General features: G+C 45.1%; 2 protein-coding genes across 3 annotated transcripts; one reads left to right on the plus strand and one right to left on the minus strand.

The window, feature by feature from the left end:
• Nucleotides 1-271: 271 nt before the first annotated feature.
• EPS8L1 (EPS8 like 1) lies at nucleotides 272-37,206 on the plus strand. Of its 2 annotated transcripts, none has more exons than XM_030197875.1 (21): nucleotides 272-551; nucleotides 12,727-12,766; nucleotides 14,301-14,344; nucleotides 17,729-17,787; nucleotides 18,310-18,471; nucleotides 21,785-21,934; nucleotides 22,423-22,505; nucleotides 24,019-24,356; nucleotides 25,903-25,952; nucleotides 26,215-26,341; nucleotides 26,437-26,525; nucleotides 28,956-29,030; nucleotides 29,463-29,611; nucleotides 30,420-30,561; nucleotides 30,738-30,787; nucleotides 31,114-31,210; nucleotides 31,451-31,606; nucleotides 31,856-31,958; nucleotides 34,897-35,077; nucleotides 35,723-35,855; nucleotides 35,950-37,206. In XM_030197875.1, exons 2-21 carry the CDS (start codon nucleotides 12,750-12,752, stop codon nucleotides 36,025-36,027), a joined length of 2,283 nt encoding a protein of 760 aa, XP_030053735.1. In that variant the 5' UTR covers nucleotides 272-551; nucleotides 12,727-12,749; the 3' UTR covers nucleotides 36,028-37,206. The 2 variants fall into 2 exon arrangements, with proteins under 2 accessions (XP_030053735.1, XP_030053736.1); XM_030197876.1 differs by having other exon boundaries at nucleotides 272-537.
• Nucleotides 37,207-63,843: 26,637 nt separating this feature from the next.
• On the minus strand, nucleotides 63,844-65,306 carry LOC115465017 (galactoside 2-alpha-L-fucosyltransferase 2-like). Its single transcript, XM_030195414.1, has one exon. The coding sequence runs from the start codon at nucleotides 65,304-65,306 to the stop codon at nucleotides 64,233-64,235; it is 1,074 nt and encodes a 357-aa protein (XP_030051274.1). The 3' UTR covers nucleotides 63,844-64,232.
• Nucleotides 65,307-71,889: the final 6,583 nt, after the last annotated feature.

Genomic DNA, 71,889 nt, shown 5'->3' on the forward strand with positions numbered 1-71,889 from the left:
GAGATTCTTAACGCATAGCTCTGCCAATGGACCTCATTCTGTTTTTCTAGAGTTTAGTCCCATAGTTTCATGCCTGTGTGTTTAAGTTGGAGCCTGTTCTTGTGTCTGATAATGTGTGCGTATAGTTATTGGCGTGTGTGTATGTGTGTTTGTTGGGGGGGTGGAAGAAATAAAGGAGTTGGAACCTGTCTGCCATGTTTATGTGTCTGATCATATTGTATAGAGCTGTTTCCGGTATTTCACTGCACTGCCTTTGAATTTGCTGCCAGTGTGACACCCTGCTTTCCAAACCCCTGTGGAATGTAAGTGTGAGGGTGTGTCCCCCCTCATGTGTACTTCTGTTTTTACAGCCTCTGCTCTAGTGCCTGCTCAGTCCAGGGAGGGATCGTTGGGGAGAGAGAGAGAGAGATCAGAAGCTCACCTGTAACACCCGGAGCCCTGCCAGAGCCCAGGAGAGAGCAGCGGGCGAAGAAATGTTCCTGCCAGCCCAAGCTTGACCATTAGACTCTGCTCAGTGGATCCTTTACTGGAGCTGTTCAGTTTTACCTGTTGTGAGTTTTCCTTTCTTCTGTCTTAAGCGGTTAAGAAAGTGGTTTTCTCGCTCTCCATGTTGCCAGAGGATGTGGTCAAGGTTAATTGCATAGCTGAGATTTAAGAAGTTTGGATTAGCCAGGTAGATCCGGGGATCGCCACCTTCTGGGAGCGAGACTCAGGAAACAGATCTCCACAGAAAGTCCAAGTGGCCTGGACTGGGCGCTGTCAGATACAGGATGCCAGGTTTGATGGACCCACCGTGGATTTCCCTTATGTTTATAATCTGTTAATGACTTTAAGGTGCCTGGTAATGGTCTCTGAGAGGAGCAGGGTTGCACCTGGGCAGAAATTCAGGCTCCCATGGGTGGTGCCTGGGAACAGAACCACCTCAGAGTCCCACAGATTGGGGCTGAGGAGAATGAAGTGGGGTATGATGCGCCCCCTTTCCCTGCTGCGTGACTGATCTGACAGCCTGGATCCGAGTGTCCGTCTCCCTAAAACTGATTTTTTTATGATGGGCGAACACTGCTGCCAGGGTGGTTCCTGCCTCTTTTCACTGCACAGGGTTTTCCCTGTGACATGATGGGTGGATGCACAGATGCCAAGGTACCCAGGCTTTTTGGCCAGTCCTGATTTTGAACAGACATCCCAAAGCAGTGCGGGGATTTGTCCTGCCTGATCCTGCGCATTGCAATCAGTACTGCAAGTCCCGTAATGCACTGGGACAGGGTAGTCAGAAATCCAGGACTGTCCCAAATCTCCAGCCTGGAACTGGGTAACTTGGCACCTCCATAGGTGGGATTTTGCAAAGATAGTTTCTGTAGGGATCCAAGGAGACAGGAACCTTGTCCGGGTCCACCCAAACACAGTCCAGTAGACTGAGAATTGTTGCTTATCTGAAGGAAGATTGGGAAACACCCTTTTAACCAAATCAGAGACATGCAAAGTACCTGAACAGAATTCATCAAGATCAGACATGTAGGTAGGAAGAGACTGGGGATCTGGGCAGGATTTTAGCTATACAGAGCTTGTGTTACTCCATGGGGAGCCCTGTGATTACCCCCCCCCCCCCCCCCCATACACACATACTCAGCTCTGTGGGTTGAGCTCCCCCAATATTGAACAAACTCCTCAAATGTGCCCAGAGAGAGGTAAGTTCCATTGTGGTTTGACTTCTGTGCCCCCAACAAATCTCGTTTCCCCTGCTATTTCCAGGGGAGCCCTGAAGAAACTCTGAGCCTAATTCTTAAAACCCAGTCTAGGCGAGAGGTAAACAGAAGGTTTTCTTATGGTTCACTTTAGGTACCTGAAATAAGACCTGTGCTACTGGTGCAAATTCAACCCCCCCCCCTTGCTTTTGTTTGCTTGCATGCATGCCAACCATTTACAGAGCTGTTAAGAGGGTTAGTTTAGGCCAGTCCTGGGTTTATGATAATCCTATCGTGATGCATTATGGAACCCACAGCACTGATTTCAATGGCTAGAATCAAGAACGACAAAGGCCAGACTGTGTTGGGATACGAGTTCAAAACCAGCACTGTTTAAAAAGTCTCATTTCTGGAACTGGGTGAGTTGGCAAATGCCACACTTAGAAAGGGGCAGTTGGAAAAACAGGCCTAGACTCAATGACCTGGATTCCTGCTGGTTACACTTACAATGATGACATATCGGCTGAGGTATGATACTCCCATCTTCTAGACCCCCACTGCTGGGCTAGTTCTGGCTTCTGCTGATGTGCTGCGTGGGGGGAGGGTAAGTCCGAGGGTTGTGTGTAGCAGCTTTGCCATGGGAGGATGTCTGCGCAACCTGGTCTTAGGCAGCTAGTTCCACTCTGCGTGACCTTGGGCTGTTTCCCAAACTCTGTCACGGCATGGCGAAGCTTTCCAGTTTGAGGAGAACGATTAATTTTTAACCATGTCTTCTTGGGTGCCTCTGGGGAGTGTAAAGTTTTGCATACCATCCATGAGGGTGATTTGGCTGGGAGGGGGGCCAGTGTGGGACACACTCATATACTCACGTTTCATTCACGTTTCACCTTGGTTTGCAGGAAGGAGATTAGGTAATTTTACCCTGGGATTAGTGGAGTATTGAAAGGAGGGAGAGGAGGGGTGCACTGAAAAGAACAGAGCCTAGACGGAAGGGTAAGGGCTAATAAGAGATCTGGAGAAAGAAATGGAGGGGCAGAGAGAGGGGCACTTGTCAAGAGACAGTAAAGAAATTGGGTATTTCTCAGACTGTAATAACTGAGGCTTTTAATGAGGCAGAGCGTACTTTCTATATCTCTGCATTATAATCTTCAGATGCAAATACAGCTCTATTATATCAGAGAGCAAAATAACCTGAGAATACAGTTTATAATATCAGAGGGCTATATATAAGGAGGAACTGAAATAAACCTGAAGAAAGGGCTCTATTATACCAGAGGGTGTAATAATTCTTAGATGACACAAAGCTATTCAAAGTTCTTAAAACACCTACACATTGTGAAAAATTGCAGGAAGACCTTGGGAAACTGGAAGACATGGCATCCAAATGGCAGATGAAATTTAATGTGGACAAATGCAAGTGATGCACATTGGAAAGAATCTGAACATAGTCACCTGATGCTTAGAGTCCACCTTGGGGGGGGGGGGGGGGTCAACACCCAAGAAAATGATCTAGGTGTCGTTGTAGACAATATGCTGAAATCTTCTGCCCAGTGTGCAGCAGCGGCCATAAAGCAAACAGGATGCTAGGAATTATTAAGAAAGGGATGGTAAATAAGACCAAGAACGTTATAATGGGATCCCCGCCAGCCAAGGTATTTGGAGTTGCGGCAGTGGGGAGGGTGGCAGCGGCAGCAATCCTGGGGGGCCCGACGGCACTGCCCTGGGACCGGCTCAGTTTCTCGGTGGCCCTGCGCCTCTGAAAGGGAGCAATTGAGGGAGCATGAAAAAGGGTGGGATAGACCAGAAGGATATCATCAGCATAAAAGTAGCTTGAAATACTGTTAGATTGTATGAAAGTTGCCCAGATGACTGAGAAAAAAAAGATTAAACAATAAGAGTGAGAAGATTGATCCCCTGGGGCCACCGCAATTCAGGTCACGTTGTTTGGAGATTGAGATTTGGGTTACGACTTGCAAGGAACGGTGGGACAAAAGGAGGTGAACCAGGTCTTCCAAGGGAGGACAGTCGGGCAAGGAAAAGTGAGTGACCATGAGATCCAAAGAGACGGCTAGTATTATTTTATGTCGATCAAGGTGGGAGTGTATTTTGCTGAGAAGTGTGGCAATTGTCTCAGCGCTAAAATGAGGGCGAAACCCTGGCTGGCAGGGGTGCAATGCCAGTATTTTTTCAGAAAAGGAGGGTAAGACTACGTCTATGCCATGAGGGATGAGTGGAAACTTGGGAGATATGATAAAGGCATGATATAAATGGACTGGAGGCGGATTCTTTCACTGGAATGGAAGCTCTGGAATGAGGGGCACAGGATGAAGGTGAAAGAAGAGAATAATCAGGAGTAATCTAAGGAAATATGTATTTGCAGAAAGTCTGTAGAAAGGCCACCTAGTGGAGGAAATAGAGTCAAGGGCTGTATCTGAATTCAAGAAATTATGGGACAAGTAAACAGGATCTCTGAGGGAGAGGAAGGGATTGTAGAGATTAGTAGTTGGGTGGATGGATAGACTGGATAGGCAGTATGGTCTTTGTGTCATTTTCTATTTTTCTATACAAGAGGATCTCGGAGGGAGTGGAAGGGATTGTGGAGATTAGTAGTTGGGCGGATGGACAGACTGGATAAACTGTATGGTCTTCATCTGTGTCATTTTCTATGTTTCTATGCATGAGGATCCCTAAGGGAGATGAAGGGATAATAGAGATTATTGGATGGTATGGATGGACAGACTGGATAGGTCATATGGTCTTTATCTGCCATAATTTTCTATCTATGTGTGATAACTCAAAAGATGGGACCATTATATGAGGAGATGTGATAATCCAAGAGAAAAGTGCGTTAGAGCAGGGCCTATGTCGTATGATTGACAACCTGAGACAGAGTGTGGTAATCTGAGGGATGTGCATATTTAAAATGCTTGTCAGCACACTTGAGAGAATGTCCTATATTATGTTAGAGGGTGTGTGATATTCCTGAGAGAGGAGTGTATCAAGGAGTATAATAACCCTGGGAAAGGGTTATCTTATAGAGAAACTGCAGCAGGGAGGTAACCATGCAGTGCTCTGGCTGGGAATCCACACCTGAGCAGGTAATTCCAGCCCAGCGGTATCCCAGCTGTTGTCACCCTGTGATGCAGTGAGGCCAGGATGCCACACTTGGCTTCCAGTGCAATGCATTCTGGGAACTGTAGACCTGACATTAATTATGATGTCATACCCCAGCTCCCACAATCTGACAAAGCCTCAATGATGTCATCACAATGCGACAGCTTGTTGCATTCTCTTTCTTAAAAGGGTGAGGCAAGGTGTGGTAGAAAATCACAGATTTACTAAACAAAATATGCATTTAAATAAGGAAGGCCTAAATTCCTTGAGTAGGGCCATGAGCTCCAGAGTACACCCAGTACCTGAATTTCTAAGGGGAAGCAGAGAAACTTAGAAAGTGATATCAGATAAGGTATTCAAGCAATCTGTCCATACAGACTTAGCAGGGATAAAAACACTTGTGAATGGCCGTTAATCTTTGCTCTGTGTTATACAGTGAGATAGGAGGGGTAGAAATGCCTGGGGATGGTCTTTATTCCCTGCATCGTGTGATATTGTAAGATAGAAGAGAGAAATGTGTAGGGATATAGTGAGATAAAAGGGATAGAAATGTCTGGGGATGGTTTTTACATAAGCACATAAGTATTGCCATACTGGGACAGACCACAGGTCCATCAAGCCCAGCATCCTGCTTCTAACAGTGGCCAATCCAGGTCACAAATACCTGGCAAGATCCCAAAAAAGTACAAAACATTTTATGCTGCTTATCCCAGAATTAAGCAGTGGATTCTCCCCATGTCCATTTTGGTAATGGTCTATGGACTTTGCCTTTAGGAAGCTGCCCAAACCTTTTTTTTAAACTCCGCTAAGCTAACCGCCTTTACCACATTCTCTAACAATGAGTTCCAGAGTTTAATTACATGTTGAGTGAAGAAACATTTTCTCCGATTCGCTGATCGTGTGATACAGTGAGATAGGGATAGAAATGTCGGGGGATGGTCTTTATTCCCTGCACTGTGTGATACAGTGAAGCATGATGGAATAGAAATGCACAGTGTTCTGTCAGAGTGATGAGTTTCTCTTATCTCTGAAAATTACACTAGATTTGGCTTGTGAAAACTATCGATCAGGTGCTAATCTTCCACATTAGTTTATTGTGCTGGAACATTAGTTGCCAGATAGCTTATCGAACATCTTGTTCCCCATTCCTCCTCAGTGCTTCAGCGTTATAATGTTGCTGTCCTGGAGGATGGAAGATTCCTCTTGTTAGATACTGTTGCAAAGTGACCTTTCAGCACCTCTTTCCCCAAAGAATCCGCCATGATTGTTGATGAGATTGACACTAGCTGGTCAGGTTGTTCACTGGTTCCCTTCGTAGTTTGACTGTTGATAATGACATGGTTGGATTTGCTCAGGTTAATTTTTGTCTCTCACTGATTGTAATGTTCCACAAAAGCGTTTCCTTCTCACCAAGGTCATTTAATCTGTTTATACAACATTTGGGGCTTATGATTGGCAACTTAGGGGGTTTACAAGGGTGAGCAAGTGCAAAGTGATGCATGTGGGAAAGAGGAACCCAAATTATAGCTATGTCATACAAGGTTCCACTTTAGGAGTCACCGACCAAGAAAGGGATCTCGGTATCGTTGTTGATGATACATTGAAACCCTCTGCTCAATGTGCTGCGGTGGCTAAGAAAGCAAATAGAATGTTAGGCATTATTAGGAAAGGAATGGAAAACAAATATGAGGACGTTATAATGCCTTTGTATCGCTCCATGGTGTGACCGCACCTCGAATATTGTGTTCAATTCTGGTCACCGCACCACAAAAAAGATATAGTGGAATTAGAAAAGGTACAGAGAAGGGCGATGGAAATGATAAAGGGGATGGGACGACTTCCCTATGAGGAAAGGCTAAAGCGGATTGGGCTCTTCAGCTTGGGGAAAAGGCGGCTGAGAGGAGATATGATAGAGGTCTATAAAATAATGAGTGGAGTGGAACGGGTAGACGTGAAGTGTCTGTTTACACTTTCCAAAAATACTAGGACTAGGGGGCATGCGATGAAGCTACAAAGTAGTAAATTTAATGCGAATCTGAAAAAATTTTTCTTCACTCAATGTGTAAGTAAACTCTGGAATTCTTTGCCACAGAATGTGGTAAAGGCAGTTAGCTTAGCGGGGTTTTAAAAAGGTATGGATCGCTTCCTAAAGGAAAAGTCCATAGACCTTAAATTGACTTGGGAAAATCCACTGCTTATTTCTGGGATAAGCACCATAAAATGTATTGAACTTTTTCAGGATCTTGCCAGGTACTTGTGACCTGGATTGGCCACTGTTTGAAACAGGATGCTGGGCTTGATAGACCTTTGGTTTGTCCCAGTGTGGCAATACTTATGTAGTTATGTACATTATTATTATGTGGATGGCATTCCAAGGAACCAGTGCTCAAAGCCGGGCACTAAAACCCACAACGTAAAACCCCAGAACACAACAGCGCAGAAAAACAGCTAAGCGATTCTCAGAAGAAGTCATATGCAAATGATCTGCACGCTTAATTTGCACTAACAAAAAGTAAGGCGAGGAACGCGCCTGACACATACGCACAAGGTTTTGTGACAAACACAGCTCTTTTGCGCACGCCCAGATAAAACCAGAAGAGCAAGCGCAACTTGGCGCTGTTCTGCGCTTTTAAATATGAGCCTTTCACAAATCGTTTGCACAACATTTTTGAAAAGCTGCTATTTAAAAGTAGGAAAAGAAGAGTCAATGTGTGCTTTCATTTTTGGTTTTGCTCTGACTCGCACCCATGCTGATTTCTCACTATATAAGTACATAAGTATTGCCATACTGGGAAAGACCAAATGTCCATCAAGCCCAGCATCCTGTTTCCAACCGTGGCCAATCCAGGTCACAAATACCTGGCAAGATCCCAAAAAAGTGCAAAACGTACTGCTTATCCCAGAAATAGTGGATTTTCTCCAGGTCCATTTAATAATGGTCTATGTACTTTTCCTTTAGGAAGCTGTCCAAACCTTTTTTAAACTCCGCTAAGCTAACCGCCTTTACCACATTCTCTGGCAACAAATTCCAGAGTTTAATTACACATTGAGTGAAGATAAATTTTCTCCGATTGGTTTTACATTTACTACATTGTAGCTTCATTGCATGCCCCCTAGTCCTAATATTTTTGGAAAGCGTAAACAGACGCTTCACATCTACCCGTTCAGCTCCACTCCACTATCCCAGCTGTGTCCAAGTATAAATTGTTCAAATTTTTCAAATTCAGTTCCAAATAGCACAAAAATGTTTCTTAGGGCCCTGTTTACTAAGCCGCGCTAACTTTTTAGCACGTGCTAAAAATTAGCTTGTGAACAATAGAGACACTCACTATATTCCTATGGGTATCTCTAGCATTAGTGCACGCTAATTTTTAGCACACGCTAAAAAGTTTGCGCACCTACAGTGTGGCTTGGTAAACTGGGCCCTTAAAGTCTTAAATATTTATTTAATACATTCCACTGATTTCAGGACATATTCTTTACTTTAACATATACATCTCTCTTCTGTAGAAAATGCTTTAAAACATTCAACAAAACATTCAACATTAACAAACACTTCTGTAGAAATTGCTTTAAAATGTTCAACAAAATGTTCGTTAACAAATGCATCTCTCTTCTGTAGAAATTGCTTTAAAATGTTCAACAAAATGTTCGTTAACAAATGCATCTCTCTTCTGTAGAAATTGCTTTAGAACATTCAACAAAACATTCAGCATTAACAAACACATCTCTCTTCTGTAGAAGTTGCTTTAAAACATTGAACAAAATGTTCAGCGTTAACAAACACATCTGTAGAAATTGCTTTAAAATGTTCAACAAAACGTTCGTTAACAAATGCATCTCTCTTCTGTAGAAATTGCTTTAAAACATTGAACAAACCGTTCAACGTTAACAAACACATCTGTAGAAATTGCTTTAAAATGTTCAACAAAACGTTCGTTAACAAACGCATCTCTCTTCTGTAGAAATTGCTTTAGAACGTTCAACAAAACATTCAACGTTAACAAACGCATCTCTCTTCCGTAGAAATTGCTTTAAAATGTTCAACAGTAAAATCTCATCAAACTTATCTTCACATTTTGCAGAATTATTTTCTGGCACGCGTAGGGGACACGCGCCAAAAATGAAATTACTGCCTGGCGGTAACTCGGAATTGGCATGCGTTTGGTGCACGTAGGCCTTAACGTGGCTTAGTAAAAGGACCCCTAAGTGAGCAGACATTGCAGACATCTTTCTGCAAAATTTAATTTATAATTACTGTTTATTTGGATTTTAATTTACAGATTCCAAATCAGATCAGCAGTAAATATAGCAAGTGCAAAAGTTTGCACATCCTTCCATTTGGTTCATTACTTTTAAAAATAGAAAGTTGTCAGTTAAGGCTGAAAAGCTTTAGTGACTCATTAGACCTGACTTAGGTGGAGACAGTTCCGTGGTTGACAAATACTCCGACCCTTTTAACCTTTCTGCTTGTGATTGTTGTTCTATGATCCACTCTCAGCAACCATGGGCTTCTGGAACCCTCTTTCCGAACCTTTGAAAATGATGATAATTTACTCTTACAACGTAGGGGAAAACTATTAGAAATCTGGAAATATTTCCAACTATCAATTTCAACTATCAGATATATTGTTAAGAAACGGAAGTTACGCAGAGCTGTTGAATTTAAGGCAAGGTCTGGAAGATCAAGACAAATCTCTGATAGAACCACTGTGAAAACCGGTCAGATCTGCAGAATAAAACCCCCAAATCCATACAAACGACCTGCTGAAAGGTTTGGCTGACTCTGGACTATTATCCACTGTAAAACATTGCTTAGACATTACACAACAGTGATCTCATTTCAGAAGGTATAAAGCAGGACTTATCATTCCTTTCCTGTGGGCAACTCCCAGCCAAGTCATTATTCAGGATCACCGCAATGAATGTACATGAGATAAATGCAAATCTATACCATGCATTTTCATTTATAAAAAAATACTGTCCCTACTAGAGACTGAATATCATCTGGGTCATGTTTAAATTTGTACCATGTAAAAGTGATGGCAGCTTCTGTTAACTTAGGGATTCACTGAAACACAGAATTTGATCACGATGAACAATCAATGTGGAGGACAGCAAGAACTACAAAATGCAGATGTCAGTCATAAGGTAGGGGTTCCCAACCCAGTCCTTGGGACGCACCCAGGTTTTCAGGATATCCACAATGAATGTGCAGAGAGAAATTTGCAGGCAGGACCTCCATTGCATGCAAATCTCTCTCATGCCATATTCATGGTGGATATCCAAAAAACTTGACTGGCTGGATGTGTCCGAGAACTGAGCTGAGAACTCCTGGTGTACACAACGTTAGAAGCAGGCTAGTAAAATAAAGCAAACATTTTAACGCAAGGCAAATGTTTAACAGAATTTATAATCCCATATAATTTCACACTGATATCTCGGCCAAAGGCCTCGGTAAAAAGAAAAAGCCCTAACCTGGCATCTGGAACTCTAAAAATCCTTGTCCCTGTCTTGGCAGTGAAGGCAGGACCTCCCAGCCCCTGGAACCAGCCACAGAAAAGGCTGGCTTGCAGGCAGCAGCCATAAATCTGAAATGGAATCCTTTGGGCTACTGGTAACCAGTGCAATGTTTTTAATACTGGGGTACTTCTTTCTTGAATGATGCAGTCTGTTATCCTGCAGAGTTTTGAGTGATCTTAGGCCTAAGATTTTGGACCCCAGGGAGACACATATATACCAAGTCGCAATAATCAAGAGTGTTTAAAGCCACAGCTTGCAAATTAGTTCTTAGATCAGCAGACCACAGCAGATATTTAAGGTGACACACAAGTCATGATTTATAAACAAGTGGGGAAAGCATGCACAGCAGCATGGCTCATGGAATTCTTTCCATCCTCTCTGTGTATATTTGAGTCGTTTCTGTGTGTGTGTCTGACCTGGGAGGCAGTTTGACAGGTGTAAGTTTAAAACCCTTCTGGGTAACTTGGCAGCTCTATATGTGTGCATGATCTATGACCAGGACAGTAGAGAAGACAGGAGAAGCAGTTGGAAAGGAGCAATTTCATAACTGCTATATTTTGGTGTATCAGTGTTTCTATGCTGCAGAAGCTGGAACTGCTTCTTCCAGAGAAATAAATTTAATAGGAATCAGAGAAAATTTTTCTTCACTCAACGTGTAATTAAACTCTGGAATTCGTTGCCAGAGAATGTGGTAAAGGCAGTTAGCTTAGCGGGGTTTAAAAAAGGTCTGGACGGCTTCCTAAAGGAAAAGTCCATAGACCATTACTAAATTGACTTGGGGAAAATCTACTGCTTATTTCTGGGATAAGCAGCATAAAATGTATTGAACTTTTTCGGGATCTTGCCAGGCATTTGTGACCTGGCCAATGTTGGAAACAGGATGCTGGGCTTGATGGACCTTTGGTCTGTCCCAATTTGGCAATACTTATGTATTTATATTGTTTTTTTCCCTCTGGAACCCAAGGTCCAAGCTGGTCCATTTTCAAACCTGATGTATCTTTTTACTGGATTTTCCTCCCAAGTGAAATGTACTTCTTTCTGTTACATTTTCAAAGAGTTATCTCCCCCACCCCCACCAAGCAGACAGATGGGCATTGTAATTTCATTTTCAATATTTCTTGGAAAAAAAAAAAACTGATATAATTGATACATGTACTTGAATCTTTAATGGTAGATTGGGCAATCAGTTGAATCCCCAAATTGCAGAAGATGGTTGAGCATTACATCGCTCCATCCCCTCCCTTCACTGCTGGCAGATCTGTAGGAGATGGAAGGAGACCTGGCCATGTTGTCTCCATTTTATTCAGATTCAAAACCAGTCTGTTCTAAGCCATGAAATCATGGACGTCACCTGGATGGCAACTTAACAAACTGGATATTGACTCAGACACATCAAAGGGGATTAAGACATTTAAAACTGTAGTTTCTGTGACAATAGCAGGGCTGCCAGGAGCTAAAGGCAAATATTGGACAACACTGCATATAGGGTGGAACAGAAGTCAGTTTTGGGGTGGGCCAATGGGTAGGTTGGGTGGCAAGCATTTCCTCTGACTGCTCCTCCACCAAACTTTAAAGTTAAATACCTTAGCTGGTGGGGATCCCCAAACCCTGCCAGTTGATGACATCAGCAGTCTGCGGAAGTTGCGAACTGCCATCAAAAATTGCAGCAGTCCACACCATTGATGCCGGCCCCCAATTCTTATGCATGAACTGAGCATGTATGGGGTGACAGCATCGGCGGATCCAAGTGCTGACTGCCATGGCTTTCAAAAGGGGTTTGCAACTTTGGTGAGCTGTTGATTTCTTCTATTGGCAGGTCTGGGGATGCCTGCCAACTACGCCAACAACTGCTGGGTGGGGCCAAGGCAGAAGGAAACCTCTCAGATCTACTTGTGGCTCCACCCCTGGGGTGGAATCCTATGAAACCCCACAAACAATATGATCTCCAACAAGAATAGTCTCTACTCTATTTCTAAGGAAATCAAAAATAACAGGCCGAAGACATCAAGCATGACTAAATGCATTGACTTATGACTATCCAGATTGCATCGCAAGGTACCCAAGACCGAGACATGAAAAATCTCAGTACTGTGACCGTCACGAAAGACATATCGGAAGGAATCTATCATTTGGAGTGTCGAAATGGAATAGAAATGCAATTTTCAATTAAATAGAGAGTACAGAAACACCTGAGGATGTTCTTTATTCCCTGCACCATGTGATCCAGTGAGATAGATGCAATAGAAATGGCTGGAGAAAAGGAAGTCTCCAGGGAATACACACAAGAGGGGCTGGGACGGGACAGGACTCCCTATAACATCCTTGAGGGGGACCGAGAGACAGGAAGAGGGGGAGTATTCTGGGATACACTATGTTATGAGTGATTGGTTCTTTTCTGTCTTTTTAGGGTGAAGACTTTTGGGCTGAAGGATGAGTTCACCAGCTGTGTAGGTTCTGATTTTGTACATACAGGTTTATGAAGAAGTTTCTGGAAGTCTCTCTTTCCCCCTGTCCACTTTTTCTCTCTTTCTCCCTCTTCTGCTCCCTTTCCCTCCCCCATGCCTTCCTCTGTCCAATCCTCTGAATTTCTCAGCCCTCTCTTAACCTCCTCCACCCCTCCCCGCCGACCCCCTTCCAGCTCTTTTTATCTCCCCGCTCTCTCCTCTTTCTAATCCTCTCAGCCCTCATCTCACCGCCTCCACCCCTCTTTCTGTATCTCCCCTGCCCTCCCCTCTCTCACCGCTCCTCCTCTGCTAGGATCCACCCAGAGATCAGGTTAATAAACTGAAGGGAGATTAATAAACTGTGGTTTCCCTCTCACTGCCGTCTCGGGGAAGGGTGGATACACACTACAGATCCCTGAACTCTGCTACTAAATGTTTTGGCACAGCTGTGCATATTTACAGAACTTTTCTCGGTGTCACTACAGTCCCTGGGGAAGAAGGGTCACGTCTGCAGATCCCCCACAGTGAGAAAACCGGGGTAAGAGGGGTGAGCCAGCTCCTAACTGGGAGTCATGGATCCAGGCTGGCCAGTAGGGTCCTGGAACTGACACCTGCATTCCTTCATGGCTTCTTTCCCTCTCTTCCCTTATATTTGGGATTTCTCCTGGCCAGATTGTGTGTATGTAGCCATGACATGTGCTTACCACACCAAAAAAGTGCTTTAGCGTGGGGCATGCTCAGGTGTCCCGTGGTAATTTTGGGATCGGTTTATGCTACCCACTTACTAGCGTTGGGGGTGGGTCTGGGAATGGAATGCGGTGTGTTCTGTGCTAATCGGTTAATGCAGCTACATTGCTGTACGTTAACTAATTAACGTGTGGTTAGCGTGTTGAGCCCTTACCACCTACAAAATTGGTGACGGCAGGGACTCACATGCAAGTAGGAAGATTAGCACTTGGCCGTTAATACTGCAAATAAAATAATTGGCTATTTTACCCCTGCGGGAAAGATGACAGCACACAGCTATGACCCACTAAGGTATTTTTTTTACTGCAGTTGGGTGAAAGGGTCCCTAAGACATTAAGAGGATCATTTCTATAACAGGGGTGACCCCTATAGGTGCTGCTTGTAAGCCAAAGCCATAAATAAAGGTAGACGCCCACTTTTTTTAATGGTATTGGAAATGATCAAAAATGTACATCCATTAAGGCACGATCTCCAATATCCACCCTGTGCGATCTGCCTAAACTCTGCTCTTGCAGATGCCCACTAGCAACCTACGCCATACTGGTTCAAACCATGGCACATATTTGATTGGATTTCATTACTTCATACACCGCTTGGCGCGTCCATGACATTAAAGTGGATTACAATACTCTTCTGCTAGTCGGTATTCTGTAAGTAGTTGTTTAAATGCTACAGAATTGCGCCATTTACACACTTCCTTATAGAATTCCTCTCAAAATGCAAACAAAAAAATAAATACACAGATTTGCTGGGTAATAATAAACTCTCTCCCTCTCTCTCCCTCCTACAGCAGCCTCAATGGCGTGGCAAAGCCGAGCGCACAGTCAATATACGGTAAGTCTCCCCTCTTCCCCCGGATACAGGCAGATCGGGGGAGGTGCTGTCGAGAATGATTCAGTTGTGCTGGGTGTGGGGAAGCTCAGAGCTCCTGCAGTCTCAGTCCTTCCCAGCAGGAGGCACTGTATGGAATAGTGCAGGAGGACTGGCTGTGGCAGGGTGATCGCAGCTCCTGTCATCCCAGCCTCTCCCAGCAGGGTGCACTGTAGAGAATGGTGTACTGTGATCTACTTTTCACTCCAGGGCTGGCTGCAGACTCACTTTCGTGCTTCCCTCCTCTAATGCCTGGCCTGACACCCCCATGCCCCAGTGCTGTACCCCAATATCTTTCACCCTACAAAGGGGGGAGGGTAGTCCACATCCTTGCCCTGGGTCTGCACTGGGAAGTGGGTACTCTTCAAGTGACCAGGCACATGTTCAGGCATGCAGTAGCCCATGTTCCATCCTTGCAGAGCAGTTTGCCCCGGGAAGTGCCTCAGAGTCCCAGCTGCAGAGAAAGCGTCTCACGGGACGGCCGTGCTACCTTACTATTGCATGTGGGTCTCGGACATCCAGGTCATGTCGGGTCCTTCGCAGTCTGTATGGCATGGGCACTGTAATTAAACTCTGGAATTTGTTGCCAGAGAATGAGGTAAAGGCGGTTAGCTTAGCAGAGTTTTAAAAAGGTTTGGCCGGCTTCCTAAAGGAAAAGTCCATAGACCGTTATTAAATGGACTTGGGGAAAATCCACTGTTTCTGGAATAAGCAGTATAAAATGTTTTGTACTTTTTTGGGATCTTGCCAGGTATTTGTGACCTGGATTGGCCACTGTTGGAAACAGAATGCTGGGCTTGATGGACCTTTGGTCTTTCCCAATATGGCAATACTTATGTACTTATGACTCACTGTGGGGATAATTTCATAACAGGACACCTGTGTGGAAAGTCCAAAAAAAGGTGTTGGTAAAAAAATTTAAAAAACCCAGCCCCCAAACCAACTCCAACAGGGTACAAATTCCCACCTGCCCTGAATAAAGGGTCACTGTGTTCGGTTATTCTATGAACAGATGAACCTCTTCTATAAAAGCACAAAAAAACTTGGGTGTGGAATTACAACAATCCCTAAAGATAAGCCAAAACTAAGTAATCCACTCAATATAATAACAACAAGCATGCACACAGTTAAATGTCCCTCCAAAAGAACAATTTTCTAAAGCGTTGCTCTTGACGGAATTGTGCCCGTGTCATTACCGGAGTCAGGCAGTTTGAGGTGGCTGGTGGATTTCGCAGGGATTCGGGGCAGTTTGTGGCAGGTTTGGCTGCACAGCGATACTTTTCCTGTGCAGGAAGGAAGAGCTGACTTTTTACTGTCATTTTTTAATATTATTATTATATACAAAAATACTACTAGCAGCTCTGTTTTAGCATCAATAATTCAACTATAGCAAGCAAAACCTCTTTGTTGTTAATTCAAATATCAAAAGCACTTATCTTTGAAAGGCACTTGGACTTCTAGTGCTATTTTTGTATAATGAACATTGGATGTTGAAAGACTGAACAATAATCATTTAAAAAACGACAGTAAAAATAGATATGTTTTGGGGTTTTTTGGAAGGTTTTTGCCAGTGATGAAGAGTAAAACGTTAGATCATTTCAGCTCTTTAAATCTGGAGGAAATATTTTTTCACTCGACAAATAGTTAGTCTCTGGAACTCTTTGCCGGAAGAGGTGGGTAACAGCAGTTAGTGTATCTGGGTTTAAAAAAGGTTTGGACAAATTCCTGGAGGAAAAGTCCATATAGACTGCTATTGAGACAGACATGGGAAGCAACTGCTTGCCCTGAGATTTGTAGCATGGAATGTTGCAACTCTTTAGGGTTCCAGAATGTTGCTATTCTTTGAGATTCTTTGTGGAATCTTGTTACTCTTTGAGATCCTTCGTGGAATCTTGCTATTTGTTATGATTCTGGAATTTTGTTACTCTTTGATATCCTTCATGGAATCTTGCTATTCGTTATGATTCCAGAATCTTGCTGTTCTTTGAGTTCCTTCATGGAATCTTGCTATTCGTTATGATTCCAGAATCTTGCTACTCTTTGGGATTCTGGAATCTTGTTACTCTTTTTGGTTCTGGAATGTTGCTACCGTTTGAGATTCTTCATGGAATCTTGTTACTCTTTGAGATTCTTCATGGAATCTTGTTACTTTTTGAGAGCCTTCATGGAATCTTGCTATTCGTTATGATTCTGGAATCTTGTTACTCTTTGGGGTTCTGGAATGTTGCCACGATTTGGGTTTCAGCCAGGTACTTGTGACCTGGCTTGGCCACTGTTTGGAAAACAGGATACTGGGCTAGATGGACCATTGGTCTGACCCAGTATGGCTACTTTTATGTAATGGAGCTCTTTGAGGCTTTTCCTTCCTTTTTTACATAACTATTATACGATTATATTGAGTAGCCTAATCTATAAAATTAATAATGCATACACTGCAACGTCACCCCTGAGCTGCCCAACTGCGTGCCCATTTATCTGTCTATAAGGCGTTTCTGCGATCGTGCAGTTCTGCAAAGCACTGTTCTACAAGGAAGAGGGGCGTTACACACATGGAAAAAGCTTGATCAACATCTTGTCTCTCTCTCTCTCTCTCTCTCTCTCTCTCACTGATGGATGTGACCTACACTTGAAGCAAGTTAAACCCACTCCACCCCACACCTCACCCATCCAGTCTAACCAGCCCAGGCAGCCAGATTTCAAACCAGAAAGTCAGCTTTTCCTTCCTGCACAGGAAAACTATCCCTGTGCTGCCAAACCTGCCACAAACTGCCCCAAATCCCTGCGAAACCCAACAGTCATCCCAAACTGCCCGACTCTGGTAACAACACTGATGTGCACAATTCCGTTGGGAGCAACGCTTTAGAAATTGGTATTTTGGAGGGACATTTAAAAAGGGACATTTAACTGCGTGCATGCTTATTGCACTTAGAAAATAGCCCAAACACTCAAAGGTTACTTGTTCAAACAGGATTTTAACTGCCTAAAGAGTTTGAGGTACTAAAAGATTTGCCTCATTTTTTGGGAGAGCAGGAGGTGTGGGTACAAGTCCCAGGAATTAGGGAAGGAGGAGAAGAATTGCACAGGGATACTGGTGCGCCCCCTATTCCCAGGGGAAGAAGACAGGGACAAGGGGGTCTGTGGAGACAGGGTGGCATGGGACAGGAAGATTGCATCTGTAGGGGGGCAGTGCCCTTCTTACAGATCTCCTGCGGGTCACTGGAAGTCTCCCTGAGAATGTACTGTGAAGACCAGACATGAATGGGGACAGTGGTAATGGGGGTCTGGGGTGGTCTGGGACTCTGGTCCTGTACCCAGCACTCACTGTATCTTTGTTTCCTGATCCTACAGCACAGAGGAAGAGATATTCCAACTTTGTCATGGCTGACGTCTCACAGTACCAAGTCAATGTAAGTGTCCTAGTGGATGCCCCGAGGCAAACATTTTTCAGCACACTGTGTACCAATAACAGCTCACGTTAATAAGGATCTACAGTCAGATTAAATTGGCAGGAAATTGAACACACGGTGCCGGAGCCAGAGTGTTCCCAAAGGAATCCCACATAATAGCAGGGCTTTTTTTGAGGGGGTCCTTGGGGCTACTGAGTACCGGCACATTTTCCATTGTCTGCTAAAATTGACCCATGGTCCCCAAGTTAAATGAAAGAGCTCAGGCTCTACACACCAATTCTGCCTTGTCGTAAATTCTGTGACTGGTTGCAGGGTGGGTCCCTCAGTGATCACCCCACCTCTGAAAGGTAGCCTGGCATATGAGTACCGGCACTTTTTTGTGTATCAGCTCGTTCGCGTGGGAATATCTTTTGGGGTCTCTCTAAGTGACCAAGCTGTTCTCTCCCAGAGTTCCTCTGCATGACCCATATGATCCCTCTCGAAGACTATCTCTTGGAGTGATCTGGCCTGTTCTTTCCACAGCACCTGGTGAGCCTCACCATTGACGAAGATGACGATGTCCACACCGTGGAAGACGCCATCCGAAAGTTGTCAGCGATAGATGCCAAGGGAAAGATCTGGACCCAGGAGATGCTTCTACAAGTCAGCGGCAGCTCTGTCAAACTCCTAGATGTGGAGACTAAGGTGAGAGGAGCGGAGTCACCAAGCTTCACTCACACAGACCCGACGCATGAACACACTCGCCTACGGACACATGCACAGATGTTGATCACCATGTGGACTTGCTACTGACCGTGTGGGAACCTGGGTTGGAGATGGCAGCCATTGGGGTGACCTGATGGTGGAGGTGGTGGAGGTTGGACCTGTGGCAGATTGTGGTCATGCTTGTGGGTGGATATGGAGGGTATGTGGAGGTGTGGAGGGTTCAGATAGAAGGCTGGGGGAGAGGGGGGGACTTGGTGTTGAATTGTGGGAATTTACACACTCAAACTGGACATGTTTCATCTGAGTAGACTTGAGGAATGAGTTACTATCTAATGTGTACTCATACCTGCACACCCAGAAGCACATTCCCCCTGTGCACACATAATACCCTGAGCCCAGCCTCCATCTCTCTCAGCCGTCTCTTCTCCAAGCTGAGGAGCCCTAACCTCTTTAGCCTTTCCTCATACAAGAGGAGTTCCATCCCCTTTAGCATTTTGGTCGCTCTTCTTTGAACCTTTTCTAATTCCGCTATATCTTTTTTGAGATATAGCGACCAGAACTGAACGCAATACTCAAGGTGCGGTCGCACCATGGAGCAATACAAAGGCATTGTAATATTTTTGGTCTTATCTTCCGTCCCTCTCCTAATAATTCCTAGCATCCTGTTTGCTTTTTTGTCCACCGCCGCACACTGAGCAGAAGATTTCATCAAGCAATGAAATTAAATTTAAACTATTTACGACTCCTGCCCTCTTTTTACTTCCTGTAGTATTTTTATCCCTTGCACTTCTGCATTTAGCTGAAGTCTGCTCTGGAATTTTCAGTCCCCGCAATCTCTTTGTTTTGCTGAAGTCTCCTCTGGTATTTTTAGCCCCTGCACTCTGTGCATTTTACTGGACTGTCCTCTGGTATTTTCAGTCCCTGTGCTCTCTGCATTTTGCTGGAGTCTCCAGAGGTATTTTCAGTCCCTGTGCTCTCTGCATTTTGCTGGAGTCTCCAGAGGTATTTTCAGTCCCTGTGCTCTGTACATTTTGCTGGAGTCTCTGCTGGTATTTTCAGTCCCTGTAACCTGTGCATTTTGCTGGAGTCTCTGCTGGTATTTTCAGTCCCTGTAACCTCTGCATTTTGCTGGAGTCTCCTCCGGTATTTTCAGTCCCTGTAACCTCTGCATTTTGCTGGAGTCTCCTCAGGTATTTTCAGTCCCTGTAACCTCTGCATTTTGCTGGAGTCTTCTCAGGTATTTTCAGTCCCTGTAACCTCTGCATTTTGCTGGAGTCTGTGCTGGTATTTTCAGTCCCTGTAACCTCTGCATTTTGCTGGAGTTTCCGCTGGTATTTTCAGTCCCTGTAACCTCTGCATTTTACTGGAGTCTCCACTGGTATTTTCAGTCCCTGTAACCTCTGCATTTTGCTGGAGTCTCCTCAGGTATTTTCAGTCCCTGTAACCTTTGCATTTTGCTGGAGTCTCCGCTGGTATTTTCAGTCCCTGTAACCTCTGCATTTTGCTGGAGTCTCCGCTGGTATTTTCAGTCCCTGTAACCTCTGCATTTTGCTGGAGTCTCCACTGGTATTTTCAGTCCCTGTAACCTCTGCATTTTGCTGGAGTCTCCACTGGTATTTTCAGTCCCTGTAACCTCTGCATTTTGCTGGAGTTTCTGCTGGTATTTTCAGTCCCTGTAACCTCTGCATTTTGCTGGAGTTTCCGCTGGTATTTTCAGTCCCTGTAACCTCTGCATTTTGCTGGAGTCTGTGCTGGTATTTTCAGTCCCTGTAACCTCTGCATTTTGCTGGAGTCTGTGCTGCTATTTTCAGTCCCTGTAACCTCTGCATTTTGCTGGAGTCTGTGCTGGTATTTTCAGTCCCTGTAACCTCTGCATTTTGCTGGAGTCTCCGCTGGTATTTTCAGTCCCTGTAACCTCTGCATTTTGCTGGAGTTTCCGCTGGTATTTTCAGTCCCTGTAACCTCTGCATTTTACTGGAGTCTGTGCTGGTATTTTCAGTCCCTGTAACCTCTGCATTTTGCTGGAGTCTGTGCTGCTATTTTCAGTCCCTGTAACCTCTGCATTTTGCTGGAGTCTCCGCTGGTATTTTCAGTCCCTGTAACCTCTGCATTTTGCTGGAGTCTCCGCTGGTATTTTCAGTCCCTGTAACCTCTGCATTTTGCTGGAGTTTCCGCTGGTATTTTCAGTCCCTGTAACCTCTGCATTTTACTGGAGTCTCTGCTGGTATTTTCAGTCCCTGTAACCTCTGCATTTTGCTGGAGTCTGCGCTGGTATTTTCAGTCCCTGTAACCTCTGCATTTTGCTGGAGTCTGTGCTGGTATTTTCAGTCCCTGTAACCTCTGCATTTTGCCGGAGTCTCCTCAGGTATTTTCAGTCCCTGTAACCTCTGCATTTTGCTGGAGTCTGTGCTGGTATTTTCAGTCCCTGTAACCTCTGCATTTTGCTGGAGTCTCCGCTGGTATTTTCAGTCCCTGTAACCTCTGCATTTTGCTGGAGTGTCCGCTGGTATTTTCAGTCCCTGTAACCTCTGCATTTTACTGGAGTCTCTGCTGGTATTTTCAGTCCCTGTAACCTCTGCATTTTGCTGGAGTCTGCGCTGGTATTTTCAGTCCCTGTAACCTCTGCATTTTGCTGGAGTCTGCGCTGGTATTTTCAGTCCCTGTAACCTCTACATTTTGCTGGAGTCTGTGCTGGTATTTTCAGTCCCTGTAACCTCTGCATTTTGCTGGAGTCTGTGCTGGTATTTTCAGTCCCTGTAACCGCTACATTTTGCTGGAGTCTCCTCAGGTATTTTCAGTCCCTGTAACCTCTGCATTTTGCTGGAGTCTGTGCTGGTATTTTCAGTCCCTGTAACCTCCGCATTTCGCTGTAGTCTCTGCTGGTATTTTCAATCCCTGTGCTCTCTGCATTTTGCAAGAGTCTCCTCTGATGTTTTCAACCGCTGCTAATAGTGCATCTCCCTGCATTCTTTCTACTTCCAGAGAATCCATCCTCCTTGCCTCTGTTATGATATTTTTAGTCAGATTCATGCTGGCCAGCAAAGAAGCTGTGAGATCCACCCTGGAGGGGGCACAGCTGTAGACTGGTTTTCTGAGACTTGGATGCTGGGAACACTGTTGTTATTGTGGTTAGATATAACACTTTCCCTCTCTCTGTGGTGCTGCTGAGTCAGTTTGGTCTGAGCTGTACCTGGGCTCTGCTGCCCTCTGCTGGCAGAGTTGGATGTGAGGTTTGGATTTTCCACTACTGTTGTAGGTCTTACCTTCGTTTTCCTTTTTTCCTGCCATCCAGGAAGAGCTGGAGAATTACCAGCTGACAGCAATCAAGCGCTGTGACACGGTGGTACCCGAGAGGCACTCCCACTCCCTGCTGCTGCTTGTCTGCCAGGATACGTACCAGCCCAACCCTGATGTTCACTTCTTTCAGTGCCAGCAAGTCGGGGTGAGAGGGGGAAAAGGGAGGCGGGGAGGAGGCAGGGGTGAGGAGAAACTTCAGTGATTAAGAGATGGAAATGTTTGAGGAGGGGAAGGGCAAAAAACAAAAACCCCACTGTGAATTCAGAGGTTATCTGGAGGCCTCACCCCACCTGCAGGCAGAGGGTGTATGGAAACCCCCAATTATTCCCAGAGGGTGTGTAGAGACCCCCCTCAGCCCCCAAGGGGCATATAGAGATCCCTCTGAGCCCCTAGAGGGAGTATGGAGACTGTGGTAATTCCCAGAAGGGGTGTGGAAACCCATCATAGGGAATTTGGAGACCCCTTTCAGCTCATAGGAAGTTTGTAGAACCATATATAATTCCCAGAGGGCATGTGGGAAGTCAGGGACCCCTCCTAGATTTCAGTGGGTGTCTGGGAACCCTTCGCCTCAGATTTCCATGTCTTTTTTTTTATATTTATTTATTTATTTATTTATTTATTGCCCTGTTTCAGGCGGAACTGATCAAAGAGGACATTGGCAGTGCTGTGTCTGATTTTAAGAATGGGGAGAAAGTAAAGAGACCAGAAGCACTGAGGTGAGAGCTGCGTAACTGGCACTGGGGGTGTCTCTGTCCCCTCAGGTGTCTCCCTAAATGAAAGCACCCTCATGCCTTTCACCAGGATGTTGTGGTACTGCCTGCGCCAGTTAAGATGGAAAATGACACAGATAAAGGCCATACGGCCTATCCAGTCTGTCCATCCACACCAACTATCAGTCTCTACTGTCTGTTCCTCTCCGTCAGGGATCCTCTGTGCATAGAAACATAGAAAATTAGAAGAATAAAGACAATATGGCCTATCCAGTCTGTCCATTTGCCCAACTACTAATCTGTATAATCCCTTCCTCTCCCTCAGAGATCCTCTGTAGATAGAAACAGAGAAAATAACACAAAGACCATATGACCTATCCATTGAGGGTGGAGTGTCTATCTGATATACCTGTGGACAGAGAATGGTCCACATTTAAATCTACTTCAGTTCAGGAGTTACGGTCTATTGTTAAAAAAATAAGGATCCTTAAGTTTCTTAAACTGGTAAACTGGTTAGTTTATTGGGTTGAGTTGGTTTACAACATCTACGGGTGATATTGTTTTAACTCCAGTCTTGCTGGTTCAGACACCACAGATTGTGATTTTTGACCCATTGCAAGTAAATCTTTCTTTACCAAATTGGTTGAATTTGTGGCAAGTTCTGAATTATCCAAGTTCATGCAGAGAGTAAATTTACCTTGAGTCTCAACATGGCTTTAGGAAATATCGTAGTACAGAGAACCCTCTTTATTATGTTTAATAACTGAAGTTAGGAATATATTAAGCAGTGGTAGAGACATGATGTTATTACAATTTAATGTATCTGGTGTCTTTGACACGGTCAATCATAATAAGTTACACCGAGTGTCCAATTAATCACTTTCACCTTATTAAAAACAGGAGAGGAAAAGGCCTCAGGAGTCCGCAGACATAAATTTCAATCACTGGCCATAAACACCTCCCCACTATATATACACTCAATTTTTATTCTGTATCAGTCTACTCCTTTTTTTATTTCCTATTTTTCTATTTGTCAAAATCATAAAAGTAGAACAGTTATGTCACTGACTGTTCTTTTCGCACTTCCCAACGAGGCTTTATCAGGTGTATTTTGTGGCCGATGACTGAAATTTATGTCTGCAGGGCGCTGTATGAACATTTCGGATTATTCTCCTTTTATTGATTGTAAGTCACCTTAAGCTCATCACATATGAATACACCCAAGTCCCGCTCCTGTTTCACGCTCAGAAGTACTTCACCCCTAAACTGTGCCGCTCCCTGGGGGTTCTCATACCCGTAATGCATCGCCCTGCACTCTAGAAAGCGACCCAGGCCTAAGGAACTCAGTGACTCAGACCAAGAAACGGAAAACCCCAAAATCAAACGATTGTCCCTCAGCATCCTTTCACTGCTAATGAACCGTAGAGACCCAAAAATGATTTTCTACTGACATATATTTCTCTTTGTCTGTTTTCTTTGCTTTTTCTCTTCCCCCCCCCCCCCCCCCCCCTTTGGAAAGATTGAACAAGGAGGTAATCGAACAGAATAGCGTCCCCTCCCGGTTGTCTCCTATGTTGGTCCCAGGCACTGTGCCTTTCTCATACAGTCCGTACACTCAGCGGCGAACACTCGTAGCTCAGTCCACTGACCCTCAGGCTATTCTGGAGAGAGATGCCTTACGCCGACCCCCCGTCTATGCCACAATTGGAGCCAAGTCCCAGCAATCGGAGCAGACGCCTCAGGTCGCAGTGAGTGGGACCCTACAGACGGAGCAGACCCCTGCGAGCCCCAGGAGAGCTCAGAATAGCCATCAGCTGGAGCAGAGGCAAGAGGAGGTGAACCTGGACCAGACGACTGGTGAGTGAGGGAGACGGGGAAGAGAAGGGCTTTTGTCAGCAAGAGGTGGGAAACTGAAGAAGGAGAGAGAGAGATTAAGAGGAAACGGAGAAGAGGAAAAGTGATAGAGAACTGGAGACATGGGGTGGGTAGATGTTATGGCACTAGGGAGTCAACACAGGGCACGGTGTATACAGATGTTGGCTTGAGATTGAGTTACATTGGTGGGAGGGTTTCTGGAGGTCATAGGGTGAGGGGGAGTGAGCACTGGCAGTGTGGCATATACAGATGTTGGAGTGCGAGTGAGCGAACACTGGACGTATGGTACATACAGATGTTGGGATAAGGAGAGTGAGCACTGGTGAGGGGAGTGAGCACTGCCTATCATGGTGCATACAGATGTTGGGATGAGGGGAGTGAGCACAGGCAGTGTGGTGTATACAGATGTTGGGGTGAGGAGAGTGAGCACAGGCAGTGTGGTGCTTACAGATGTTTGGGTGGGGAAGTGAGCACTGGCAGTGTGGAGCATGCAGATGTTGGGTGAGGGGAGTGAGCATAGGCAGTGTGGTGCATACAGATGTTTGGGTGGGGGAAGTGAACACTTGCCTGGTGCATACAGATGTTTGGGTGGGGGAAGTGAGCACTTGCCTGGTGCATACAGATGTTGGGTGAGGGGAGTGAGCACTGGCAGTGTAATGCATACAGATGTTGGGGTGAGGGCGAGTCAGCACAGGCAGTGTGGTGCATACAGATGGAGTGAGGGGGAGGCAGCACAGGCAGCGTGGTGCATACAGATGTTGGAGTGAGGGGGGAGTCAGCACTGGCAGAGTGGTGCATACAGATGTTGGAGTGAGGGGAGTGAGCACTGGCAGCGTGGTGCATACAGATGTTGGGGTGAGGGGGAGTCAGCACAGGCAGTGTGGTGCATACAGATGGAGTGAGGGGGAGTCAGCACAGGCAGCGTGGTGCATACAGATGTTGTGGTGAGGGGGAGTCAGCACTGGCAGAGTGGTGCATACAGATGTTGGAGTGAGGGGAGTGAGCACAGGCAGCGTGGTGCATACAGATGGAGTGAGAGGGAGTCAGCACAGGCAGCGTGGTGCATACAGATGTTGGGGTGAGGGGGAGTCAGCACTGGCAGCGTGGTGCATACAGATGTTGGGGTGAGGGGGAGTCAGCACTGGCAGAGTGGTGCATACAGATGTTGGGGTGAGGGGGAGTCAGCACAGGCAGTGTGGTGCATACAGATGGAGTGAGGGGGAGTCAGTACAGGCAGCATGGTGCATACAGATGGAGTGAGGGGGAGTCAGCACAGGCAGCGTGGTGCATACAGATGTTGGAGTGAGGGGGAGTCAGCACTGGCAGAGTGGTGCATACAGATGTTGGAGTGAGGGGAGTGAGCACTAGCAGCGTGGTGCATACAGATGTTGGAGTGAGGGGGAGTCAGCACTGGCAGAGTGGTGCATACAGATGTTGGAGTGAGAGTGAGTGAGCACTGATAACATGCTGCATACAGATGTTGGGGTGAAGGTGAATCAGCATGGTGATGCTCTCTTTTCTCATGTAGTGGACGGAGTCTCGCAGGAAGTGATCTCATTGCGAGCTGAGCATGATGTGGTGAGTTGCTCTGTACTCCTGTTCCCATAGTCCCATCTCCTGGACACCCCTAGTCCCAATCGTACGGAAGCTCAAAGTGCTGTGCATCCTTCTTCCAGCCCCCACCATTCACGCACTGAGATCTTGAGGGCAGAAAGTCCTCATGTTATTGAACTGGACTCCTTCAGTTTCTCGTCCTGGGTTAATCGCTCTGGATTTCTCATTCTGTTTCTCATCTTGGGTTTCTGGTCTTGTCCTGATGAACCCTTCTTTCCCCCTTCAGGACATTCTCAATCACACATTCGATGACATTGAGAACTTCATAGGAAAGCTGCATAAATCCTCCGAGGCCCACAAGATCCTGGCTCATCGGGACAAGTCTCGCCGATCAAAAACTAAAGCGGCTGGAGGTGAGAGGGGTGAAGAAGGCCCTGGGGTGGTGAGAAGGGGCCCATGTGATATGACCCAGTTCACCCTCCTCTTTATTCTCATGTGTCTCTTCTAGAGGGGCTCCTGACACTCCGAGCCAAACCACCTTCAATCTACGAATACACGGACATCCTGCAGAAATTCAAGTACTGCTTCTCACTGCTGGTAAGGAAACACCCTGTCCGTCCCACAGACACCCCATCTACACAAGAGACACCCCTTTCACACGTGAGGCACGAGAGACACCCCATCCACACCAGAAGCATTTTATCCAAACTAGAGACACCCCATTAATACAACAGGCATTTCATCCACATGAGAGTCACCCCATCCACACCAGAGGCAGTTCGTCCACATGAGAGTCACCCCATCCACACCAGAGGCATTTCATCCATACGAGAGACACCCCCTTAATACAAGAGGCATTTCATCCACATGAGAGACACCCCATTCACATAAGAGGCATTTCATCCACACGAGAGACACCCCCTTAATACAAGAGGCATTTCATCCACACGAGAGACACCCCCTTAATTCAAGAGGTATTTCATCCACATGAGAGACACCCCCTTAATACAAGAGGCATTTCATCCACATGAGAGACACCCCATTCACACAAGAGGCATTTCATCCACACGAGAGACACCCCATTCACACAAGAGGCATTTCATCCACACGAGAGACACCCCATTCACACAAGAGGCATTTTATCCACACGAGAGATACCCCATTCACACAAGAGGCAGTTCATCCATATGAGAAACACCCCCACTGCTAATGTTAAGCCAGAGACAGCTCATCCATGCCAGACACACACATCATCACCAGAGACCCCAATCCAGACCAGAGACATTCCCTGCTGTCAACACCAGCCAGAGGCAGTCCATGCATGCCAGACAGAGGCCAAAGCACACCAGAGACATCCCTTCCACGCTAGAGACATCCATCACTGCTAACACCAGACCTGAGACGGCTCAACTGTGCCAGGCAGACTGCTAGCACACCAGAGACATCCCTTACCATCCACTCCAGAGACACTCCTCACTGCTGTCGTCACTCCAGAGACAACACTGTCCATGCTAGCATCTGTTCCCACCTGCGGAGGGCCCCCGGGGATCTGTACTGGGACCAGAGCTTCTTAACATCTTTTACAGGAAACAGTCAAATGACACATTACTCAAAGCTGTTAAATCACCAGCGGTTCTTTCCGGGGACCTTTGTGCATTGCCCCTCTCAGTTATTTATTTTGTATTTCTTACATTTATAGCCCACTGTAGTCATAGAGACAAGTGATGAGACGGCTGTTCCGGCCACTAATTGCCAATTTTGTACTGGAGCTGTATCCTGACCTGGGTGTTAAAGCTTTTCTTTTCTAACAGAGGGACATTAGTTCTTCACTCTGACGTGTCACTTCCTGCCCAGAAGAGAAGACAGCGATTTCTTTTAGTTGCTGCCACCAGTGGTTCATCTCAGGGTCTTATTTTGGTTGAACTATCCTTGTAAATAAGTGTGAGTCTGTTAAATATATTATCTTTGACCCTGACCAGAAAAGCAGAGAGTCTCCACCCCGTTCTGATCCGGGTAGAGCGTCCACTCCGTAGAAGTATTATTACTGCTTTCTTACTTCCGTGTAGGTTATATTCTTTTTGAAAAGTTTATATCCTGATATTTTTGCCTTGCCCCCCCACCTCTGGTATTTCTGGACTGGATTGAAAGATGTGACATCATGTTTTACTCGTGATATGTGCTTCATAGGTGTTGTGTTAACCTTTTTAGTTGCTGTATCAAGCAGTGGCGTAGCCAGGGGTGGACCCAGGCCCACCCAGTAACAGCACACCTTTGATATGACTGACAGGGATCCCCAAGCCCCACCAGCTGAAAACTCCCAACAGTTGACCCTCCTGCATACCTTGTAAATAGCAGATCTTCGCCTGGAGCGAGCAGTGACTGATATATACTACTTCCACCGGCCCCACAGCCTTCCCTCTGACATATTCCCACCTATGAGGAAACAGGAAGTTGTGTCAGTGGGAAGGCTGTGGGGCCAACATGAGCAGTGTGTATTTGTTGCTGCTCGCTGCCGGTGAAAATCTGCTATTTAAAAGGTATGAAGGAGAGGGGGGACTTTTAAGTGACCATGTGGCATGCAAGAGAGAGAAGGAGAGATGAAATCATCTGTGGGATGGAGCGTGGGTCTTCTGCCCACCCAGCTTGAGCACAGGCCCACACAAAATTGGGTGTCTGGCTATGTTCCTGGTATCAAGATATATTATCTTGGAATTATTGTTGTAAGTCTCCAAAAAATAAAAGTTATAAACTTCAGCATCCGTCCCAGTACAGATCCTTGTGGCACTCCACTGTTCACCCTCCTCCATTGACAGAACTGTCCATTTAACCCCCTAGTCCGCAACCCACAACAGAACAAGGGCAGGAAAGAGGGGCCACGTGCGAAAACAGTTGTTGATGGTACTGGTAGGGCCGACCCTGTTCGTGGATCTTTGGTCGAAGCTAGTCTGGCACCTCATGTTCTTACATGCGTGTTACACTCTTTGTGCCCTGACTCCATTCTTTGAAAACTTCTTTCTCCTCCTCTAGGCCAGACTTAAAAACAACATCACGAATCCCAGCTCGGTGGAGTTGGTGCACTTCCTGTTTGGACCCTTGAAGATGGTGAGTGAGGGGGAAATGGAGGGGGGAGGGTTAAGGGGATCATAATCCCAGTCCTTGTGGGCTCACCTTTTAGCCGTTGGGATCATGGTTTTCTTTCATCTAAAGTACCTATTTATATTTCTAAGGGGATTCAGAGCTAGGGCAGGGGAACTCTACATTTTAAAGACTAGTTTATCTCTCTGTTTGTCTGTCTGTCTGTCTGTCTGTCTCTCTCTCTCTCTTTTGCTTGGGATCCAGGGGTAGGCAGAGGTGCTGCCCATGTTTTGAATCCTCATAATGGATGTCTCTTACTGAGGGTTCGGGGATAGGGCAGGAGTACGCTCCATGTTTTGAAGCCTGCTAATGGCCATCTTTTGCTGTCTCTTGGCGGGAATCTGGGGCTGAGGCAGGGGTATCTTCCATGTTTTGAAGAGGTGGTTGTCTCTCTGGCAGACGGTGGAGACCTCGGGAGGTGTCGAGATGGCCGCTGACATCAAAAACCCTATGCTAACCAAGGAGGCGGTGAGCTTGCTGAGAGAGAACCTGAACGAACAGGAGATGGGTCTGTGGATGTCTCTAGGACCGAACTGGACAAAGCCAAGGTGAGGAGCAGGTGCATAGCCAGAAGTGCATTTGGGGGAAGGCGCAAAGGTGGACTAAGGGGGGCAGGTATTCTCCCTTCCCCCACCCCACTACAACATCAAGGGCATATCTTTGCTGGCATCGCCCGGCCAGCCAAAGAGGTCTTGTCCGCGAGTCCTGTCTGTGCTGCCAGAGCAGTTCTCAAGGTTAGCAACACACTTCAGCCGCCGACGTCAGCACTCCCGCACATTCTCATTCAGGGGGCCTGAACCGAAGGCAAGGGAGCCCAGGCCACCCCCCGCCATGACTACACCACTGGAGAGAAGAGAAACATAACTGATGATAGCAGACCAGAACAAATTGGTTCTTCTGGTTTGACAACATACATCAGCTATTCAGGCCTGTCTAGCTGTAGGATGTCATATCCAAGTCAAACTTGTTCTCGTCTACTCTTCTGAGTAGATAAACACCAAACCAACCTCAAAGGTTCCCATTCTCCCCCTCCCCCCCCAATGCCTTTTTTTAAAAATCTCAGCCCTGTTCCTACTGCTGCTCTCTGCGTCTTGCGTGAAAGGGATGTCTAATAGCCAGGCTGCCCCTTCCTATGACCCCACACTTGGCATAACCAAGCACCTAAACCCCTCCTCCAACCAGTGTGCAGTCACAACGCTCAGTGCCTACAGGATCCTTGAAACACCTTTCTCAGAGGGGTCCTTGGTATCTTTCAACCCTTGTTAGCTGAAAGGGGGAAAAAAGGTTAACCTCCCTGAACCCATATGGTGTTTAACAGGCTGACATGGCGGGATCTCTCTCTCTTCCTGTTGCTAGGGTGGAGTTCCCTCGAGATTATGCAGAGCCCTACATCCCCAGCTTCAGGAGCGGCTGGCAGCCACCCCAGGAGGACAGCAATGGGCAACGTTGGGAAGACCCAGTGGAGTTACAACACCGACACGAGGAACTACGATCCCAGGTACTGAGAATGGAGGGTCCCAGTCACACCTTGATTTCCATCATCTATTCATGCTCATCATTTCTCCATTTCTCTGCCCCTCTTTTCCTTCCTAGCGTCTCGCTCTCCCTATCCTCCTCTGATCCTGCTGTCTCATAGTGTTCCTCCCAATTCATTGTTGTCTTTTTTTCTCCCAGCAATCAGCTCCCCAGATCCTGCAGCCGGCACCAGCCCTCACCATCAATGGGTCCGTAAGAAACCTTCTGCCATCTTTTTCACTGTCCAAAATCCACTGTGTGTAGTGTTACATAGTTGTAATGTGAATATCCATGTGCATGCTATAGTGTTACACAATTGTAGTGTGATGTGTCATTTAGCATTAATGTCATGTCTGTTCACACTCTGTAGTGTTACACGATTATGTGATGTGTTATGCAGTGGTTATGTGTGTGATATTAATAGAGTACAGTGCCCGATGCATAACTGGCAGATATGGGAGGGCCGTATGTGGTCTGCATAAATAAACACTGACCTCCCCACCCCCCCTTTGCTTCCATCTTCTGTCCTCTGCAGGCATGGTGAGACTCCTCGTAAATGTGTCAGCTGCACCTATGACTTTGTGGCCAGGAACAGTAATGAACTTTCAGTGCTGCAGGGAGAAGTCTTAGAGGTAGGCCTTAGGGAACTGGGCAGTTTTTCCACAGGGGACCAGCTTCTGATTGGTTAGACAGCACCAGTCAAACCGTTAAGAGGCACAAGAGAGAAGAAAGGGATGGAAGCAAGGAGAAAATATAGACTTTGGGAGGAGGAGACATGGAATTGGGGAGGGGAGGGGAAGAAGGTAGAAGAAGAATGGCAAGGGAGGAACCTTCTTTGTGTTCAGTTGAACACTTTTGCTCTGTACTTCCAGGTAATCGATGACAGCAAGAAATGGTGGAAGGTTCAAAACCATTATGGGCAGCTGGGTTATGTGCCTTACAATATCCTCACCCCTCATACTTCAGAAGAAACTGAACAACTTAAAGTAAAACCAAACGACGCTGAAAGCACAAGTCAGCAAGTGAAGGTATAGTCATGACAAGGGCCACTGATACCACATGGAGGTTGGGACATGGACATTGCTAGGGAGAAGCTGATGCTGCTGGAGTCTCCTCCAACACTCTGACATGGAATTGCTGAGAGGAATTTAATTTAGCACAAATGCCTATGTTTAAATATGGTTGTGAGTCTGTTAATAGCAGAGCTACTGAGATAACATTTAAGGTCCCAACCTTTTGGATTTGAGAAACAAATTTCCTCTTCTATATATTTATAGAAAAACCCACCTCCAACCCCTCCCAAGAAGCCTGTGAATGTGAAGTCCCATGTGCGATGGGACAGTTCTGAGACACTGAACAGAGACACCATCAGTGAGAAAGGTGAGGGAAGAATTGAGTCTGGTGAAGCTCCAGGCCCTGATGGCTACCTTTTCATTAGTTTTGCTGTAAACCACATTGAATGAATACTCACGTATTGCAGTATATATAGCTAGCTAGCTAGATAGATAGATAGATAGATAGATAGATAAAATAACCAGTATATTAGCAACATGTGCTCTTCAGAAATTCATGCATGTGTCATATTTATTTATGTATTTTGTTGCATTTGTATCCCACGTTTTCCCACCTCTTTGCAGACTCAATGTGGCTTACAATACATCATGAGTAACAGAAATACATGAAAAAGTATGCATGTAGTGTTAACTGCAGGATTTTGAGTAGTATGATAATGATAAAACATAATAGTGTTTCAGCAAACAAACATATTAAGAAGTATCTAAGAAATATATAAGAATTGTATAAGAAAGTATACATTTAGTAGTAGTTACAAGATCTTGGGTATCATGATAGTGAAAAACATGGTGGTGTTTTGGCAGTTTGGTATAGTAGAGATAGTTTTGGATGTGCGTATAGGAGTTTATTATATTTGTTGATCATTGTTGTATGCCTTGTTAAAGAGATGAGTCTTCAGTAGAATTCGGAAGTTAGCTAATTCATAGATCATTTTTAATTTGCGCGGCAACGCATTCCAGAGTTGTGTGCTCAGGTAGGAAAAGGTTGACGCAAGCATTAGTTTGTATATGAGACCTTTGCAATTTGGGAAATGAAGATTGAGGAATGTGCGGGATGATTTTTAGCATTCCTGGGTGGTAGGTCTATCAGGTCTGACATGTAGGTTGGTGCGTCTCCGTGAATAATTTTATGAACTAGATTGCATACTTTGAACGTGATACGTTCTTTAAGTGGAAGCCAGTGCATCTTTTTTCATAGGGGTTTAGCACTTTTGTATTTTGCCTTACCGAATATAAGTCTGGCTACAGTGTTTTGAGCTGTTTGAAGTTTCTTGATTATCTGCTCTTTGCAACCAGCGTAGAGTGCATTGCAATAATCTAGGTGGCTGAGTACCATTGATTGTACCAGGTTGCGAAAGACAGTTCTTGGGAAGAAAGGTCTTACTCTTTTCAGTTTCCACATTGAGTGGAACATCTTCTTGGTTGTGTTTTTCGCGTGACTCTCAAGTGTTAGGGGTCGATCGATGGTAACTCCAAGAATTTTTAGGGTGTCCGAGATTGGAAGCTTCAGTTTTGGTGTGTCAATGGTGGTGAATTTTTTTATGTTATGTTGTGAGGTGAGTATTAGGCATTGGGTTTTTTCTGCATTGAGTTTCAGCTTGAACTCGTCCGCCCATGTGTGCATGATATGTAGGCTTTGGTTGATGTCATTGGAAATTTCCTTTAGATCATGCTTGAATGGAATGTAGATCGTTATGTCATCTGCTTATATGTATGGGTTCAGGTTCTGGTTTGATAGTAGTTTCGCCAAGGGTATCATCATTAAGTTGAATAGAGTCGGTGAGAGGGGGGATCCCTGTGGAACTCCACATTCAGGTGTCCATGTAGATGATGTAGTCGAATTAGATGTCACTTGATATGATCGCGTGGTTAGAAACCCCTTGAACCAGTTGAGAACATTTCCTCCAATTTTGAAATACTCGAGGATATGTAATAGTATCCCATGGTCAACCATATCGAAGGCGCTAGACATATCAAATTGCAGCAGTAGTATATTTGTGCCAGTTGCAATTGTTTGTTTAAATTTATTCATGAGAGTAACTAGTACCGTTTCCGTGCTGTGGTTGGACCGAAATCCTGACTGGGGAATCGTGTAGTATTGAGAATTTGTTTAAATAATTTGTGAGTTGTTTGGTTACCATCCCTTCCGTCAGTTTGGTTATTAGGGGTATGGATGCTACTGGCCTGTAGTTAGTTAGTTCACTGGCACTCTTCTTTGCGTCTTTGGGTATTGGAGTAAGTAAAATGTTTCCTTTTTCCTTCGGGAAGAGTGTGATTTGTAGCATATAGTTTATGTGGTTCGTGAGGTCTATTATAAACTGTTGAGGGGCAGATGTCATGAGGTTGTTCAGGCATATATCTAATTTATAGTGAGATTTGGCAAATCTTTTGAGCGTTTGGGAGATAAGATCCTCTGATATTGTCTCGAAATTGGTCCAGGTTCTGTCTGCTGGGTGTACACCTGGTTCTGGATCTAGACAGTCAAGGAGTGTGGCGTAATCGGTGTTACTGTCTGGTATTTTAAGTCGTAGTTGTACGATTTTCTCATTAAAGTATTTCGCGAGATTGTCTGCTCTTGGTGTGTCTTTGTTGTTGGTTGTGATTGGTGTGGTATCTAGTAGTTTATTCACGAGTTGGAAGAGTTTGTGTGTGTCTTTGTAATTCAGTCCGATTTCTTTTTTTATAAAATAATTTTTTGGTTTGTCTTATATATAACATATGACATATATATAACATAGAGAGAGCATTAAATAGAAAGATTTAGCCTCTTCTCATTCCCTGAGATGCTCACTCAATATGTAATTAAACTCTGGAATTCATTGCAAGAGAATGTAGTAAAAGCAGTTAGCTTAGCAGGGTTTAAAAAAGGTTTGGCTAGCTTCCTAAAAGAAAAGTCCATAAGCCATTATTAAGATGGACTTGGGGAAAATCTACTGCTTATTTCTGGGATAAGCAGCATAAAATGTATTGTACTGTTTTGGGATCTTGCCAGGTACTTGTAACATGGATTGGCCACTGTTGGAAACAAGATGCTGGGCTTGATGGACCTTCAGTCTGTCCCAGTATGGCAATACTTATTTTCTTAAAATGGGGATTACACTCCCCCATTCTCCAGCCCTTCCCAGTCCAGGACTCTTCTAAAACCCCTATGGGGATGACCTCTGGGATCTAGAGACAGGGTCATGGCTGTATCCGTTGCAATGTTTCTAGGATTCATGTCATCACTTCCTCTTTCACTGCCTTAGATAAATACAACCAGATTAATGTCATGAACGAGGAGCTGCTCCTTCGGTTGGCTAATGGTCGCACAGCACCCCAGAAGACCTTCTCCATACAGAGGACGTTAGACACCGCCGTACCCCTGAGTGATGAGTCCAGTCCTGCGGAGGTGAAAGCCTGGCTGCAGGCTAAAGGCTTCAGTTCCCTGTGAGTGCCAGGCTCTGTAGCTGCTGTGCTGATCATCCCCTGGTGGTGCTTGAGTGAGGTGACTGGTGGATGACTGGATGTTATCTGAGCACCGATTGTGTTGTCTGAGTTTTTCGATCTGTGAGTGAGCGTATTCTTTCTGCATTCTAATTAGTCAACATTTGTCATCTTCTTTCAAGCTCCAATTGGTGAGTGGTAATGGTGGGCAGTTGTATATCCTAGCCTGTGATTTTCGATGGTTGGAGTGTTTCCTGGATAGTGATTGGTAGATGGTTGTAGGGTCTCCTAGGCTATGATTGGTAGGTGATTGTAGGGTCTTCTGCTCTGCAGTTGGTGGGTGATTGTAGGATCTGGCCTGTGATTGGTGGGTGATTGTAGGATGTGGCCTGTGATTGATGGGCGATTGTAGGATGTGGCCTGTGATTGGTAGGTGATTGTAGGTTCTCTTGGTCTGTGATTGGTGGGCAATTGTGGGATCTTCTGGCTTGTGATTGGTGGGGAGGTTTTAGAATCTTCTGGCCAGTGATTGTAGGGTCTTCTGGCCTGTGATTGGTGGTTGATTTTTAGGGTCTTCTGGCCTCTGATTGGTAGATATTTCTAGTATCAATTTTTGGACTAAGTGTGCATTTTGCTCTCTCTGCTCAGGACGGTCAATTCCTTTGGTGTCCTCAACGGAGCTCAGCTCTTCTCCCTGCAGAAAGATGAGTTCAAAGCAGTGAGCCCAGACGAGGGAGCTCGGGTTTACAGCCAGGTCATGGTGCAGAAGTCATTCCTGGAGGTAAGGGACATTTCTCTGTGCTGTGTGTGATTATCTGTGCTGTGTGCACGCTTCTGCCTCCAAGACGCTTTATGTTTTCCTCTGGCCCTTGCAGGACTCCAGAAAAATCTCAGAGCTGGAGGCCGTGATGGAGAAACAGAAGAAAAAAGTGGACAGCGAAATGGAAGAGTGACTTTGGGCTAAAACCCATGACTGTACGAATTCTCTTTCATACAAAGAACAAATTTATGTACAGATATGTCCTCACAGCACAGAGAGTTGCAAGAACTCAAAAGCTTATCTAACCATCACTTACTGCCGGGGCCTTGAATGGAGAGAGGATTGGCTGTCAGTTTCTTGAGATAGGGACACCACGGCCGATCCCACGATGCGCTGATGTGACCCCAGCAGTTCGATCCACCTGTCGTGCCTGATCTTACCTCTGCCAGGACACTGTGTCCACCTGTTTGCCATGGTTATACTCTCCTCTCGCAGCATCTGCACGCTGGCAGGGAAGGCGTTTCCTGGATCTTCCTTCCTCGCTGGCGTGGATGGCACCTTCCTGTGCTTTTCCCAGGCTGGGGTGCTTCCCTTCTGACAGACCGTGCCCCACTGCCTTGGACCACTTTCCCTGCCTCTGACCCCCTCCTGAGAATGACCACAAGTGGACACTGTTCCATGGGGTGGTCTCAGATGGACACATTCCGACCCCCCTCCTCCCCCGGTGCTTCAGACAATCTGTGCTGTGGTTTGAGAACTAATTTCAGTGTAATTGTATGCATTTCTTTGTGTTAATTTTATAATACTCTCATTTATCACACTCACCCCTTTGTGCTGTAGGCACCGAATCCCCATCAAGACCCCGTCTATCAGAAGCGTATGAAGTTGCCCAGTCTCCCTTGGGGTCCTTCCTTGCCTGCCCTGGGGGAAGGAGGGTGGTGAGGGGCAATTATGCAGGTCACATGATCAGGAAACACTGGTTTCAGATTGGTGTCCCTCCCTCCTCCCTCACCACTCGTGCGAGGACCTCTAACCTGTCCGGGAACTGGAAGAGGTGATGAGACCCTGATGAAAGACTGAGGGACAGACAGCCTTGGCTCACAGCTGTAGGGCACTGGTGCTTGGGTGAGGCACCTGGTAACGATGAAACTGCTTTCCTCGGTATGTAAAGCTTTCCACAAAACAATCAAAAGGTCGCTGTGAACCTAAGGCCAGGGTAACTACGTATCGTGAAACTGGTGTATTTATATATGAACTGAGTACTTAAAGATGTCCCTGGGGTTCTCTGCGGTTTGGGACCATTTAGAGATGGTTCACCAAGTATGAGGGACTCTTATCAATGCTTGTATTAAAAAGAAAAATCTTTTTTAAACGGATTTTCTGTTCATTTTCCAACTGCCATCCCCGCCTCTCACACTTTTTTCCATGTCCACTGGTATCTTAAGTTTGTAAGTGAAGCTCAGTGACCATCACCCTTCCACGGACAAACCTCTGCCAGCCATCCTGTGCGGTGCATAAGACAGACGATCACCTTGTCTCGATGCAGGGCTTGTATGAGGATATTAGGAGATCCAGGTGACCCTTGAACTTCGCATCCCCTCCACCAAGTTACCAATCAATAGCGGATCCAGCTCAAGCGCTTCCTCCTACTGGCAGCTGCTCCATCCAGCATAATGCTCCCTTCTGCCACTCTGGCATGGCGTCTCCTTCTGCCTCTCCCTTCGCTCCCCTGCCCAGGTTTCTCTATTACCCTCCCTTCACGTGTTTTTACACCGCATATCAGCATCATCCAAATTGATCTGCTTTTTTTCCACCACACTTAGCATCATCTCTCTCCCCTTCCCCTCTGAGCTCTTTTGACATCCTACCACATATATCCGCCACCTTCCCTACCCCCCACTCCTAATTACTGTAGTTCTAGTTCTTCAGCTGCATATGAGTTTTGCCAGTGTTCCTGAGGGTCTTGTGCAGTCTTTAGACTCCAACCCAGCCTTATGGGGAGGGGGCTTTCCTGCATTTCCTGTCCACTGGTAGGATGATCTCAGCCAGCAGCCCAGAACCACCAGTGAAATGACTTTGTAAAGTGGCAGGGGGCTGGCATGTCTGATGTCATGTCTGCTGATCTCGCATATCAAAGAAACCCTGGCCACAAGGTCTATAAAATAATGAGTGGAGTGGAACGGGTAGATGTGAAGCGTCTGTTTACGCTTTCCAAAAATACTAGGACTAGGGGGCATATGATGAAACTACAATGTAGTAAATTTAAAACAAATCGTAGAAAATATTTCTTCACTCAATGTGTAACTAAACTCTGGAATTTGTTGCCAGAGAATGTGGTAAAGGCAGTTAGCTTAGCGGAGTTTAAAAAAGGGTTGGACAGCTTCCTAAAGGAAAAGTCCATAGACCATTATTAAATGGACTTGGGGAAAATCCACTGTTTCTGGGATAAGCAGTATAAAATGTTTTGTACTTTTGGGGGATCTTGCCAGGTATTTGTGACCTGGATTGGCCACTGTTAGAAACAGGATGCTGGGCTTGATGGACCTTTGGTCTGTCCCAGTGTGGCAATACTTATGTACTTATGCACCCAGGAGGGAGATTAAAGGCCAGTCCTGGATTTCTGGCACCCCTATCCTGCTGCCTAATGAGACCCACAGAGCTGATTTCAGTGTCTAGAATCAAGGAGTACAAGTCTCCTACTGCTGTGGGATGTGAATTCAAAACCAGGACTAGCCAAAAAGGCTCCCTCCTGGAACTGGGAATCTTGGGCATCTGTGAAAATGTTAGTGACTGATATCACACCTTTCTGACAAGGAGGCAGACAGCACCGGAGGACTTCTGCAATTTACCAGCCCCCTCACATTTATTTATTTATTTGTTACATTTGTACCCCACATTCTCCCACCTATTTGCAGGCTCAATGTGGCTTACATAATACCTTAAAGGTGTTTGCCAAGTCCGGTTGAGAAACAAATACAAGGTTATGTTGTGGTCGAATTAGGAAGATGTGTATCAGGCATCATGAGGGTCGAAGGGAGTGGAGATTGTATATTGTCCAATATGATCCTTGGTATTGCTGTGTTGCCTGGTGTGGGGGTTTATGTTGGATCGGTGGGGTAAGCCTTTTAATGGAAAGCATAGTCCTGTTTTGATGAGATGATGGCAATGCAAAATTCCCAGGTCTAGCAGAGGCACAGACTTGTCCAACATCTGCTTTCAGATTGTAAGAGATTTCTCCTGAGAACTTGTATCTGGAATCATTTTTTATTTATAAGCATAACATCATCATGAGCCCTCTTTGAGAAATAATAAGAAGATAAAATGTATTAAATGTATAAATTCTTTACTTTCAAAGCAAACAGTGTACACAGAGTAATTTACCATTTTAAACAACCAGCCTTTGGATGACATCTTTCTTCTGCAGTGATCTGAAGGAAGAGAGAGAGGTTCCTAAGGCTCTGAGTTAAAATCCTACCTGCTTTTATTTGAACACGCTAGTCTGAAGATTTCCCACAAGAGGACGCTATTGCCTTATAAATTCCCTTCCTTAATGCGCTCGGTGCTGCCCTCCCGTGGCTATTTTTCAGAATACAGGGTGGCTACCTGATCCGTTTTTTTAATTATTATTTATTTGTATCAAATTTTACAAAAATACAGCAACATTTTCAAAACAGGAAAACATGCACAATAGTACAATATATAATAACCAAAGCTGAGTTTCATAATAGCACTATAGAAACAGAAACATGACAGCAGATAAAGGCCATATGACCCATCCAGTCTGCCCATCCTCTGTAACCCCTAATTCTTCCTGTTCCTAAGCGATCCCACACACTTATCTCATGCCTTTTTAAATTCTGGAACAGTCCTCGACTCCTCCACCGGGAGGCCATTCCACGCCTCCACCACCCTTTCTGTGAAATAATACTTCCTTAGGTTACTCCTAAGCCTATTCCCTCTGAAGCTAAACATGACCAAGACTGAGCTTATTATCTTTCCACCTAAACCAGCCTCTCCTCTCCCCCCTTTCTCTATTTCTGTGGATAATACGCTCCTCCTTCCCGTCTCATCAGCACTTAACCTTGGGGTCATCTTCGACTCCTCCCTCTCCTTCGCTTCACATATTCAACAGACTGCTAAAACCTGTCGTTTCTTCCTCTATAACATCACCAATTCACCCTTTCCTTTCTGAGTATGCAACCAGAACCCTCATCCACAGTCTTATCACCTCATGCTTAGACTACTGCAACTTGCTTCTCACAGATCTCCCACTGAGCCATCTCTCCCCTCTTCAATCTGTTCAAAATTCTGCTGCATGACTAATATTCCGCCAGTGTTGTTATGCTCATATTAGCCCTCTCCTCAAGTCACTTCATTGGCTCCCTATCCGTTTCCGCATTCAGTTCAAACTCCTCTTACTGACTTACAAATGCATTCACTCTGCAGCTCCTCAGTACCTCTCCACTCTCATCTCTCCCTACACTCCTCCCCGGGAACTCCGCTCACTGGGCAAATCTCTCTTATCTGCACCCTTCTCCTCCACCGCTAACTCCAGACTCCGTTCCTTCTATCTTGCTGCACCGTATGCCTGGAATAAACTTCCTGAGCCAGTACGCCAAGCCTCATCTCTGGCCATCTTCAAATCTAGGCTAAAAACCCACCTCTTCGATGCTGCTTTTAACTCCTAAACCTAAACCTTCAACTGTCCCCTATCCCTGATATGTCCTGTCTGTCCTAACCCTTATCCCTTACTTGTCCTGTCTGTCTGTCATAATTAGATTGTTAAGCTTTATTGAGCAGGGACTGTCTCTCCATGTTTAAGTGTGAAGCGCTGCGTACGTCCGGTTTGCGCTATAGAAATGATAAGTAGTAGTAGTAGTCGTATGCCCCCTCATTCCAGAGCTCTCCTTCATTTGAAAAAGGCTCTCTTCCTGTACATAAATGCCCTTGAGATATTTAAACGTTTCTATCATGTCTCCTCTCTTCTAGCGTATACATGTTGAAGTTCATATGCCTGTCCCTATAATTTTTGCATTCGAGACCGCTTACTAATTTCATAGCTGCCCTCTGGACTGACTAAGTAATAGGTGAAAGAGAAAGATCTAAAGTTTTCCATTTCTTCAGGCCAGAATCCAGCTCCACCAAAGATAAACGTTCACTTGAGAATTATCTTTCCAATGTGAAATTATTAATTTTCATGCGACAGATATTAGAAAGTCAGACAGCAGTTTATCATCTTCTGAAAGAAAGAATGGAATATAAATGGACTTCCAAATGATATATTTTGCCAAGAAAGATTCTTTGGAAACCAAAAATCTCCTTCAACTTATCCCAAACAATCGCACAAGACTTCCACGGGGAGTCTCGGCCGCCGTTTTTAAAATATGATGGTGCTGGGCAGGAAGAAACATGTTCCCCCTTCCCCCCCCACACACAAAGGCCACTAGATCACCAGCGGCATGCCTTTAAAGGTAGGACCAGGGAGGGCTGTAGCGTGAGGCGGGCATCCAGGCAGAGCCTCTGGGTCCTCAGGCACTGCCAGGTTGCCCAAATGGTCAGTCTGCCCTTGCCACGTACCATCTCTCCTGAAGAGTTTGATTCCTTCAATGGTGGGGGCAGCAGAGTGACAGATCTTCCATACTTTGAGATACTGCTGGAGGATACTCATGTCTGCTGAACACACAAGGCCTTTCAGTGTCTATAACACTCCTCGTATCCTGATGGCACAACCTAACGCAACAAGATGCATCCAGATCCCGCACAAGCCCAGTCAGTTGTCCTTGAGCAACTTGTACAGAATTTTATTTATTTATTTATTTGTAGCATTTGTATCCCACATTTTCCCACCGGATTTGCAGGCTCAATATGGCTTACATTTGCCGTAATGGCGATTGCCATTTCCGGGTAACAGAATTACAAAAGGCATTGCATTAAGGTGCATACATACATGGTAAAGAAGAATACATTATGGTATTGCATATTGGTTCGCGAATGATAGATTGGGTTGTAACATACATTAGGTCATCGACTATATGTCTTTGATTATATTCAATGGCTAATAGTGCACATAATTGATGATTTATAATATAACTAATCATGAGCAGTGAAGCGTAACTCAAAACTGAATCTAATAATTTATTTTTAAAACCTCACATAAACAGTGTTAAAATCTTAGAATTATAAAGTGCAGCTTTTTTTTACATAGAAGAAAATGCATCGTTACTGTACCTGCTCTTATCTATCATTGGCTAAAAAATATATATATATATATCTTTTAAATAATTACAAAAGTGCATAAAAACTTCTCCAAAAAATGTAACTTGAATGTTCAGGTGATCTCAAAAAGGGTTCTCCCAACGGTGGCCAGTGTTTTGCAGCTTAGCCACCACTTCCTCAGGGGTCATTTTGACCTTTAGCGCTATACGAAAAACAAAACAATCATTTGTTCATTTGTCATTTAAACAGCTGTCATTCTAAATGAATCTCTACTTACTCTGCGCTCTGTCTGAAACCACAAAATAGCACCGCGGCATTTGCTCGGGCTCTTTCAAGAATCTTTTTCAGCATCGCGCTAAGGTGCAAAATATCCCCCCGAGGCAGCGGTGACTACACTACGAAATGCTGGCCACAATCGGAAGAATCCTTTCTGAGATCACCTGAACCTCTGCGCATTTCAGTTAAGTTTTTTTGAGAAGTTTTGGTGCACTTCTGTAATTATTCTTATCCATGACAAGGGTTTTTAGCCAATGATTGATAGCTAAGGGCGGGTACAGTAATGAATTGGCTGAATGTATTCTGAGACGACGAAAATGATAAAGGGGATGGGATGACTTCCCTATGAGAAAAGGCTGAAGCGTCTAGGACTTTTCAACTTGGAGAAGAGACGGCCGAGGGGAGATATGATAGAGGTGTATGGAATGAGTGGCGTGGAACGGGTAGGTTTGAATCGCATGTTTACTCTTTCCAAAAATACTAGGACTAGGGGGCATGCAATGAAGCTAGAAAATAGTAAATTTAAAATGAATCTGAGAAAATATTTCTTCACTCAACATGTAATTCAACTCTGGAATTCGTTGCCAGAGAATGTAGTAAAAGTGGTTAGCTTAGCGGGGTTTAAAAAAGGTCTAGACGGCTTCCTAAAGGAAAAGTCCATAGACCATTACTAAATTGACTTGGGGAAAATCTACTGCTTATTTCTGGGATAAGCAGCATAAAATGTATTGAACTTTTTCAGGATCTTGCCAGGTATTTGTGACCTGAATTGGCCACTGTTGGAAACAGGAGGCTGGGCTTGATGGACCTTTGGTTTGTCCTAGTATGGAAATATTTATGTGCTTATGTATTTCTAAGTAAAAAAGCTGCATTTTATAAGATTTGAGGATGTGATTGATGGGTCATGGGTCACAGGTCAAATGGGTCCTGGATCATTGCTCAGTCTGCTCCCTATTAAGAGTCTATGTTATTTAAAGGGCTGGAGGCACAGGGAGGGGTAATTATTCATGCAAAAGATGGATCCCTTAATATCCTGGAGCAAGAAGTTAAAAAATCAGCAGCCGAAATTTGTTTTAACCTTAATCACTTTTCTCTTAGGAATTACAGCCGGGCCAGGAGAAAGGGGGCAGGGGAGAAATGAGTGGGTTCTGTTAATCTATAGAGGTGGGGGTTAATCTTGTTTGGGTCCATAGACCGCTATTAAATGGACTTGGAAAAATTCCGCATTTTTAGGTATAACTTGTCTGGAATGTTTTTACGTTTGGGGAGCGTGCCAGGTGCCCTTGACCTGGATTGGCCACTGTCGGTGACAGGATGCTGGGCTAGATGGACCTTTGGTCTTTCCCAGTATGGCACTACTTATGTACTTATGGGTCCTGCACCCCTTTAACTGATCAGTGAAACTCTGGCACCCCCCTTCCTAAACAATGACTCCAGTAGTGACTACTGAAATTACAGTAGTGCACAGTTACACTGCCAAGGACTGTCCTAATAACCATGGCGTAGCCAGAGCTACTACTTTGTGGGCCCTTCTCTCCCCCCCCCCCTTACCTCAGCATTTCCTCTGCCCTTCCCAACCCCCTGCTCCTAATGGCCAGCATCTGCCCCTCTCTGATTGATCCCATGCTTCCCTGGTGTACCTTGGAGGCATCCTGGCAACCCCAGAAATTCATCTTCGCTGCATCAGCCCCTGCAGGGGTCCCTCTGCCACTAGTGAGGTGACAGAAAGTGATGTCAGGGAGGGCAAGATGCTGCAGAGGGAAGCTTGTGGGGCTGGCATAAGCAGCGAAGATGAATTGCTGTGCAGTTTATGGGCGAGAGAGGAAGTTACTTGCGCAGAGCTGCCAAGTCACCCAGTTCCTGGCTGGAGATTTGGGGACAATCCTGGATTTCTGGCCACCCATCTTGGTGCATTATGGGACTTGCAGCACTGATATCAATGGGCAGAATCAGGCACTACAAATCCCAGTCCAAAAACCAGACCTGGATAACTTGGCATCTCTGCTTGTGACCACCTGGAAGAGCTCTCTTATTAGAAGACGCTGTGAGTTTAATTACCTTGATTAACACAGTAAATGCTGCCTTAGTCCAGCCAGTCTGCTCACAAGGCAGAATGAAATCCACATCCTGCTCTGTTTTTGCCATGCTAGGACACAGGCCACACAAGTCTGCCTGGTACTAATCTTACTTCCCAACTTTTGAAGTAACTGTCTAAGCATGGCTCCTGCCCATCATAATACCTCAAAAGCCAAGAGGTCATTTCTCTGTCCATCCATCTTCTGTCTCTAAAGCAGGGGTTCTCACAATCACCCAGTCAAGATCTCAGGATACCCAGAATGAATATGCATGAGAGAGATTTACATACAATGGAGGAAGAACATGCAAACTTATCTCATGCATATTTATTGTGGATATCCTGAAAACCTGACTGACTGGGTGTGCCCTGGGGACTGGAGTGAGAACCCCTGAACTAAAGGGATCTTCTGTGTTCATCCCAAGCAGTTTTGAGGTCCATCACTCCACCATTTCCACCAGGAAGTTAGTAATGGAATGAAAGATATCAGGCCCATGGATTGGGTTACTACCATGTAATACAGCATTGGGGAGGGGGAGGGGGGGTTCAACCCCTGTTTGAAGTTGACTGTGGGAATAAAGAGAAAGGGTTGTGGGACTGATTTACTGTCTTTCTGAGTGTAGAAATTGGTTTATGTATTATATGCAGGTACTTTCTCTGTCTCTAGTGGGCTCACAATCTACATGTTTTTGTTCCTGGGGCATTTGGGGGTTGAGTGACTTGCCCTGGGTCACAAGGAGCAGGGGTAGAAGCCTTTCTAGCTTTAGAGAGGAGCTGTGGGTTTCAATCCTTCTTGTCTGTGTTTATTTTATGCTGATCAGAGATACCCCCAGGCTTATTCTTCATTTGCTCTCTGCTGATTTATACAGATCACTTGTGACTTCAAGTCCTCTCTTTCAAAGGATGCCTGTGCTAGATGAGAACTATAACGGAGAGGATCAGGGGGTGGTGGGTGTTACTAGTTACTCAGGAGAAAGGGTAATGCAGTGGGCTTCAAATCCCCAGGTGGGCTTCATCTTTGCCTTTGTTTTACAGCCAAATCAGGAAAGATTTAAGAGGAGAAAAACGATTTTCCTGGTTGTTGTTGTCTCAGTGGAACATGATGCTGCAGTATAACCAGGGATTATGGTTTTGACTTGTTTTTTTTTTTTTTTTAATATATATCATTTTTATTGGTGACCACAAGTACACAGGTGATATTGAAGTGAGAAAAAATGCAGTTACATTACAAGTGTATTTCGAACAATTTAACGAACATTCAACATACTCAAACTGGCCATCCGTGATTTTATTCCTTCCCACATTGTTCCCTTCCAACCCCCCTCCCTCCCCGCGAGTTTACCCGTTCAAAATTCTACTGCGAGCCGTGGGAGTCAGTGTATCCCAAAACAGTGACCAACATTGAAATAGTCGATCTCCCCCTTGGGAGGCTAAGTCATCCACTTCCCTACGTTCCATGGCACCCAAGGAGATCATGAGGGATCGCCATCGTGACACAGAAGGTGGCTCTGATGAGATCCAATTCAATAAAATCGTTTTCTTCCCCATAGCAGTCGCTCTACGGAGGAAAGGTAACATGCCCCTTCTCCGGCTTCCCCTCACTTTATACTTATCAAACAAGAGAGCAGGCGAGGGGCACCATGTCAACCCCCAGACAGCTGAGACAAAGGTACAAAGTTGCGTCCAGAAGGCACGGACCGGGGGGCACAGCCAGAACATATGTCCCAAGTGCGCCCCAGGTCCCGCACACTTGGGGCAATCGTCCAGGGGTCGCAGAGCAGCCCTGAATGCTCTATGTGGTGAGATATACAGTCTCATAGTAAATTTGTATTGGGATTCATGTAGTGTCACATCTGTAAAGGTCCTATATCCAATTACCAGATTAGCCTGCACCATCGAACCAGTGATAAGACAGCCCAAGTCTCCAGTCCAAGCCCGAGCGACCTGATCATAGGTCATCTCAGGGCAAAGCTCTTTAAGTTTAAAGTGGTAGTATTTAAGGGGAACCAAAAGCTGCGCCTCCAAGTCAAATAAATCTATAAGTTGCCTCCGTCTCTGCGAGGTCAAAGAGACTTGAGGGAGGGAGGCAATGTAATGACTCAATTGTAAATAAGAGAAGATAGCCTGTGATGGAAGTCCAGCTTTCTCACATGGGTCTTTAAAGGACTTGCATTTACCCTCTTTTGTTAGCACCTGGAACAGGAATATTATCCCCCCCTCTCTCCATGCTTGGAAGGTCGCGGTATCTGTGCCAGCTGTAAAGTCCGCATTACCTCCAATCGGCAAGAAAGGGGAAGAGTGGCACTCAAACCCTCCAGTTTTACACAGCCATCGCCATGCCCGTCTCAGTGGCGCAAAGATAGGAGTGCATCCTTTAGCAGTAGGTGCTTTGCCTACAGGCGCATGCAGCCAATAGCTAAAGTGAAACTTGCTCACCATTTTGGTTTCAGCAGTCGGAAAGGAAAAGTAGGATGTGCCCCGGAACCAGTCTGTAATGTGTCTCATACATCCCGCTACTGACATGCGTTGTATGCTGTGTACACCCAGCCCTCCCTTATGTATTGGAAGGTATGTCTGCCGAAATGTGACCCTGGGCCTTTTACCCATCCAGAGGAATCTGGCTAGTAGTCTATGTAATTTCCGCTCATCTTTATGTAAGAAGAATAGAGACAGTACCTGGATCACATATAACCATTTAGGGACCAGAACCATATTATACAAAGCGACTCGCCCCCACAAAGACAGGGGGAGGCGCTGCCACATTTCTAAGGTATGTTGTGTCTCCTTCCACAGGGGGGCCAAATTGGTTAAGTGAAGTTGTGTCAACGATGTTGGGATTCTAATCCCCAGGTAGACAAGATAATCAGTGGTCCACCTTAACGGAAACCGTCCCTCCCAGTGTTCCCGCACTGAAAGAGGTATTGACAGCGCCTCAGACTTCTGTGGATTAAGCTGGAAACCCGAGTAGTATCCAAACTCTGCTATGTGGTCTAAGGCTATTGGCAGCGATGTTTGGGGGCACGTCAACACTAGGAGGATATCATCCGCATAGGCTAATACTTTGATATGAAGCTGTGGCAGTTGAACTCCCCTTACGTCTGGGTCATTTATGATGTTGCGCAACAGGGGTTCCAGATAGATCAAAAATAAAAGTGGGGACAGGGGACAACCCTGTCTGGTGCCCCGTCGTACCAAAAAGCGCGAAGTGCACATTCCATTCACCAGGACTCGGGCCCCAGGGTCAGTATATAGTGTATCTATTGCGTGCAAATACCACCCAGACAACCCTATATATCTAAGTATTTGAAAGAGGTAGTCCCAATTCACTTGGTCGAATGCCTTAGTAGCGTCCAGGCCCGCCAGCAACAGTGGGTGACCTGTGGCCTCAGCTCGCGCAACAGCCAGTAGGGCCCTACTTACATTCAGGCTTGGGTGTCTCCCCCGCACGAATCCCACTTGGTGGTCCCCCACTAAAGTAGGGAGATGGGTGGCCAGTCTATCTGCAAGAACTTTAGCCAAAATTTTAACATCGACATTAAGAAGGGAAATTGGCCGATAAGACCCCGGCAGATCTACTGGTTTACCCGGTTTAGGGATTAAAACAATTAAAGCTTCATTCGATTCCCTGGGTAGCCTCCCCACTACTACAGCTGCATCAAGGTGGAGAGTCAGGGGAACACTCAGCTGAGTCGACAACAGTTTGTAATATTCCGTAGAGAACCCATCCAGGCCCGGAGTTTTACCCAAAGATAAAGCTTTGATCGTTTGTTGAATCTCTCGGGCCTGGAGGGGAGCGTTCAGTTGGTCTTTAATTGCGGGGGACAACACTGGGAGGCCTGCATCTCTCAAGTAATCATCTAACTGCGGTCCACCCTGCTGTGCCTCTGGCCGATACATTTGGGAAAAGTAATCCTGGAATATAGTCAGTATGTCTTTAGGGCAAGATTTACGAGAGCCATCAGGCGCCAGCACCGTAGGAATAAATGTCCTCTCTGACCAAGCCTTGGTGACTTTAGCTAACAATTTCCCAGGGCGGTTACCAAATCTGTAGTACTGATATCTACGACAAAAGGCTTGCTTCTTAGCACGTTCATGGAGCAGTGAATCTAGGGCCACCTGTGCCGCAATCACATTATCATAGTTGGTCTGGGTACGACAACGAATGTGTGCACGTTTGGCTTGTTGGTATTTTCGTTCTAGTAAAACTATGCCTTGGGAAATCCTTCTGTGTCGTGCACTTAAGTAGCTAATAATTTCCCCTCTCATGACCGCCTTGGAAGTTTCCCAAAACAGTGTCGGGTTATCTTTATGGGCCACATTATCAGTCTCAAACAGGTTCCATTTTTGTACTAGGAAGTCACCAAAGTCTTTGTCCCCAGCTAAATAGGATGGGAACCTCCAGGACTTAAATCTGTCCACGGTGTGTCCCAGGGATATGTCAGCCCAAACTGGAGTGTGATCTGAGATCGCCATAGGTGCCATGTCTGTCTTATTTACCCGAGAAAAAAGCGATGTAGAAACTAAAATGTAGTCTATAGGAGACCAGGTCTTATGGGCCTTCAAGAGGTGTGTATAGTCCCGCCTCTGAGGAAACAGTAGTCTCCAGGGGTCTACTAGGTGCATCAGCTTACAAAGATAAGGCAATCCTTTGCTGCGGGGTAGCGCGCCCCACGCCCCAACCGTCAAGCGGTCAAGTTCCGGATCAAGCACCTGATTGAAATCTCCCGCTACAATCCAAGGGGCCGTGTCATATTTGAGGCCTAAATTTATCCAAGTCTGGAAAAAATCTGCATCATAAATATTTGGACCATATATAGCACATAGATAATACTCCTGTCCCATAACGTTAAGATGGAGCAAAACATATCTTCCCTTTGGGTCTTTTCCTATTAATTTAGAAGTGCACGGGAGCCCTCTCCTAATCAGTATGGCCACCCCTCCCCGTCTAGCCCCAGAAGAGGAGTAATAACACTCCCCCACCCATTGTTGGCGCAGCTTTTGGTGTTCCTCGTCAGAGAGCTTAGTCTCCTGTAGGCAGACTATGGAAGCCTTTAGGCATTTCAAATGTGTTAAAATTTTTGATCTTTTAACAGGGGAAGTGATCCCGGCCACGTTCCAGGTCATTAATCGCAAAGGTGTAGTCAAAGTGATCCCTCCAAATTTGCCAAATTAACATGTAACAAAGCTAACATAGTGCCTTGGTCGCCCAGCCTCAACCAAAGGCAGATTCTTCACCATCTAATCATTATGTCAAATGTCATGTAGTTATACAGGACTTCACACATGCCCACAATCCACCATATTTTCCCATCATCATTTCGCTCGCCGCTACCCCTAAACCCACCCTCCCCTCCCCCCTCCACTGCCCTCCCCCCATCTTCCCCCCAATACTCATCGGACCTATATAACCAACCTCACTCCGCTCTAGTGAGTGTATGAGGCAGAGGTCTAAATGCTATAGGAACCCCACCCTTCGTTCAGTCTAGAAATGTCTTCACAAATAAGGTCACACATATCCCGAAGACCTGCAAAAATCATGGTACAGGACATTTAGGTATCTTCCCCGTCCAGCCCATACTTAAACCGTTCAACCGTGGGTCTCTGGTCCGCCAACTCGTTCACCAACCAGTTCGATCTTTCTGGGATAAGCAGCATAAAACATATTGAAACTTTTTCAGGATCTTGCCAGGTATTTGTGACCTGGATTGGCCACTGTTGGAAACAGGACACTGGGCTTGATGGACCTTCAGTCTGTTCCAGTATGACAACACTTATGTACACTTACGTAAAGATAGGGTACTCGACCCTGGAAGGGTTGGTGTGGTGGGAAGTTACCAGTGAGCAAAACTTAAAGAGAAGAAGAATAAAAAAGAGTTTTCAGTCTTTCCATGGAGGCTTCTGAAAGGGAAAAAGAATGAAGGGGTCCCCAAAAGGGCTGTAAATGGAAGAATAAGATGTGGGAAGCTGAAAGATGCAGGGAGCAGGGGAAAGAAGGTGCTTAAAGGGACTTCGGCAATAGGAATGACTCAATGGGGGGGGGGGGGGATCTTCCTTTAGGTATCAAAATTCATGGCGAAGTTACAGAAGGACTTGTGTTTTCATAACAATCTGCCATAGACAATGTATATTAAACAGGGAAAGTGGTGTAAAATGTATTAAATAATGAAGTTTCCCCAGTCTAAATAGTGTGGCTTGAGCATAAGTGAATCAGGTTGATTTTTTTCACTTGGATGATCAGAGAATTAGACCAGGGTATAGACACAGGCTGTTGTTGACTTGAGTTTCACCATGCGCTAGTACTGCTCCAGGTAGGAGGGCTCATGACTCAATGAAAGGCTGGAGAACTGGATTACAGGCTGGTTGTGCAATAGATGACAGAAGATGATAAAGTTCACGCTGAAGAGACAGCATTGAGGAGCAGTTCGATAGTGATGCACAGATGCCAAGTTATCCCGTACCAGGCTGGAGCCTCTTTGGCCAGTCCTGATTTTGAATTTCCATCCCTGAGCAGTTGCAGTGCCTAATCCAACACTTCGTGCAGTTTCTGCACACGGATCTAGAAAGTTTGGGGTAGCCTAGATAAAGGCAAGTAAAATGATGTAGAAACAACAGCAGAACAACTATGACAGAAAACTGATAAACTTAGTACGCTTTCCAAAAATACTAGGACTAGGGGGCATGCGATGAAGCTACAAAGTAGTAAATTTAGAACAAATCGGAGTAAATATTTCTTCACTCAACGTGTAATTCAACTCTGAAATTCGTTGCCAGAAAATGTGGTAAAAGCGGTTAGCTTAGCAGAGTTTTAAAAAGGTTTGGACGGCTTCCTAAAGGAAAAGTCCATAGACCATTATTAAATTGGACTTGGGGAAAATATTTCTGGGATAAGCAGCAGAAAATGTTTTGTACTTGTTTTGGGATCTTGCCAGGTATTTGTGACCTGGATTGGCCACTGTTGGAAACAGGATGCTGGACTTGATGGACTGTCCCAGTATGGCAATACTTATGTATGAAAGGAGAGATAGAAATACCAGTACTTCAAAGGTATAAATACTTACAAGAAGTTAGCCTGTCTCAGAGGGAAGAGAGAGCAGGAGCCAGAACAGGACGAGACAGACACAGAAACATCAGCATACTAGGACAGACCAAAGGTCCATCAAGCCCAGTATCTGGTTTCCAACAGTAGCCAGTCTAGTTGACAAGTATCGAGCAAGACCCCAGAACAGTAAAACAGAGTTTATGCTGCTTCTCCTAGAAATAAACCTGCTAAGCTAACTGCTTTTACCACATTCTCTGGCAATGAATTCCAGAGTTTAATGACATGTTGAATGAAGAAATATTCTCTCCGGTTCCTCTGTCATATCTCCCCTCAGCCCGCTCTTCTCCAAGCTGAGGAACACCCAGCTGCTTCAGCCTTTCCTCTTAGGGAAGTCATTCCCATCCCTTCGCCCTTCTCAAAACCTTTTCTAATTTCACAGTACCATTTTTAAGATGCAGTGACCAGAATTGCACACAGGATTCAAGCTGTGGTTACACCATAGAGTAATACAAAGGCATTTCAGTATTCTCATTTTTGTTTTCCATTCCTTTCCTAACATTTTAGGTGCTTTCTTAGCTGCCACTGCACCATGCGCAGCGGGTTTCAACATATTTGATACCTAGATCCAGTGGGGGGGTTTTCTAGCAAAAAGGTGCCAGTACTCAAATGCCAGGCCACCCTTCAGGAGTGGGGTGATCACTGAGGGACCCACCCCACAATAGCCAGGCCCCCTGCAACCAGTCACAGAATCTATGACAAGGAACAGTGGTGTTCCTAGCCTGGATGACACCCAGGGCGGATCGCCGATGTGCCCCCCCCCCCCGGGTGCAGCGCGCCCCCCCTGCGAAATGACACCTCCCCCCCCCCCGGTGAATGACACTCCCCAGGGTGCATGCCGCTGGGGGGGGGGGGGTGTCGCGGTGCACGCCTGTTGGCACCGAGTTCACTAACTTCGCTCGTTCGCTGCAGCTCCCTCTGCCCCGGAACAGGAAGTAACCTGTTCCGGGTCTGAGGGAGCTGCAGCGAACGAGCGGTTAGTGAACTTGGAGCCGACAGGCGCGCACCGCGGCACCCCCCAGCGGCGTGCACCCGGGGCGGACCACCCCCATCACCCCCCCCCCTTGGTACGCCACTGACAAGGAAGAATTGGTGTATAGAGCCTCTACACGCAAACATGCGTGGGATAAACATAAAGGAATCCTGTTCAGAAGGAATGGATCCTCAGGAGCTTAACTGAGATTGGATAGCAGAGCCGGTAGTGGGAGGCAGGGCTGGAGGTTGGGAGGCGGGGATAGTGCTGGGCAGTCTTATACGGTCTGTGCCAGAGCCAGTGGTGGGAGGCGGGGATAGTGCTGGGCAGACTTATACGGTCTGTGCCAGAACCGGTGGTTGGAGGCGGGGATAGTGCTGGGCAGACTTATACGGTCTGTGCCAGAGCCGGTGGTGGGAGGCAGGGATAGTGCTGGGGAGACTTATACAGTCTGTGCCAGAGCAGGTGGTTGGGAGGCGGGGCTGGTGGTTGGGAGGCGGGGATAGTGCTGGGCAGACTTATACGGTCTGTGCCCTGAAGAGCATAGGTACAAATCAAAGTAGGGTATACACAAAAAGTAGCACACATGAGTTGTCTTGTTGGGCAGACTGGATGGGCCGTGCAGGTCTTTTTTTTTTGCCGTCATCTACTATGTTACTATGTAGAGCCTGAGCTCTTTCATTAAAACTTAGGGTCCATGGGTCAATTTTAGTAGACAATGGAAAAGGTGCCGGTACTCAGTACCCCCAAGTACCCCCTCAAAAAAAGCCCTGCCTAGATCCTTTTCCTGGTTGGTGACTCTACTACTACTACTTAACATTTCTAGAGCGCTACTAGGGTTACGCAGCGCTGCACAATTCAACAAAGAGAGACAGTCCCTGCTCAAAGAGCTTACAATCTAATAGACAAGTGAACGGTCGGTCCGATAGGGGCAGTCAAATTGGGGCAGTCTGGATTCACTGAACGGTAAGGGTTAGGTGCCGAATGCAGCATTGAAGAGGTGGGCTTTAAGCAAAGACTTGAAGACGGGCAGGGAGGGGGCTTGGCGTAAGGGTTCAGGAAGGTTGTTCCAAGCATAGGGTGAGGCGAGGCAGAATGAGCGGAGCCTGGAGTTGGCGGTGGTGGAGAAGGGTACTGAGAGGAGGGATTTATCCTGTGAACGGAGGTTACAGGCGGGAACGTAAGGGGAGATGAGGGTAGAGAGGTAGTGAGGGGCAGCAGACTGAGTGCATTTGTAGGTAAGAAGGAGAAGCTTGAATTGAATGCGGTATCTGATCGGAAGCCAGTGAAGTGACCTGAGGAGAGGGGTGATATGAGTATATCGGTTCTGGCGGAATATGAGACGTGCAGCAGAGTTCTGAACAGACTGAAGGGGGGATAGATGGCTAAGTGGGAGGCCGGTGAGGAGTAAGTTGCAGTAGTCCAGGCGAGAGGTAATGAGAGCGTGGACGAGAGTTCGGGTGGTGTGTTCAGAGAGGAAAGGGCGAATTTTGCTGATGTTAAAGAGGAAGAAGCGACAGGTCTTGGCTATCTGCTGGATATGCGCAGAGAAGGAGAGAGAGGAGTCAAAGATGACTCCGAGGTTGCGGGCAGATGAGACGGGGAGGATGAGGGTGTTATCAACTGAGATAGAAAGTGGAGGAAGAGGAGAAGTGGGTTTTGGTGGAAAGACGATAAGCTCGGTCTTGGACATGTTCAGTTTCAGGTGGCGGTTGGACATCCAGGCAGCAATGTCGGATAAGCAGGCCGATACCTTTGCCTGGGTCTCTGCGGTGATGTCTGGTGTGGAGAGATACAGTTGGGTGTCATCAGCATAGAGATGATACTGGAAACCATGAGATGAGATCAGGGAGCCCAGGGAAGAGGTGTAGATTGAGAAGAGAAGGGGTCCAAGGACCGATCCCTGGGGAACACCAACAGATAAGGGGATGGGGGTGGAGGAAGATCCATGAGAGTGAACTTTGAAGGTGCGGTGGGAGACATAGGAGGAGAACCAGGAGAGGACAGAGCCCTGGAACCCAAATGAGGACAGTGTGGCAAGAAGTAAGTCATGATTGACAGTGTCAAAAGCGGCGGATAGATCCAGGAGGATGAGGATGGAGTAGTGGCCTCTGGATTTGGCTAGGAACAGGTCATTACAGACTTTAGAAAGTGCTGTTTCTGTCGAGTGAAGAGGGCGAAAACCGGATTGAAGCGGATCAAGGATGGCATGAGAGGAGAGAAAATCAAGGCAGCGGCTGTGGACTGCGCGCTCAAGTGTCTTGGAGAGGAAGGGTAGGAGGGAGATGGGGCGGTAGTTGGAGGGACAGGTAGGGTCTAGTGATGGTTTTTTGAGGAGTGGCGTGACTACAGCATGCTTGAAGGTGTCGGGGACAGTTGCAGTGGAGAGAGAGAGGTTGAGGATATGACAGATGGAGGGGGTGATAGTAGGAGAGATGGTGTTAAGTAAGTTGGTGGGGATGGGATCAGAGGAACAAGTGGTGCATTTTGAGGAGGAAAGAAGGCGGGCGGTTTCCTCCTCGGAGATATCAGGAAAGGAGGAGAAGGAGGTCTGGGTTGGTTGGTTGAGGGAGAGGGTTGAAGGGTGAAGAGGAGGAGGTGGCTTGGTAGTGAACTCAAGGTTGATCTTTTGCACCTTGTCGCGGAAGTAGTCAGCCAGTGATTGAGGAGAGAGTGACGGGGGGGTGGGAGCGGAGGGCACTTTGAGGAGGGAGTTAAGGGTGGCGAAGAGACGACGAGGGTTAGAGCTGAGAGAATTAGTCAATTGGGTGTAATAGTCCTGTTTGGCAAGGAATAGTGAGGACTGGAAGGAGGATAGCATGAATTTGTAGTGAAGGAAATCTGAATGGGTGCGAGATTTCCTCCAGAGGCGTTCAGCAGATCGGGCGCAGGAGCGAAGGTAACGGATGCAAGGGGTCAGCCAGGGCTGGGGATTAGTACACCTTGTGGGACGGGAGGTGGATGGTGCAAGGGTGTCCAGAGCAGAGGAGAGAGTGGCATTGTAAGCGGAGACAGCCTCGTCAACAGACTCGGAGGACATGATGGAGGGGAGGAGATTAGAAATACTAGATGATAAGGTGGGAGGGTCAATAATCTGGAGATTCCTGGAAGTAGTGGTTAATGTTGGGCGGGGCTGAGGGGGAGGGTGAAGAAGTGTGAAGGTGATCAGGTGATGATCAGAGACAGGAAGAGCTGAGGTGTGGAAATTGGAGGGTGAGCCGGAAGAGGAGAGGACGAGGTCAAGGCAATGGCCATCACGGTGAGTAGGGGTGGTGGAACATAGCTGGAGGTTGAAGGAGGATGATAGAGTGAGGAACTGAGAAGCGTGAGAGTTGGACAGGTCATCAACGTGTATGAGGGATGGAGGGATGGAGATGAGGGTTCAAGAAAAACAGAAAGCCAGGCATCGAAGTCGGTGAGGAAGGAAGGGAGGGATTTATCAGGGGGGCGGTAAATGACTGCCACTCTGAGTGGCAACGGGTAGAATAGACGGATGGACTGGACTTCAAAGGATGAGAAGCAGTGAGACTGTGGTAGGAGGAGGGGTTGGAAGCTACAGGAGGGCGAGAGTAGTAACCCGACGCCTCCTCCACGGCCAACTAGGCGGGGAGTATGGGAGAAGAGATAGCCTCCATGGCATAGAGCCGCAACTGAGGCAGAGTCATCAGGGGAGAGCCAGGTTTCAGTTAGGGCAAGCAGGTGAAGGGAATGAGAGATGAAGAGATCGTGGGTGAAGGGAAGTTTGTTGCAGACCGAGTGGGCATTCCACAGTGCACATGAGAAGGGGAGGGAAGAGGGGGGGAGGAGGGGAATAGATATGAGATTGGAGACATCCCGGAAACGTTTGCATGGATAGGACGAGGACAGGTGTGGGGGACCTGGATTGGGATTGATGTCTCCTGCGGATAGCAGGAGGAGGAGCAAGAGAGTGCGGAGGAGGGTGGGGGAGGTAGGGCGACGAAGGCGACGAAGACGGGATGCGCTTAGGAGGAATGGGGATGGGTTAATGGCAGGAAGGAAGTGTTGAAGGTTGAGAGCTAGGAAGGAGGAGGGGGACAGGAGAGATGGTGAGGTGGTGAGGGACGGGGGTGAGTAGGGTATTGCAGTAGTGAGCAAGATGGGAGAGGACATGGGTGGGCAGTGAGTTCCAGTGGTAGACAGCGGTAGGGGGAGGGGAAAAAGATTAGGAAGGGACAGGGCAAGGAAGAGAATGTGTAAAGGGGCCATAAGTAGTAACTGAGGTGTTACGGGTATATATGTAGTGACTGAGGTGTTAAGCGATAGATAGAACGGCAGAGCTGGATTAGAGGCTTAAAACTGGAATGGTAGGCAGCAGGCAGGTAGGCACTGCCCAGTAAGAACAAGTCACACCCACTATGTTTGAAAAATGTGGGAGGAAAGGAGGTGAAGAGCCTGAACACAGAGACAGAGCAGTTATCTACTCCTACTGTGGAACCTTGCATTACACAGCTACTGTTTGGGTTCCTCTTCCCTACCTGCTTCAATTTGCACTTGCTCACCTGCCATTCAGATACCAAGGCTCTCTCGGTTTCATCAAATCCTCTTGCAATTTTTCACAATTCTCCTGTGTTTTAATGGAAAGTGAAGTGGATGTCTGAGATTGAGTTCTGGAGCTGGTGGCAGTAACAAAATACAAGAAAGTCTAGGACAAGCACAGAAGTTTCTGAGGAAGTGAGGGAAAGGCATTGACCAGTAGGGTAACATCTCCACTTGTGGTAGATAAGACGGACCTTGATTTAGAGAGAGTGGTTCTGGTGGTGTCAGTGTGTTTAATTACACAAATAAAAAGACAAAACCCAAGACAAGGCAATACACTCAAGCTACCATTGCAAGGAACATTTTTTTTTTATTCATTTTGCCCCTGTTTTTTTTTTTTTAACCATCTGTTGCTCATTTTCCTTGGGCTGGAGGAAGGAGACAGCAACTGCAAGTCACTCAAGAAATGCATTAAATTCACACCCTATCACTTCCTATTTAGAGAAGGCCCCGTTTCCCAACTCTGTAACTCAAAGCAGTTTCTCCCCTAATAACAAACAAATGCAGCAAAATTTAAAAGGGCAAATAAAAAAAAAAAAAGGATATATTCCAGATTTGCAGTTCGTTTCCTTCTTGAGGTGGATTGCAGACACTATGCCAGTCACTTGTCAGTAGAGGGCAGCATTGCTTCTGGAATACAGCAGATCAGAAGTGCTCAGTGCTGCCCTCCTGTGGGAAATATGTAGAATACAATCTGAACCACTTCCACTACCTGAACAGAATTATAGCATAATTCCCACCCATATAAATACAGAAAAGCAGTGGGAAATAGAAAGTATTACTTCAAAACCTGTACATTATTCAAACTGGATCCACCTAAGGAAATATGACATCAAGAAATGATATCACAGCGACTGAAATGACAGGGACCTGGGGAAAGGAAGAAGCGATATGGATCACCTTAAAAAGAGAGGATAGAACCTCTATACACGTGGGTGTTGTCTACAGACCTCCAAAACAATTGGAGGAACTAGATAAAGACCTGATCGCAGATATTCAAAAGTTGGGAAACAAGAGAGAGGTGCTGTTGCTGGGAGATTTCAATCTGCCGGATGTAGATTGGAAGGTTCCGTCTGCGGAATTGGAAAGAAGTAGAGAGATCGTGGATGCTTTACAAAGCGGTTTGCTCAGACAAATGGTGACGGAACCCATGAGGGAGGGAGCAACACTGGATCTGGTGCTCACAAATGGGGATAGCGTGTCAAATATCCGAGTGGGTGCCCACCTGGGCAACAGTGACCATCAAACGGTTTGGTTTGATATTACAGCTAAAGTGGAGAGCGGCCACTCAAAACTCAAAGTTCTGGATTTCAAGCGTGCTGACTTTAGTAAAATGGGGGAATACCTGAGGAAGGAGATGATGGGCTGAGAGGAAATACGAGAAGTGGAAGGACAGTGGTCCAGGCTGAAAGAAGCTATAAATAAGGCCACGAACCTTTATGTAAGGAAAGTAAATAAAAGCAAGAGAAAAAGGAAAAGCAAGTGGCTGAGAAAATAAAGGCTAAAGAGTTGGCGTTCCAGAAATACACAAAAACTAAAGACAAGGAACACGAGGAGGAATACAGGATGAAACTGAAAGAAGCCAAGAGAGAGAGATACGTCTGGCGAAAGTGCAAGCGGAAGAACAAATGGCTAGAAATGTAAGGAGGGGTGACAAAAATTTCTTCAGGTATATAAGTGAAAGGAGAATGACTAAAAAGGGAATTGTGAGACTAAAAGATACTGCGAACCGCTATGTGGATAATGATGAAGAAAAAGCAAATTTGCTAAATAGATACTTTTGTTCTGTTTTCACAGAAGAAAATCCTGGAGAAGGACCGCGATGTACTGCAAAAAGTACAAATGAGATTGAAGTGGATAGAGCACCGTTCACGGAAGAGAGTGTGTATGAACAGCTTGAAAAGCTAAAGGTGGACAAAGCCATGGGACCGGATGGGATCCACCCCAGGATATTGAGGGAGCTCAGAGAGGTTCTGGCGGGTCCTCTTAAAGATTTGTTTAACATATCCTTGCAGACGGGAGAGGTTCCGAGGGATTGGAGAACGGCGGAGGTGGTCCCTCTTCACAAGAGTGGTGATAGGGAAGAAGCTGGAAACTACAGGCCGGTAAGCCTCACTTCGGTTATTGGAAAAGTAATGGAAGCGATGCTGAAGGAAAGGATAGTGAATTTCCTGGAAGCCAATAAGTTGCAAGATCCGAGACAACATGGTTTTACCAAAGGGAAATCGTGCCAAACGAATCTCATTGAGTTCTTTGATTGGGTGACAGGAGAATTGAATCAGGGACGAGCTATGGACGTAATCTACTTAGATTTCAGCAAAGCTTTTGACACGGTTCCCCACAGGAGGCTCTTAAATAAACTGGATGGGCTGAAGATAGGACCCGAAGTGGTGAACTGGATTAGGAACTGGTTGACGGACAGAAGCCAGAGGGTGATGGTGAATGGAATTCGCTCGGAGGAGGGAAAGGTGAGTAGTGGTGTGCCTCAGGGATCGGTGCTGGGACCGATTCTGTTCAATATATTTGTGAGTGACATTGCCAAAGGGTTAGAAGGTAAAGTTTGCCTATTTGCGGATGATATTAAGATCTGTAACAGAGTGGACACCCGGGAGGGAGTGGAAAACATGAAAAAGGATCTGAGGAAGCTAGAAGAATGGTCTAAGGTTTGGCAATTAAAATTCAATGCGAAGAAATGCAAAGTGATGCACTTAGGTAATAGAAATCCTCGGGAGATGTATGTGTTAGGCGGGGAGAATCTGATAGGTACGGACGGGGAGAGGGATCTTGGGGTGATAGTATCTGAGGATCTGAAGGCGACAAAACAGTGTGACAAGGCGGTGGCCGTAGCTAGAAGGTTGTTAGGCTGTATAGAGAGAGGTGTGACCAGCAGAAGAAAGGAGGTGTTGATGCCCCTGTATAAGTCGTTGGTGAGGCTCCACCTAGAGTATTGTGTTCAGTTTTGGAGGCCGTACCTTGCAAAGGATGTAAAAAGAATTGAAGCGGTGCAAAGAAAAGCTACGAGAATGGTAAGGGATTTGCGTTACAAGACGTATGAGAGACTTGATGACCTGAATATGTATACTCTGGAAGAAAGGAGAAACAGGGGTGATATGATACAGACGTTCAAATATTTGAAAAGTATTAATCCGCAAACGAACCTTTTCCGGAGGTGCAAAGGCGGTAGAATGAGAGGACATGAAATGAGATTGAAGGGGGGCAGACTCAAGAAAAATGTCAGGAAGTATTTTTTCACAGAGAGAGTAGTGAATGCTTGGAATGCCCTCCCGCGGGAGCAGTGGTGGAAATGAAAACGGTAACAGAATTCAAACACGCGTGGGATAAACATAAAGGAATCCTGTTCAGAAGGAATGGATCCTAAGGAGCTTAGCCGAGATTGGGTGGCAGAGCCGGTGGCGGTAGGCGGGGATAGTGCTGGGCAGACCTATATGGTCTGTGCCAGAGCCGGTGGTGGGAGGCGGGGCTGGTGGTTGGAAGGCGGGGATAGTGCTGGGCAGACTTATACGGTCTGTGCCCTGAAGAGGACAGGTACAAATCAAAGTAGGGTATACACCAAAAGTAGCACATATGAGTTTATCTTGTTGGGCAGACTGGATGGACCATGCAGGTCTTTTTCTGCCGTCATTTACTATGTTACTATCAAAGCAAAGTATAAGAAACTGAAAGTTACAGCCCACCACAGAAGATATGGTTCACAGCAAATACAGAAAAAAGTAGGGGGAACAGATAAACAGAACAGGCAGAAACAGTTTGGTAGTCAATTTCAATGTATTAATTACCTCGCACAAGTTCACCACAGTTGACAACTGAAGAAAAACCAATGATACAAAACCGAAGGCACAATGAAATGGCACAGCTCATGCACTGGAAGCTTTGTAAACACTTTAGCATCAATCACTGTACTAGAAAAGCACCTGGGGATCATCCTGGAAAATAAAGAGATTATCCCCATTCTGACCAGCAAAAAGCTGGGTGTAAGGAAACCAGACCTAGTGGTGAAAGAGAAAATAGCAGAGGGGCATTGCTTATGAGATGTCAGTCCCAAGCTATAAATTGTAGGAGGAGAGAGAGAAGAGCTTCAAGTACCAAAAAATGCAATCACAGACCAAGAAAATGTGGCAGAAAGATACAGAAATATTGGCCACTGTTTTGGCTGCCATAGGCTTCGTTGAAAAGAATTTCCAAGCAGCCCTGGATTGGTTGCCTACAGATTACGACACCAGAGACTCTGGGCGTACATAAGTATTGCCATACTGGGACAGACCACAGGTCCATCAAGCCCAGCATCCTTTTCCAACACTGGCCAATCCAGGTCAGAAATATCTGGCAAGATCCCAAAAAGTGCAAAATATTTTATTCTGCTTATTCTAGAAATAGTGGATTTTCCCCAAGTCCAATTTAATAATGGTCTATGGACTTTTCCTTTAGGAAGCTGTCCAAACCTTTTTTTTTTAACTCTGCTAAGCTAACCACCTTTACCACATTCTATGCCAATGAATTCCAGAGTTTAATTACATGTTGAGTGAAGAAATATTTACTACTTTGTAGCTTCATCGCATGCCCCCTAGTCCTAGTATTTTTGGAAAGCATAAACAGATGCTTCACGTCTACCCGTTCCACTTCACTCATTATTTTATAGACATCTATCATATCTCCCCTCAGTCGCCTTTTTCTCCAAGCTGAAGAGCCCTAGCCACTTTAGCCTTTCCTCATAGGGAAGTCGTCCCATGCCCTTTATCATTTTCGATGCCCTTCTCTGTACCTTTTCTAATTCCACTATATCATTTTTGAGATGTAGTGACCAGAATTGAACACAATATTCGAGGTGCGGTTGCACCATGGAGCGATACAAAGGCATTATAACACCCTCATTTTTGTTTTCCATTCCTTTCCTAATAATACCTAAAATTCTATTTGCTTTCTTAGCCGCAGCAGCACACTGAGCAGAAGGTTTCAACATATCATCGACAACGACACTTAGATCCCTTTCTTGGTCAGTGACTCCTAACGTGGAACCTTGCATTATGTAGCTATTAGTCGGGTTCCTCTTTCCCACATGCATCACTTTGCACTTGCTCACATTAAACGTCATCTGCCATTTGGACACCCAGTCTCCCAGTCCCGTAAGGTCCTCTTGTAATTTTTCACAATCCTCCCACGATTTAACGACTTTGAATAACTTTGTGTCATCAGCAAATTTAATTACCTCACTAGTTACTCTCACCTCTAGGTCATTTATAAATATGTTAAAAAGCAGCGGTCCCAGCACAGACCCCTGGGGAACCCCACTAACTACCCTTCTTCATTGAGAATAATGACCATTTAACCCTACTCTCTGTTTTCTATCTTTTAACCAGTTTTTAATCCACAATAGAACACTACCTCCTATCCCATGACTCTCCAATTTCTTCTGGAGTCTTTCATGAGGTACTTTGTCAAACGCCTTCTGAAAATCCAGATACACAATATCAACCGGCTCACCTTTATCCACATGTTTGTTCACCCCTTCAAAGAAATGTAGTAGATTGGTGAGGCAAGATTTCCCTTCACTAAATCCACGTTGACTTTGTCTGATTAATCAATGCTTCTTTTACTAAGGCTCGCTCACATTTTTAGCATGCACTAAAATTGTGGAGGTGTCTTAGTAAAAGACCCCCTCTCTTTGGCGCAATGCAAGTACTATAGTAAGCAGTAGCAGTGATTTGAGAGGCTGAGATCAACCCTGTCTCACAAGTGCAGTAACAGTTTATAGTCTGTGCTGTACAGAAAATTACAATAATCTGCAGACAGGTCTAGGCAGTTTGCAATAAAAATCAAGAATTAAACACAGAGAAAAGGGATTCCAAACACTATGATTAAAAAAAATAGAGCGATCACTCTCCCAGAGATGACCATCCCGATTCACACCTAAAAAATAATAAAACCTCATAAAATACAAATATTTTAAAAAATACATCAAATATATTAAAGCCTGAAAATATCACCATGGTTACATGGCAGATTCACCTCTTGGGGTTTAAAGTCCTTGATAAATAAACAATCCTTCAAAATTCCTCCAAATTTCTTATTAAAAAGGAGGGAGTTTATTCCAAAGTTTGGGGGCCAACCAGCAAAAGGCATTTGCATGCGTAGACTGCAGTCGAGCCTTGGAAGGAGCTAGAATAACGTCTCCATGCAGCAAGGAATGAAGCAGTCTAGGATAGGAGAGCAGATGCTCGTGTACAGCCTTATCACTGTAACGTACCCTTGTGAAAGACCCTAGGTCCAAGGCCAGCCTGACAAAAGTCTCCTTCACACAGGCATCATTGGTCCTTGGCATCTGGTGACTCCACCTCAGGTTCGTTACTGTCATGCTATGTGTTGAACCAGGGATGTGCATTCTACTACTACTACTTATCACTTCTATAGCGCTACTAGACGTACGCAGCGCTGTACACTTGAACATGAAGAGACAGTCCCTGCTCGACAGAGCTTACAATCTAATTAGGACAGACAAACAGGACAAACAAGAGATAAGGGAATATTAAAGCGAGGATGATAAAATAAGGGTTCTGAACAAGTGAATAAGGGTTAAGAGTTAAAAGCAGCATGAGATTTACCATGCTTTTTCATGTCATTTTCTGCCCTAAGCAACAGGCAAAACCCAACTATTTCTGTTGTCATCATTGTTGTTAACAGTGCGCAGTCTTCTGAAAGACGGCACACAAGCGATTGGCTACCGGGCACCTTATGCCAAAGTGACCCATTTGGAAACCCTGCCACAGAGAGCAATCTACCTGTCTGCCCTTCCTGGGTTTGTCCTGCAACCGCGCTCTTCTCTTGAAATCATAAAAACGTTTTACTTTTCTGTGCTTTTGGATTAAAGGTGGTTTTATCTTCTTTTTGCATCATTCCCCCAGCCCCATCTCTCTCTCTCTCTCTTCTGCTGGTTGCTTCTTTATCAAACTCTTCCTTCAGCCATCTATGTTATAATCATTTCTGCTATGCGCGCAGTGAACTGAAATTTACAAGGCACAATTTCATTTTTGGGGGGTGTTCTGCTAGGCTCTGTGTTCCATTGATTGCCATTTTTTTTTTAATGTTCCCAGAAAAACACAATACAAGTTTTTAAAAACCTGAGCTGAGTAATGTTTTCACAGGGAAGTACTGGGTTACTTTGAAGAGAAGAGAAGGTAGGTTCAGTAAGATCTAAATTGGGGTTGTCTGTTTCTTCTGCTGTTCAAGAAGAGGTGAAAGGTCAGCAGCAATCCCAGTCCACTCTGGAAGGTAAGCAGCATCGTAACGGAAGACTTTCAAGAAACGAGAGTCCGGTAGAGTGAAGTTGGTGAGGTAAATGGTCTCCCCTGCTGCCAGGTAACCCGCCCAGAAGCCAAAGGTACCAATGGTCATGATGGTGTGGTTACAGTGGGCAAGGAGGGCAAAGTCCTTCCCGGGCGAAGACTCTACCCCATCCCCGGAGAAGTAGATGTCTGCTCTAGAAGCATCAATGTTCTTCTTACACCACTTCATCCCATTGCTGGTCACCACAAAGACAGGTTCCTGGTACTTACTACGGAAATAGCCCATTGCCTTCTCAAGGTAGACCTTGTCTGCCACCACCCCTTTCCAAGAATTGTGTATGACGTGAAGATAGTCCCCCCTTCGCACGTGGACTCCGATGAAGGTAGCATTCTTCCTGGTCCCTTTCACCTTCTCTAAATACTTGTTGGCCTCCTCCCTGATGAAGTCATGGAAGGTGAATTGCCGAAGGATCTCCTCTCGGATGTGGTGGTAGAAAGTCCATGAGCAAGGATAGCCGACGAACATCACATAATCCCCTTCGATGTGCCCGTACTCCTCAGACATCCAATCATGGAGCACTCGGTGCTTCCAGGGTATCTTACCAACCACATCTTTGTGTAACACTGGTAGGCTGATCTTGAAGACTGGGGCCAGCCAGTTATAGGTTTCCTGCTGTATGTAGGCTTCACGGCCATTGAGTTTAGCCAGTGCATATAGAGTGGCAAACTGGCCCATCTGGTTGCCCAAACGACCACTAGAATTCACCGTCCACATCCCGTTTCTTTTCTTCTGGACCTTGATTTCCTCAGTCCTGTTGCTGTCCTCTGTGCTTCGTGCTTTGGGGCGTTCACTTATTCTGAGAGCCGCATTGTAGAACTGTCTCCTCTGTTGAATGATCCAATTATCAGTTGGCAGGAAGATTATGAACAGGGTGCAAACAATCGTAAGGAAGAACCCAAGGATGTAAGTGTTCTGGTACATTATGAAGACTGCCTTGTCCCTCTTCGTTGACATCTTCAGAAGGTCTAAAAGAAAAATGGAGAGTTGAGAGAATTACAGCCAAGGTTCCAAGGAAGAGATAGGGATGATTAAAATACTCTAATCACAAATGGACCCCTCTCCCTCCACCCCCCCCCCAAGCTGAGCATTGACCTGCTTCACCGATCTTGTTCAAACTTGAATCGGAAGCCTCCAGAGACAGGGAAATATCTACTCGCCTTGGAAAAGACACGAGCTAAAACTCAATACATAACAATAACATATCGCAACTCAGATTCAATCTGACTTGGGCAGCATGAGCTGTGCTCACGCCTCTTTCAGCATTGATTGATGTGTCTGAGACACAAAAGTACACACCTTAAGTCTCCTACTGGAAATCCAAAACCACATCCTCCTTCCCTCCTGCCTGGTGGGTCCCTATGAGCCAAAGCTGAAAACACATGAAATTAAATGGCCAAAGTGTGTACCAAAGAGTTTGCACAGCTTCTAAAAGATGACTGCAGTCTGTCCTATGTGTAGAAAAGATTTATCTGAATCTTATCAACAAACATGCCTGGGAAAGTGTTAGAATTAAGTGACTCTCTACATGTCAACCTTCATCTCCTCTGATAATTTTAATATCGTTACTGATTTTCTAACTTGATATTCCAGGCACCCTGAGCCGGATCCTGGTTAACCCCCCCCCCCCCCCCCCCCCTCTAATTTCTGCTTTTCTTAAATCAAAGCTAGGTGATGGATTTGCAGAAATATAGACTAAAGAATTATCTTTTGGAGAGGCTAATATCAGTCTAAGTCAGAATCTGATTCACTGAATTTCTTCTTCCCTTAAGACCCAAGATGAGGGGGAAAAAAAAGCTTTAGTGCCTCATTTACTTCCTTCCACTGGTCAGTGGTTTTTGACCACTTGCTACAGTAGGGTTTGGGAAATTAAGGGGCTGATTTCCAAAGCGCTTAGGCCCAGATGCACCAAACTTTAACGACCCTTTAACGAATAAATTTTCAACCGTAGCATGCATGAAAGGCCATTTTCCGACGACGCTAGCAGCTAACGAAAACGGAATGCAAACGAGTCACTTCCAATCAGTGGCGTAGCAAGGAGGGCTGCCACCCGGGGCGGTTCGCCGTTGCACCCCCCCCAGGGTGCTGCACGATGACACCCCCCCTCAGCGCATCAACACCCCCCCCTGACCCAGTGCCTACCCTCCTCAGCTCCCGCCAACCAGCTGAGCACCCTACCTTTAATGAAATTTTGGAAGCCGTGGAGAGGCGAGGCGCAGCGCCTCGCGCCTGCAAGTAAAAGAAGCGAGGATCGTCATTGGGCCTTCCCTCACGCTGTCTGTCCCGCCCTTGCGGAAATAGGAAGTTGAGTGTATTGTCTATCTGCAATGTTTCACAATCCATGAGTTTTGACAACTTTGAACAGTTTTGTGTCATCTGCGAATTTAATCATCTCACTTATTCTGATTTCCATATCATTTATAAATATGTTAAATAGCACTGGTCCCAGTACAGATCCCTGTGGCACTCTGCTATTCACCCTCCTCCATTGAGAAGAATGGCCATTTAACCCTACCCTCTGTCTTTTGTTAAAAACCCAATTCCTAATCCACGGAAGGATATTGCCTCCTATCCCATGACTCTTTAATTTTCTCAGGAGTCTCTCATGAGGAACTTTATGAAAAGCTTTCCGAAAATCTAGATACACTACATCAACCAGCTCACCTTTATCCACGTGCTTATTCACGCCTTCAAAGAAATGAAGCAAATTGGTGACCGTGAGACAAAACTTCCCTTGGCTGAACCCAAGCTGACTCTGTCCCATAAACCATGTTTGTCTACGTGGTCTGTAATTTTATTCTTTATAATAGTTTTTACTATTTTGTCTGGCACTGAAATCAGGCTTACCGGTCTATAATTTCCCAGATCACCCCTTGATCCCCAAGGAAAATCAGTGTTACATTGGCCACCTTCCAATCTTCATATACTATGAATGGTTTTAACAAGAGATCAGCAATTTCATGTTTGAGTTCTTTCATTACCCTGGGGTGTATACCATCCAGTCCAGGTGATTTATCACTCTATCCCCCCCATCCCCCACATTTACAAAGCCGTGCTAGCAGCTGCTGTGCAGCAATGCCAACACAGCACATTCAAGCACTCCCCTACTGTATATAAGATCTTTACAGTCCCCAGCAGTAATCCCCCTATAGGAACACTCCCCTCTATAAGATCTATATCCCTCCTATAGGATAATAGGAACACTCCAAGATCTTTACAGAGTCTGAGCAGTAATTCCCCTATAGAAACATTCCCCTATATAAGATCTTTACACATTCCCAACAGTAATTCCTCCTAAAGGAACACTCTTCTCTATAAGATCTATATCCCTCCTATAGGATAATAGGAACACGCCAAGACCTTTACACACAGTCTCAGCAATAATTCCCCTATGGAAACACTCCCCTATATAAGATCTTTACACATTCCCAGCAGTAATCCCTCCTAAAGGAACACTCGTCTCTATAAAATCTATATCCTTCCTATAGGATAATATGAACACTCCAAGATCTTTACACACAGTCTCAACAGTAATTCCCCTATAGAAACACTCCCCTATATAAGATCTTTACACATTCCCAGCAGTAATCCCTCCTACAGGAACACCCTTCTCTATAAGATCTATATCCCTCCTATAGGATAATAGGAACACTCCAAGATCTTTACACACAGTCTCAGCAGTAATTCCCCCATAGAAACACTCCCCTATATAAGATCTTTACAGTCCCCAGCAGTAATCCCCCTATAGAAACACTCTTCTCTATAAGATCTATATCCCTCCTATAGGATAATAGGAACACACCAAGATCTTTACACAGTCTCAGCAGTAATTTCCCTATAGAAACCACTCCCCTATATAAGATCTTTACACATTCCCAGCAGTAATCCCTCCTAAAGGAACACTCGTCTCTATAAAATCTATATCCCTCCTATAGGATAATAGGAACACTCCAAGATCTTTACACACAGTCTCAACAGTAATTCCCCTATAGAAACACTCCCCTATATAAGATCTTTACACATTCCCAACAGTAATTCCTCCTAAAGGAACACTCTTCTCTATAAGATCTATATCCCTCCTATAGGATAATAGGAACACTCCATGATCTTTACACAGTCTCAGCAGTAATTTCCCTATAGAAACCACTCCCCTATATAAGATCTTTACACATTCCCAGCTGTAATCCCTCCTAAAGGAACACTCGTCTCTATAAAATCTATATCCTTCCTATAGGATAATAGGAACACTCCAAGATCTTTACACACAGTCTCAGCAGTAATTCCCCTATAGAAACACTCCCCTATATAAGATCTTTACACAGTCCCAGCAGTAATCTACCCCTATTGGAATACTTTCTATCTACACAATCCCAGCAGTAATCCCCCCCCACACACACACACACAGTCTATAGGAGCACTCCCTCTATAAGGTCTTGCACAGTCCCAGAAGAATCCCCCCCCCCCCATAGGAACACTCCTCGCTATAAGATCTTTGTACAGACCCTCGTATTTCTATTTCTCCCAGGGTTGGTGATGCTTCATCCTCATTTAGGAAATGAAGCCCCTGATTAAAAGATGAAGATCATCTTGGAAGGAAAGTTTGGCTACCGTTACCCTGTACCCTGTTACCTGAATGTGTTTCTTGGCTTCGTTGGAAGGGTTTTTTGTTGTTGCTCCTTTAAGGCAAAATCTGGGAGGAAAACTGGATTAAGCTCCTGCCTAGGGGACTCGGCTGCCACACAACATTTTCATATCATGTCTGTGGACAGCAAGAGGAAACAGTAGCTGCACCCACTCAGCTCTGGCAGAAAGGTTTGAGAAGGAGGAGCCCTAGCAGTTTAAATATATTGCAAAATCAACAGAATACATTCTACATGGTACATTAATACTGGACAAACAAAAAAACAGCACCACGGGCCTTTAAAAATGGAACACAGTTCTTTAATGAATGAGCCTTGACAAAAAGACCCGACACGGGCCGTGTTTTGGTGACTAGCACCTGCGTCAGGGGTCTACATAGAATACAAAACATAGAAATAATATATTTTTAAAAATTTTTTAAAATATAATGAGTAAAACCAAAGATTAATATTTAGACTCATCAAGCATACATATATAAGCCTATATAAACACCTAAAGCATTTAATATTTTAACATTGCATTTAATATTTTAACATTCTCATATATTATTATATAGTAATTTAAAAATAAATGGATAATTAATCAAAACAAAAATGGTAACTCACCACAGTGATGACGTGGAAAACTTGGGGAATAACTCGAATATATTCCTCTACAATATATTATTCCTTACTTTTGGACAAAATATTTTTCATATATTAATATTATATGTTTAAAACGCTTATTTTAATTATTTATAATATATTTTATAAAAAGGTCATATATAATACTGGCTATAACTAAATTTCATATTCATAAAAGCTTAAACTAACAGGTCAAAAATAATTTTTTAAAACATTTTAAAATATTCAATAAATTTCAAACATTACACTGATAATATCATAAACCTTCAAAAACATTCAAATCAGCACAGAAATGAATAAATATATACATCTTCAAATATAAAAAAGCCAAAACTATAAAATCTAGTGGCATTACTTGATCTTAATTTTAAAAAGACAACATTTTGTCACTATATGTGCATGTGTGTGCATGCATACACACACATACACATATATTATAGCATTAACAGGGCTTCTATTATCTTTTGGAGCTCTGGGTATATTTGTTTCGTTATCTGCCAATTACAATTAATTATGTAAATTTTATTTGTAACTGCTAATGGTATTTTAGCTAGTGACAAAATACCTTTAAAATTTGCATTTATTTTGTTATCTGCCAATCACAATTAATTATACAAATGGCATCTTAAATAGTGACAAAGGGTTAACAGGGCTTTTGTTCACATACATATGTTTCTCACATCAGCATTCATTTAATAAAATGTCTTCAATATTTCTTTTAGAACATAGCAAAAATGATTTTCATAAGCAATAAAATACTGACTTTCATTTTAACTCAAGTGTCAAAAGAAAAAAATCTGTATACCTCAGACTGTATTGCCAAACAGAAGGGTTTCAATAAGTATAACAAACCATAATGCCACAGACATTACCAAGAGGATTGTGCAATTGATAAAAGTTGTCAAATCATGAGGCAGCAAATACTATAGTGCCTAACTTAGAAACTTCCTGATCTTCACAAAGCATTAACCTTTATCCTATCAAATGAATTTAGGTGGTTACTGGGTCTAAAAGCCTGCCAGATATGCAGGAATCATTTACTAGGTCCTAAAGCCTACATTGTTAAAATATCCATTTATTTAAAATATATATAAAATGACAGGATATTGAGTAATTATCAAAACAATTGACTAACTATATTGCAATTTTAATCTATTTAGCAAATCTATAAATTGTGTCTTCAATTAACTGTTCATATGCCAATTTTTTTATCTACTCTTAAATTGAAAATATTATATTAGTGACCTTTGACATTGAAAGTCTGTATACAAATATCCCTCAGGATAAGGCCCTTAATATTTTAAAGGATATTCTTGATAATCGCACAGACAACATGCGGATTCCAACATCCTTTATTATTGAATTAGCAACACTAGCATTAAAGAAAATTTTTTATGCTTTCAAGGAAAATTCTACAAACAGATAAAGGGAACTGCAATGGGTGCAACTATGGCCCCAGACATCGCTATTCTCTATGTAGCGCAATTTGAAAAAGTATTTTTGGAAACAAATCCATTTCAAGATGAAATTAAACTGTGGAAACGCTATATTGATGATATTTTGATGTTTTGGAAGGGGGATCTTGAAAGACTGCAAACCTTTTATACCTGGCTCAACTCCCTAGATCCTAATCTCAGATTTACAATGCAATTCCATCAGAATTCTATTGCTTTTTTGGATATAAATATCATTAAAAATATGGACGGGTTTGACACAACAATTTTTAAGAAACCGATTGACAAAAACCAGTTTTTGCACTTTGACAGTTTTCATAGTAGAAGTCTCAAGGAGAATCTTCCACGATCACAGTTCCCACGGCTCCGGAGACTGTGTAGCCAAATAAATGATTTTGAAGAACAATCTAAACCTCTACAGAAAAAATTCCAGGATCGAGGTTACCCTTCAAAATGTATTACTAAAGGCTTTCAACAGGCTAGAACATCTGACAGAGAAAAATTACTCAAACCACGAGATGTTAGAAAAACACCAGATATTGTTTGTAGCCTACAGTTCTCAAACTATTCAAGAGATATTCAGAAAATTATATATAACAACTGGCATATCCTTGAAGAACACAGTTGCTTTCGAGATAAAAAAAGTTACAACTGCACACACTAGAGGGAGGAATTTAAAAGAAATTATTGCCCCATCTTCACTGCCTCAAACTAACAATGATCAACGATTAGAACTGGATCATTTTGTTACTGGCCATCATCCATGCAAGAGTTGTTCGGTATGTCAGT

This window comes from Microcaecilia unicolor, chromosome 3 (genome assembly GCF_901765095.1).
Source record: "Microcaecilia unicolor chromosome 3, aMicUni1.1, whole genome shotgun sequence".
Lineage (NCBI taxonomy): Eukaryota > Metazoa > Chordata > Amphibia > Gymnophiona > Siphonopidae > Microcaecilia > Microcaecilia unicolor.

Excerpts from the sequence above, each read along its gene's own strand:
- EPS8L1 (XM_030197875.1), top strand. Across the intron at positions 21,935-22,422 it reads TTCAGTGCCAGCAAGTCGGG|GCGGAACTGATCAAAGAGGA; the intron begins GTGAGAGGGGGA and ends GCCCTGTTTCAG. Across the intron at positions 31,959-34,896 it reads AGACACCATCAGTGAGAAAG|ATAAATACAACCAGATTAAT; the intron begins GTGAGGGAAGAA and ends TCACTGCCTTAG.
- LOC115465017 (XM_030195414.1), bottom strand. The coding sequence starts at position 65,306 with ATGTACCAGAACACTTACATCCTTGGGTTCTTCCTTACGATTGTTTGC.